At 34.3% G+C, this 52,381-nt stretch overlaps 5 protein-coding genes, 1 long non-coding RNA gene and 2 pseudogenes across 10 annotated transcripts; 4 read left to right on the forward strand and 4 right to left on the reverse strand.

Moving 5' to 3' along the window:
* Positions 1 to 4,866: 4,866 nt before the first annotated feature.
* Positions 4,867 to 15,578, forward strand: OWL1 (DNAJ heat shock N-terminal domain-containing protein). The gene is made up of 13 exons (XM_048081967.2): positions 4,867 to 5,104; positions 6,748 to 7,034; positions 7,991 to 8,188; positions 8,273 to 8,387; positions 8,635 to 8,721; positions 9,984 to 10,072; positions 11,012 to 11,096; positions 11,257 to 11,310; positions 12,426 to 12,506; positions 12,762 to 12,839; positions 14,212 to 14,451; positions 15,086 to 15,193; positions 15,276 to 15,578. The coding sequence occupies exons 1-13, from the start codon at positions 4,961 to 4,963 to the stop codon at positions 15,330 to 15,332; spliced, it is 1,623 nt and encodes a 540-aa protein (XP_047937924.1). The 5' UTR covers positions 4,867 to 4,960; the 3' UTR covers positions 15,333 to 15,578.
* Positions 15,579 to 16,434: 856 nt separating this feature from the next.
* On the reverse strand, positions 16,435 to 19,916 carry LOC125185674 (vesicle-associated protein 1-2-like). Its single transcript, XM_048082251.2, has 7 exons — positions 19,773 to 19,916; positions 19,619 to 19,689; positions 19,368 to 19,449; positions 19,027 to 19,142; positions 17,868 to 18,002; positions 17,303 to 17,380; positions 16,435 to 16,783 (listed from the first exon to the last, which is right to left on the reverse strand). The coding sequence occupies exons 1-7, from the start codon at positions 19,900 to 19,902 to the stop codon at positions 16,670 to 16,672; spliced, it is 726 nt and encodes a 241-aa protein (XP_047938208.1). The 5' UTR covers positions 19,903 to 19,916; the 3' UTR covers positions 16,435 to 16,669.
* Positions 19,917 to 20,630: 714 nt separating this feature from the next.
* On the forward strand, positions 20,631 to 21,742 carry LOC148934422 (protein FAR1-RELATED SEQUENCE 5-like). Its single transcript, XM_089062296.1, has 3 exons — positions 20,631 to 20,648; positions 20,723 to 21,011; positions 21,261 to 21,742. The coding sequence occupies exons 1-3, from the start codon at positions 20,631 to 20,633 to the stop codon at positions 21,740 to 21,742; spliced, it is 789 nt and encodes a 262-aa protein (XP_088918422.1).
* Positions 21,743 to 21,761: 19 nt separating this feature from the next.
* On the forward strand, positions 21,762 to 22,711 carry LOC148934423 (uncharacterized; annotated as a pseudogene).
* A 5,202-nt stretch (positions 22,712 to 27,913) lies between these two features.
* Positions 27,914 to 29,051, reverse strand: LOC125185645 (uncharacterized). Its single transcript, XR_007170203.2, has 2 exons — positions 28,894 to 29,051; positions 27,914 to 28,173 (listed from the first exon to the last, which is right to left on the reverse strand). It is a non-coding gene; the product is annotated as an uncharacterized LOC125185645 (long non-coding RNA).
* A 3,017-nt stretch (positions 29,052 to 32,068) lies between these two features.
* LOC125221660 (vesicle-associated protein 1-3-like) lies at positions 32,069 to 35,100 on the forward strand. The gene is made up of 10 exons (XM_048123850.2): positions 32,069 to 32,250; positions 32,368 to 32,438; positions 32,521 to 32,602; positions 32,784 to 32,896; positions 33,288 to 33,407; positions 33,480 to 33,521; positions 33,618 to 33,656; positions 33,765 to 33,806; positions 34,137 to 34,282; positions 34,783 to 35,100. The coding sequence occupies exons 1-10, from the start codon at positions 32,199 to 32,201 to the stop codon at positions 34,928 to 34,930; spliced, it is 855 nt and encodes a 284-aa protein (XP_047979807.1). The 5' UTR covers positions 32,069 to 32,198; the 3' UTR covers positions 34,931 to 35,100.
* Positions 35,101 to 35,401: 301 nt separating this feature from the next.
* On the reverse strand, positions 35,402 to 46,265 carry LOC125221659 (uncharacterized). 5 transcript variants are annotated; one of them, XM_048123849.2, is made up of 23 exons: positions 45,932 to 46,265; positions 45,536 to 45,748; positions 45,367 to 45,397; positions 45,096 to 45,280; positions 44,610 to 44,742; positions 43,925 to 44,021; positions 42,877 to 43,046; positions 42,205 to 42,371; positions 41,528 to 41,716; positions 41,339 to 41,428; positions 40,841 to 40,921; positions 40,087 to 40,230; positions 39,814 to 39,896; positions 38,925 to 39,066; positions 38,756 to 38,839; positions 37,914 to 38,075; positions 37,746 to 37,833; positions 37,254 to 37,331; positions 37,047 to 37,113; positions 36,861 to 36,960; positions 36,109 to 36,225; positions 35,900 to 35,953; positions 35,402 to 35,679 (listed from the first exon to the last, which is right to left on the reverse strand). In XM_048123849.2, exons 1-23 carry the CDS (start codon positions 46,040 to 46,042, stop codon positions 35,554 to 35,556), a joined length of 2,712 nt encoding a protein of 903 aa, XP_047979806.1. In that variant the 5' UTR covers positions 46,043 to 46,265; the 3' UTR covers positions 35,402 to 35,553. The 5 variants fall into 5 exon arrangements, with proteins under 5 accessions (XP_047979806.1, XP_088926354.1, XP_047979803.1 ...); XM_089070228.1 differs by having other exon boundaries at positions 35,900 to 35,968; XM_048123846.2 differs by having other exon boundaries at positions 45,367 to 45,400.
* Positions 46,266 to 47,253: 988 nt separating this feature from the next.
* On the reverse strand, positions 47,254 to 48,953 carry LOC125218077 (two-pore potassium channel 3 pseudogene; annotated as a pseudogene).
* Between the last annotated feature and the right edge of the window lie 3,428 nt (positions 48,954 to 52,381).

Raw genomic sequence — 52,381 nt, forward strand, 5'->3', positions numbered from 1 at the left:
TCCATGACCCAAATATATCTAAATCAGGTTTTAATTCAATTATTCTTTATTTTCACCAGAGGGCAAATTGTGCATGAGTAACATTCATTTTATTCTCCCACAATAAAAATTTCCTCTAGAAACCAATAAAAAGAGTCTATAATTAATCTTGCATCCATTTTAATGATGACATTAATTTGTTTTATTAATGTATATTTATGTGTATAAAAGTTGAAAACTTATCCACACTATATTTTGTTTTAAATAAATTACTAGTTTATTCTATCACGGACCATTGGATTAAAAATAAACCAAACAAAGATCCATTAGAATATTGTGAGGAGTGACTTATACGTGCATATTCTGCCTTTTCATGCAAATGCTGCCCCCCAACAGAAATTTTTAATCACAGTTGAATTAATTTTTTTATTCTAGTATGACCATTTATTTTCTCCCTGTTGAATATTAAACTACAATCATTGATGAAATGTCACATATATAGAATCAATTTGGAGTATAATAATATTTGTTTGTATGTCTTGAGGATCTCCAAAAGCCAGTCTCTGGGGTTGACGTGACAACTAGACTATGCTTAGAACCTTAAAAGAATCCCTTTTGGTTTGGAGAATAATGTCATGAACTTGGCCCTTTGACACTATAATGCAATAAATATATGTTAGTACTATAATTGAAGAGAGATGAGAGACTGAGATAGGCACTTATCGTGTCAGGCCAATTTTGGAGATAGGCACTGTGGAGAAAAAAATCGATATCGTGTCAGGCCAATTTTGACAGTATTTTATATCTCCCAAAATAAGTCCTTATACGAAAATATATTAAATTGATTCAAATTAAAAAGATTGAGAAGTCCTTATACCAAAATATATTGACAGAAACTTATTTTGATAATGGCTATATATTCGAAATTGAGTAAATACTAAAATTGGTCCTATGAACATATGGTCATTTTATGTTTTTTTTCCTAAACATTATCTTTTGAATTTTGTGGTCCTAAATATATGAAAATTTGATCATTTTGGTCATCCGTCAACATTTTCGTTAAAAACTAACGGTCAACAGGTTTAATCTCAATTTTGACCAAATTTAACTTTTAATTCTGATTTTTTACTCCCTAATTAATTCTCTAATTATGAGAGAAACAAAAGAAAAATTGTGAGAAAGGAAGTTAGGGGTGAGCTCAGCATACAAGAATCTATCTCAAAATCTCTCCACTTGTTTGTTAAGGTAAACGGATTCATCCAAAAAGCCTTAAAAATCCAAACTCGAAATCAATCAATTGGCTCTGCCAGCATGGCACATGAATATGGATTCGAGCTCCGGCGGATTGAAGAAGTCCCTGGCTCCGGTATTCTCGACTCACGCGTTGTCGGTGTAGCTCTGCCTTCGTTGTCGCCGCTGCAGTCGTCGTCGTTTCGGGGCTTTGTGGAGATGGGTTTTAATGGAGCCCTAATTGCAAATTCGATTTGAAATCCCATGTGGAGAAATTGAAGAATAAGCGAAAAGAGAAAATGGTTTTTTATTGCTCTTTGATTTGTGTTTGGGATGTTTTTTTTCTCTTTAATTAAGGAGTAAAAAAAGGAATCAAAATTAAAAGTTAAATTGGTCAAAATTGGGATTAAACACGTAGACCGTTAGTTTTTAACGAAAATATTGACGGAGGACCAAAATGATCAAACTTTCATATGTACAGGACCACAAAATCCAAAAGATAATTTTTAAGACCAAAAACGTAAAATAGTCATGTTCAGGACTAATTTTGGCATTTACTCTTCTAAATTTTGTTTTCAAAATTTTAGGACAATAACTTTCTTATATTCCGTTATGATCGTAGGGGCTTTTGCACTACAATACACATAAAATACCAAAATAGTGAACCATGTCATACCAGAAAAATACTCCTTCTGTCTATTGTTAATAGATGTATTTCTTTTGCACGGAAATTAATAATAATGTGTTAAGTCGATGGTAAATAAAGTAAGAGATACTGATACTTTTTGCCAAAAATAAAAATGACTAAGTTATAAACATTCTTACAAGTTACTGTTAATATACTACTCCCTCCTTCCCTTAAATTTGTCACTTATTTCCATTTTCGTCCATCCCTAAAAATTTATCACCTTTCACTTTTATCATTTTTGGTAGTGGACCTCACATCCCACCAACTCATTTCCACTCACATTTTATTATAAAATCAATATATAAAAGTAGCACTCACATGCCACTAACTTTTTCAACCTAATTTCTATTATATTTATTAAAATCTGTGTCGGGACAAATGGTGACGAATTATGGAGGACGGAGGGAGTAATATTTAAAAATATTGTATTTAGATAAACGTTATCTATAGAATAAATTGATGCATCAGATTGGTTGGAGTATTAGAAAATATTTTAGCTCATTGATAATTCATTAACTGATAGAAGATTGTTCAGGGGCTATGTATGACTTAGTTTGATAACCTATATATATAATGCTTAAATATTTATCTAGGAAGGCATTACTTGAATTATCAACGATAGGTATATGAAAAAAATAAATTGACATGGTCTTCTTGTTAGTTGAAAAAAAAAAATGCCATGTATTTGCTCTCCCCTTTTTGTGGTTTGTTCTTTGATGTGTCAGCCACATTTGTTCGTTGTATGCATTATCATTATCTTGGTTGAATTGAATTGTATCTGTTCACTTATTTTTCGTTCATCTTTTTAGAAAGACTTTAGCCTTCGAGTGTTGTTCTTTGATGTGCTCGTTACATATTTTGTCCTCTTAATTATAAAATTTAAGCTAGTAATATATTTGAGGTGTATTTTAGAGTTTTAAATTTAGTTCACACGATATATCAAGTTTAATTAAAATTAACTCTAATAATGCTATGATACTAAAAGATTACAACGTCGTTAGTAGTATTTCAAGTGTCGATCCACAAAGAGGTGAAAGATTGTTTACACTTCACAACATATAAAAATATACAAAAGTTTGATTTTTGGTTTTAAAAGATTTTGACAAAATTAAAATAAATTAATAAAATCAGAAGGATTTCACAAACAGAAGATATGTCTCTCCAAGTTGCTCATTAGACTTGAATCATTCTACACCTACATCAAAAACACATATTTTGGGATTAATTAATCAACCTAATCGCATGCACTGAACATGTTAGCGACGTATAGTTCACAGTCAGCTGAACACTTATTCCATGAACTAACTTTCAAAATTATTAAATTCCTGCGGAAGTGCGGGAATAAAAGATCATCTACTATATAAACTTAACTAATCCATTGTCAAATTATCCTAGGAAAAATTCAAATTTAACAATACATCAATTGATTAGTCCATCCAAGTCTACGTTAAAGCGGAAAGGATCACCTAATACTTTTCCTAATACTCTTCCTAATCCACCCCTCACAAACATAAAATATGATGGTGGGGTCCATTACCATGTATGTGAGGGATGGATTAGGTAATATATTAGGAAAAGTATTAGGCGATCTCTTCCGACGTTCAAGAGACGATAAATAAGGATTAAACATCTATAAAGATAGAGGCCTCTAAAGTGTTAGAATCTAACATAAAACACATCAACGATGCCAAAACGTGAATTCAATGGTGTAGAAAATATTTAAACAAGCCTAAATCACAACTTGGAGCAACATTGAGAGTTTAGCCTAAACACATGGTAAAAATCACAATGAAAACCATACAAAGCATGCTCTCGTTGAGTGGAATGAGGATTCGGAGATGGTTCATCAGAATGTTGGCCGAAATTTCTTCCTTCTCTTCTTCCTCCTCTATTTCTCTCTTTTCCCCTCTCTCTTTTCGTCCAAGAAAGTCTCTGAATAATCCTCCCAAAACTGCCTCCAAACTATTTGAAAACTGAATTCAGCAGTTACTACGTCTTCGTACCCGGCCGGGTGAATTATTGGGCATGAAAATCACTTGGCCGGGTGGCTAATTTTGAGCACACTCTGGACTCGCGACGCAGACTGGGCGGTCTGTCAAATTGGCCAGTTTGTCAAATTGGTTATTTTGCCCAACTTTTTTCAATGACTTTGTTCCCAATCCGAGCTTCATTCCATGTCTCGTTTCACCATTCATTTCGCTTTCTACACCATAAAACATATTTTTGCAAGCATCAAACCATATAAATTATGTAAAGTAATGGGAATAAAGATATACTCCACTATTTGATTATATCAATATCATAGCCATGAGAATACAAATAAATAATTCAGCAACCTGTATTTTCAATTTTTATTGTAAAAGCGAATTAAATTAGTGAAAACGAAATATTCAAATTCTTTATTTGCCTTTTTCTTTTTTGGGCTTTTTAGTTAGTACTCCGTTTAGTTTGAAATTCATATATTTTGGGTTATCCAGTAAAGAGTTGGATACTAAAGTTGGCTAGTCTGGTCCAAGACATTGCAGGCCTCACACTTATATGTTTTGTTATGTTACTCAATAGTACTCCTATTATTCTTATTCCTCTTAGAACATGAAGTATTATTGTCTACTAATCTGAATACAAATGAGATTAAATCGCGACTATAACAAATGCAATTATTTCATGATTAAGAAAAGAATTACAAGCACAGCCTATATTAGCATTGAATTCAGTTTATCGATAACAAAAGATTGTCTTATAATGTTAACATTAGTAATTCTTTCTTAATAATCATGCCAAAATACATAAAATTGAATTGGTCACCGTGACACATGTATATAGTGTATAGTGTATATGCAATTCCTTCAAATTTAATTATATTATACTGTATAATTTTATTTTCAAATAAAAAAAATTGAAATTGAGTAGTAATTAAGAGTCAATAATATTTCAGTGATGAAACTTACCCTACCGCCCAAATAAAGCAAAAGAAGTTCGTCTCTTCTCTTTTAATCCAAATTTTTTGATTCTCTTCTTACTTGACTGTTGTTTGCTAAAGCCCTAAAACCCCCCTTTTGTCCAATGACTGAAAAAAATGGTGAAACCAACAACAAGCAGCTCTACGCTTTGCTCAACGTTTCGCCGGAAGCTTCTGATGAAGAAATCAGAAAGGCGTATCGCCAATGGGCCCAAGTTTATCACCCTGATAAACACCAATCTCCACATGTATTCTCTCAAACTTGTGCTCTCTCTTGCTTTCGTTTCCCCTCATTTGCATTTCCACTCTGATGCTATTTGTGTTATTTATTTGTCGTTTGATGTATCGTCCTGAATTTGTGTCAATACTTTTCTGATTTACATTGTCCAATCGTGGTAATGAATTGTGTTAAAATTTCCTTCTATATATTCCCAAAGGTTGAAGGATGGATGGCCTCTGTGGATTATGCATTATGAAGTTAGTTGATGATCTTACCAATTTGATTTTATGTTGCTCTTGTTTATGAGAATTTCTTGACAGTACATCAATGGCCACATTATGACTGTAAATGCTACTTTTAACATTGCATACTGTTTTCTCTTAATAAATTGATTATAGTCGTTAAATGGGCAAGTGGTGATCGTATGATGCCCCTAGGTTTTCCGATTGATGGCAGAATTATCGTCAAGGTGCAAAAATGCCTTTTAGAACTTGTCACATTATGAACTTCCACATGTATGCCTGGAATTTAAAGTCATAGAATGTTTGTATACATTTAATCCTCTTTACTTCTGTCTAGTAAAACCCCCATGTTCCAGCATACACTTCCATATTTTATCATGTTCCATAGGGTATCGAAGCTCCTCTAGTTACCTTGTGAGCTATGGATATATTAAGGAGCTCAGTTTGCTTCTATAATGGTCTAGAAACACTAGCTAGTTTGAGTTTCATCGAATCAGCAATGAAACTTGTTGCCAAAATATTAGAGTCTCAAGCTGCTATACCTATCACGTGATATCTAGTTATTGCATTTTAAAAATTTCTGGAGAAGGATTTCGTCTTTCATCTTTTTATTTGATTTCATTAGCTTACTACTGGAAATAATTAGAAGGCTAGCCTTTCGCATGCCTCACCACACAGCTTTGTTTGATTAAAATAGTTACTAAGAATATTAGGCTACCTTAAAGGATAAATAGTCTTTATCTTATAACATGATAAATACAATACCCAAGGTAAGTGAATATCTACTGAGTTTACATGTAAGCAGAAAGTTCTCGATATAAAGAATTTAGTAACATTAGTACTATTATTCTATTACACTTGCCATTCTTCTTCAGTTAACCAAGACATTGCTTGAAATGTCACTAAACAATATATTAGCAAGTCACATGCCCATATTAGTAGCACCCAGAAAGAGCAGGCAGCTTTGAATTTGATTTGATATAAGATGAAACAACAGTAGCAATCCATAAAAACAAAAGAGACAAATTTTTTTTATTTTCTTCATAGTAATGCTAGTGACTCCAGATCTAACAATCTCTAGTCAAACATCTTTGGCATTGTCAAGTGTCAACATACTGCGGGCCACTACAGTATTTATGGTATAAGGTAATTCAGGTCAGATTTCTACTTTATTGCATGCATTAACAGGATAGTAAAGTAATATTTCTTCAGTTAGCTAACCTTTGCAAGAATCAGTAAAGTGGCAAGTGCGTGATGTTTTGATGGTCTTCATAGGTTTACTCATGGTATCTCTGTGAAACCCTAGTTGGAGTACATGCTTTTGTGAAGTATTATGTTCTGTTCTGAGTTAGTTCAAGCAAGGGCTTTTTGAGGCATGTCACATGACTAATATGTTATTTATCTAACATATAATGTGTTTTCTGTTTAGATGAAGGATATTGCAACAGAGAACTTTCAACGAGTATGCGAAGCTTATGAGATATTAACAGATGAAAATAAAAGGATCATATACGATATCTATGGAATGGAGGGACTTATTTCCGGCCTGGAGCTTGGCCCGAAACTTGAAAAGGTTGATGAAATCAAGGAAGAACTTGAAAAATTGAAACGTCAGAGAGAAAAAGAAAAAGCTGAACCCAATATCAGATCATCTGGCTCGATTTTGGCAAATTTGTCATGGCCTGATCTTTTAGATGGTGATGGTTTTATGAGAGGGTATGGCCTTCACTAAATCCTTTCAGTCTATCAACTTGAATAACATGCTTTGTTTTGAATACTTTTGGAAAACTGTCTGTGGGGTAGAGAGTGCTTGATTTTCTGATTGCTCCTCTTTCTGGGAATCTGACATTGACAATGGATACTTCTATTGCCTCTCTAGTATTTTTAAACTTTTACACTTTCTCTTTTATTCACACATAAATTAGAGGGTTTGTTAGTTTTATTTCCAACCTTCATTTTCAAAACTTACTTTTCCTAATGATGATTAGTTGATTACAAAGGATTAAATGGTTTTAGTATCTAATAAAGGGTTAATTGCGGAAAAACAACACAATCAGTGTCCATAATTTCAATTTCCTCACTATTTTTTAATGTTGCAATTACACCATTACATTTAAAAGTTTGCAATCACGACATCCTCAGTTCTTTTGAGTGAACTTTATCAGACATGTAGTACTATAGCCACATCATTTTATTGCTGAAAAAATTGTGGATATTCTAATTGCAAAAATTTCAAAGGTATTGTTGTATTTGCAACTTTTTAGAAGCCAATGGAAATCGAAACTTAGGTAACGGCTGCGTCATACAACCTTGTTTGATGAAAACTTTTAGAAGTAGATATTCATATATGCCTCAAAACGAGGGTACATTTGGTTGATTGTATTGTTTTGTATATTATGCCAACTTATGGTTGGAAATGAATAATAATGTATAAATGGCGGGTCATGTAGAATGACAAAGTAAGATTGATAAACAATGTTGAAAAATATATTTGTTGGTGCTAACTAAAAATTGCTGAGTGTAGTTATAGCATTTGATCAATTTCTCTGCCTAATGTATTTAGCTAATGTTCTGCGTAATGTTGATCAGAAAAGTTTTCTTAACTCTGTTACCCTGATTTCTTTTATATATTTATATTTATTTTATTTTCTAATGTGCTTGCAATATGTCAGGATGGCTATGGCCACTGAAGTTCAATCTCAAATATCTAAGCGCACTTCTCTTGATATTGGTGGTAATTTGGCTGTCAATGAAAGATCTGGCGGTGGTGCAGCAACTGCAGTTCTTAGGCATCAAGTATCTTCAGTTTCCTCTGTGGAATTAATGGGATCTATGGGCTTGCAATCATTGGTAGGAATACAAACTTCCCGGTATGACATTGTTTTTCGTGTATTGATAATTTTCTCCTGTTTGGTTTAGATGCCTTATTCAATGTTTTTGCATTATGCTTTCAGCCAGTTATCTGTTCATTCTACGGCATCATTGGGCATTACTGCGTCTTTGAGAGATGGCTCTATGAATCTTTCGAACACCTGGAGCCGTCAACTGTCAGAAACATCAAATGGAAATGTATTTCCTTTGCATTTATCTTCTATGTATAAGTATAACAAGTCAACTAACTGCACCATGCTTTTGTTTCTGCATTTGTGTGTGCAGTACAAATATTTTAATTGCTAGAATGTAAAAGTTTTTTTCTTAATTTTTGGGTAGCCACACATTGGATATATATGAAGTCAAAAGAAACTATTTTGACTTTAAAGTATATAACCTTTCTCCTTCTATCTTATGCTATGTTTCTGCTGTTTTAATTTTACAGATACAACTATCTCTAGGTGAAGAGTCATCTATTGGTATTGGCTGGAGAAAGAAAGAGCAAAAAGTGTCCGCGTCAGGAGAGATTAAGGTGGCCTCCTTTTGCAGTTAAATGGTTTTAGATTTTGATAGTTTATTTAGTCATTTGGGATTTAAGGTTAAAAAAAGCTTCAATAAGATAATACACTGTGGGTCTCTGGAAACCCACTCTCTCCCATCTTCTGAGATCACAGTTACTTTAAAAAGTGAGAATGAGTTGTTTTCATAGCTATTGTCATAAATGGATGGTTATATGCTGTTTAACATCATTGCACTTTGTAAATTTGATCTAACTATAATTTGTATGATCAATATGCATGTTAGGCCTTGCTTAATGTTGCACTATGCAGTGTGTACTTATTTTTGCACATAAGAGCTAACTTGTACTCTTTTTAGTCAAATATACTTTCAACATTTTTATACTATTATTTAAAAGATTGGAGCAGTGCAAAATTTGATAATTTCTGTTTTTCCAATCAGTAAAAGTAGCAGACTCTAGTCATTCAAGAGAATGCTATTTCCTTTGAACTCACTGGTAGTTTAGTTTGCTAATAACTTTAGTGTGGGAATGATTTTCAATCAAAGCCATCAAGAGTTATTTGTGCTGCTGGTGATTGCCTTCAAAACAAAATAAAAACTTTTTCTAATTTATTGTTAAGACTTCGTAAATTGTTATTAACTGTTAGTTTAAGATGCTTGTGTATAACATAAGCTGTTTCTACGTAGAAGTGAGGAGCCACAACATTGATTTTTTTACACAAATTTCCACTAAATTAAAATGTAAATGTTACTTAGCAGTATATTAAGTTGAGAGCAGTTTAGTTTTCAGTAAAAAGTTGTTCGATTGTTTGACCTGAAGTTATAGAGGAGAGGTTGGTAATGGACGGTCAAAATTACAATGGAGGTGGATAGGCATTGGAGGTTAGAATGACATAAATATGTAACACTGTCCTTAGGATTTTTTTCCCCTCAATGCAATAGATGATGATACCTGTATGCTCTTTTAGACTGGCATAGGGGGATCCATTGACTCTATATACTGTAGAAGGCTTTCTATAACGTCTATCTAAAGACAAATCTCTTACTTCTCATCACCTGTCAATGTAGAACTGATTACTTATTAAGTCATTCATGCAAGTTAGGGTGCTTTTACTTTCTGCTGTCAGACATTTCTCTTAAAACGTTTTTGTCATACTATCATATGTGTATCATTGGATTCAGTAGTACCACGAAACTTTTGTCTGTTGCAGTGTATAGACCTTTGTTATTTTAATTGTAATATGATCTTATTGTCCTTGCTCTTACTATCTACAGATTGGAACAAGCTCATTTGGAGCAACTGCTAACTTCACTCGCTTCTTCTCCTCTAAATCACATGGTCGAATTGCTGGCACAGTTGGAAGGTGAGTCTTTTGTTGTCTCGATTTGCAAAATTTCCAATCTCTGTTGTACTATATGAGCTAGTAGCTACCAATGTTTTGTGCACACTTGGGTTTGCCTTTATGTAGTTATGTTGGTAATATACTCACATAGGTCGAGCTGTGTGTCTTTCGCTTTTTACAAAGTCGGCATAATTATTAAGGATGCCAATGGGCTGGACCTGGACCGGATCTTAGATCTTGGATCTACAGATTTGGACTGGGTCCAAAATCCACTGCTATCCATGATTAAAATGCGTTTTTAGGCGTGCCTAGGTGCAAGGCGGCCTTAAACACTTGAGCAGCCTTACCTGGTTTGAATGGGTCTGATGCCTTGATCTTTCTGAGGCACACCGAGGTTCTGCAAGGCACACAGTCTCAAGCTTAGCTCTACGGTTTTGTTTTTATATATTTTGCTGCTTTTTGGGCTTTGTAGGTTCAAAATCTTTTGGTCTTCATTTTGTTATCATCAATTTGATGTGGGCTGCTACCCTAAAATAAAAATTTTTAAAAAAAAAAGAACGAAAAAATAGTGCTTAATTTTATATGTTTTTACGCGTTTTATTGTTACTAGGCATAATTTTGGTCTGTGTGTGATTTACGCCTCGATCTTATGACTCGAGGGGCTAATGGAAAACCCCTGCCATCTCTAATAAATAATGTTGATGAGTCAAAAAGGACCATGTGTCATGCATTTGTGTGTTTGCAAACAATTTATGATTGATACAAACAATAGCGTGGGATATAATATTTCATGATAGTTGCTCTAATAACCTCAAAGTTGCATCGTAGTCACGATATAGGTTAACAACGATGTTATCATGCAAATACAGGAATATTTATTATAGTACTCCACTAAAGACTAAAGTGCGAAATGCTCTACTTATTCTAACTGTTGTAATTCACGTGCTACATCTTCTGCAGTGATGCACTTGCACTTGAAATTGGGGGTGGAAGAAAGATATCTAAATTCAGTACTATTCGGATGTTATACTCCATTGGAGTTCAGGTATATATATGTTACATAAAAAATCTTCATTGGTTGATTTCTGGTTGCACAGTAAAACCTTTTTCCTTCTTTTTTTCCTTTACCTTTTCAATAATATCCTTTGATTTATGTTTTTTTTTGGCATGAATATATTTCTGATTGTTTACTTTGTCAATGATAGGGGCTAATCTGGAAGTTTGAATTGCACCGTGGGGGACAGAAGTTAGTGATTCCTGTAAGTTCATCAAAAACATATTCTTATATCACTCAAATGGTCACAATCTGATCTATTTCAGCACTTTAAACAAGGCTCTAAGACCAATCTCATGTGGTAGTGTACGCCAGATAATTATGTCTATTGAAACAAAAAATACAAATTGCACAAGCTTATGTCAATCTAATGCGATAAAACACAAGCCATACGAGCCATACTGTTCAAATTTTAAGAACTCAATATATGTCCATACCTAACATCAAATAAAACAGCAGAATTAAGTTCAAACAATTATCACCATCCACTTTTTCTAAATAGTAGCGCTTGTATAGCCTCGGCTGGATGCCCGAGAGGTTATGGTGAGTGTAGGCTGCAGCAGGACTGCTGCTGTCTAGAGAGAAGATGCAACCGAAGGATGGCCGCAGCGGCAGCGGTCTTGGGGCTGAATATGGGATCCCCGCAAGGGTAGCTGGCGGTAAGGGATGGTGATGGTGGGGTTGCTGGAAAGTTGAGGAAGGGTTGTGGAATGAGTGGAAGTCGGGAAGATTTCTTGATGGAGCAGCTGAGGAAGAATCAAAGGGTTGGATTACTACACTGTAAAATAAAAATAAAAATTATAAATTCAATGGATCTTGGTTCGGATCTGGACCAGATCCGCGTCTAAAAATGTATATTCCACATCCGGGCCTGGAAATTAAAGATTTGATCCATATTCCCGGTCCTATTTTGAAAGATCTATATCCTGAAAAACGGATGTGATCAACAGATCCTGAATGGGTCCGGAATCCATCGCCATCCCTTTACATGTCAACAATTTCGAAAGGACTGATAAATATAACAAGAAAACTAGCTACTACTACCTAAACTAAGTTAAGTAAGAAAAACGAATGGATGTCTGGATCATATGATGGAAAAGTTGGATTGCATCTATAATTTAACAGGGGCGAAAATATTGTTTTGCTTCCTTTTCTTGGAACAATAAGTATGTGGTTGTTTATTTTTATTTGCAGTATGAATAGTTATGATGTTGTAATTCCTTAAGACAGCATACGAAAAATGTGATTACACCCTTTTCATATCAATTGAAATTTTTCATATTATCTTGCTGATATACTTGTATAACTGTTTATGTGCAGATATTGTTGTCCCATCATTTGAATCCAGTCTTTGCAACCGGAGCATTCATTGTTCCCATATCGCTGTATTTTACACTTAAGGTTTTCCTCAATACATAAAGTGATTAAATTACTCTCTGGCCTCTGCTGGATTTGCACTAGATTTTGGAGTACTTCTCTCTATTCATCAAATTACATATTGGCTACTTATATAGCAAGTTCTAATGATGCTTAGAACTTGTATCACTGAGATGTCCACTTGAACTGCCTCCTTTTATTTTCTTCTCCTTCATTTGAGTTGTATCAACTGAATTTTTTTACAGATATTTTAGATAATACCCTTTTCTGTACTTTCAGAACTTTGTTTTCAAGCCTTATTTTATAAGATGGGAAAAGCAAAAGTCACTGGAGAACCTTGAGAAGACCAAAAATCAGGTACAAATTCTGGAAAAAAAAAGTTAACTGCTGGATGGAAATAGATGTGTAATCTTATAAAAAGTAGTCTGGCTTTTTGTGACTTCCAATTATAATGTGCAATTTTATCTTTCTGTGCTGGACTGCTGTCCATTAGTTTTCTGCGCCATAATGCTTTCTTAACTTCATCTATGAATTAATTGTTACATGATTCATATTTACCATCTAGCAAACCTCTTAATTTGGTCGATCATTGGTTATCTCTATATGTACTTGAGGAATTAATATGTTTTTCACACACGTTTACTGATTGGCCATATGTATAAAACTGTACGTAGAATTGTTTCAATTTGGTCTCAACCTTACAATTTGTAGCAAATTGCGATTTGGGTGGTACTCCTATAATTTATTTCCCCAAAGTTAAGGCAAACATCACTGTATATGCAACTGTACATAGATTTGTTTCAATTAGGTCCCAACCTTACAATTTGTAGCAAATTGACATTTGGGTGGTACAATTTTATTCTCCCAAAGTTACGGCAAACATTAATGTTTAACTCCTAACAAATCCCCCTTCGAAATATTATTCTCTCTATTGCAACATTTTATAACATCCTTATCTGAGGGCTAGCAATTTCCGTAACCGTTACATTTTTCATTTCAAGTAAACGTGATAAAAAAAATCGTGGTAAGTGTTATCACTACATGCATGATAATGAAATGAATTTTTACATGTTAACACAGCATGAAACAAAAAACGATTATGAAATTAATTCGATTAATTTTTTTTTTATAGTAATATTAATAGGTACTACATAATTTAGTTATTTTTTAATGTTACTGTGTCACTACCAGGTCGTTAATAGGTTATTGTGTAACCTAATGATTTTTTTTTTGGTCATGTTTGAGTTTAACAAGTCGAAGAGATGCATTAATTTTTGTGTCGTTGTCGTATTGAGATGATAAAGGAATGAAAACAATTAAGTTCAAACACTGAACCTTTATTTTTGTGTTGTAGAATTGAGTTGCATCAAGAACTTCAGTCCTACTTCGTGATATCTGGGGTGTATATTTAATTTTTTGTACGTGGATAACTCCTATAATAGATTTCTTGATTTATATTCCTAGAGCTCTATTATGTCTTAAGTCACAACTAAAGTATAACAAGGGGAGGCTGAATTCGGTCTGATTGTTTTCGACAGTGGTAATAATGGTGGGTCATCTAAATTTTTTTATGTACCTGGAGTAGTCTTGTTAAGTACCTATTTGGTCCTTGCTGAAACGAGTTTACAGATCTTCTAGATGTTGTATCTGACTATTAAAGAATCTCTGTATTTCTCTAGCCTCCTACCCCATCTGAGCCATATTACGTAACTTCTTGTGTGTTGCTCAGGTTGAAGAGTCAATAGCTGCTGCTATGAAAGCCCAGCAGCTATTGCAGAATGTTGCCAACAGGAAGAAGATAAAACAAGAAGAACTGGGTGGATTAGTGATTGTTCAGGCACTTTATGGAAGTCAGAAGGCTCTGCTGAACAGACATAGATCGGACGAAACAAGAGATGGAGTGCCTTCACAGATCATAGATATTACAGTACCGTTAAATTTTCTTGTTACCGATTCTGGGAAGCTCAAGGTTTGTTTCTGCAAATATTTATTGCAAATCTTGCATGCAAATGGCCCGGATAGATGATGAATTTTATTCAATGTTATTTTACATGAAAGTCATATATTTGTGGTAATCTTTCTTGCTAAAGTACATATTATATGGCATTCTGGTGGTGCTTGTGAACTGCGGGTAAAATTCATTTGGGAAATACATTAGAAAATAACCTTTTTATATTTTGCACATTGTCGGCAATCACCTGACATTGTTGTCAACAAAAAGTGTATTGAGGGCTGTGGGAGGTAGACATCATTAGCTCAAGTAGATATTTTGGGTTGATATTGTCATTGTTGTAGGAGAATGTCAACATAGCATTCCTCTTGACCAAATTGGTGAGATCTATTTAGCAAAGGCAATAACATAGAAGCTTAAAAATAAGTCCAGGCCTTTTAAAAACATTATTATTAGTACAGGTGAAGTGAATATCAGTATTTTTAAATTCTGTATATTTCTTGGAAATAAGAAGGCTACTTTTACTTATTTCCGATTCGTTTTGTTATTTGAACTAGTTCTTTAGTTGCTGGTCTATAAACATAGCATCTCACCTACCTGAGCATGATTTACCTAATGATTAAGTTGGTAATAGTGCGTACTCTTTGTTCAGCTACACGAAGGTGTGAAAAAATCTGGAATCATGGGCTCTTGTGATCCTTGTCCCGGAGAACCAAAGCAGTTGTATGTTAAGTATACATATGATGCAAACATACACGAGGTAGGCGTCTGCTTGATTTTTACCCTCCAAAATCTTAAAGTGGTTACAGTTGATGATTATGATGAGCTGCTATTTTCAACAGGTTACAGTTGGTGATTATGACGAGCTGCTAATACCACAAGAAAGCCACAAAGTCTAAAAACGGGTGTCTATACATTAGGCCTTACAGGATATGTCACCAATGAGCACCGAGCCCATGTGTCTTGCCTGTTTCTCTGCATGACTGTTTCATACCCTTTATAGGTATCTTATCTGATTCACCAAAATTCTGTGGCAAATTTAGATGCCACATTATGTATTTTTCCACAATTTATGATTTTACCATATTGACTCAATAAACTAGCACAAGTTCTTGCTATTATTATGGCATTCTTTTTCTACTTGACATCGCGGTGTTTGCTTGGAGCGAGTTGGAGACATGTGTGGAGCTTAGATTGTCACTGATGAAAATATTTATGTTCTTATGCTCTCAATGATCTTAAGTAAGACTAACAATTTTGGACACAACATGGAATGAAACCACAACTAGAACACCCAAACTAATGGGTAGATGTCAAGGCTTTATTGTGTTCGTGTGTTGTTGGTTCTATTTGATAATGTCATGTTGGATTTGTGCGACCCATTATCATATTTTAATTCTTTATCATGTACTCCATTCGTCTCACTTAAAATGTCCACATTCTTGAGTGGCAAGGAATTTTAGAAGGATTTATCATTAGTTTTTTTTTTTTTTTTTTTGTTACTGTACTTTAATGTGGTACTGCTTGTAAGTGAACGACGTTAGCCAACAGCCCCCAAACAACAGTCTCTGGTGTATGCACATAAGTTTATAAAAAATGATAAATCTCACTATTAATTTGGAGTTGGCTCAGTTACATTTGGATCTAACTAATGGATGAGGGGAAGTAGTTCTTCAAATAGAAGTCTTCTGAAAGAAGTGTAAATACCAACTATTTCTATTCCTTAATCGGTTACTCTACAGGATACAAAAAGAATTCATTCTCTTTGATGAAATATGGCAAATGTCAAAACACAATTTTTCACCTATTTTCGCATGTTACATAGTGTGAATAAATTTTCGGGTAAAAGGGAAAACAAATTCATGTAGTCCCTCCCGCTTTTACTACTTTTCACTCCAGCTCATTATAATATTATCATATATGTTGATGTGATAATATTTTTTCATACTTGCATATTTCAACCTAGAGAAGATGAGATATAAAATGTGTAAACCACCGAAATGTGATAAAAAAAAAAAAAAATCGTTTCTTATCCCTTTTCTTTTAATGTTAAAATTGAAAGTTGATGACCACAAATGCTACAGGGGACATAATTAAGCTTGAATAAATAACTGAATGCTAACCACCAAATAATAAACATCAAAGCTACAAAAGATAGTTAAGTATCTTAATAAGATATTCAAACGAATGTACTAGCCAGAGAAAAATGTTCAAATGATTGACAGATGCTTCTTTCCTACGTAGCATTTGTCGTTTTGATGAAGTATCCGAGAACTACACCCAGCAAGCCGATTAGGATTGCGATTACGAGAGATATGCCACCCTTTTTGCTTTCTCGCTTCAAAAGTTCCTAACACGCCAACACAGAACCTAATTAGTCACTCTTTAATCACAAACACTAACTATTATTCGATAAATAAGCTACACAAACTGAAAGGTTGCTAGTATTTTGGGTTCAGCATAGTGCTCATCAAGTTTGTGCATATGCCTACTCAACACACACAGCACAAAACACAGATGGAGATGATAGCATGTGAATAGAAAAGTTGAGAGTTCTTGAAAAATCTTGAGTGAATAATATCTGATGTTGAAGGCAAAGATGAAGGGCACATAGTAAATGATTAATTCCTCTTTGCATTAGGATGCAACTATATATATCCAGAAATACAATACCACATACTTATATAAATGCACAAAAGATTAAAATAAAAACCCAGCCAATCCACAGTCAGGCTTTTTATCTGATATCTCCACAACTTAAAAATGCAATCAATATGAAGTCAGTATTAAATTAATGCTAGAAATCAGTCTTAAGAGCATGAAATATCAGTACATGTGATGGGAATTTTAGATAACATAAGGATCTAACCAATTCTTGCTGGAGTTTGTTACTCCTTTGGACTGCACTAGCTTTCTCCTCCGTTAGTTTAGAAATAAGAGATTGTGCCTAGTATTCAAAATACAGAAATAATCTCATGAATATGACAAAATAGACAAATTTATCGTTTAATATAGGAAGGCGAAAACCAATAACTGGAGGTTATCCTACTAAAACTACAAGAAGCTTCAAGTAATGTAATAATACAAGCAAACAAGAAATAATATTACTCCCACCATCCCATAATAACATGAACAAATCTTTGGCATGGATTTTAAGAAATCTACTGTTGTTTATATTGTTTATAAAATAAAAAGTAACCTATATAACACACACACTCTCATTTAAAAATACAAAGAAAGTACACAAGGAGGACTCCCTTTGCTGTAATGAATCATGGTAATCAATTAAAAAGGGTAAGTAGCATGCACCAAAACGAAACCCCCACATACACATACATGATGATCAGAGTTAATAAGTTAAAGGAATGTGTCATATTACTTGAGTGCAAAATGAGAAATTGTAAAATAGAAACACTAGAAATTATTGCAGAAACCTCAGTGGAATTATCCAGCATTCTGTACTTTTGTGAACCCTCTTCTGATCCATCTGCATCGGAGGATGATTGAGGTGGTGCGATGTAAAGCACTTTCAACTTACATTCTTCAACATTACCTTGATCCTTGGAAAACTACACAGATCAACAAACAAGACATCCATTGGCAGTCAACAAGCCTAGCTGGATAGTAATTTCACTTATCATTCACAAGTTACTTCTGAACCAACCATTTACAGCCTAGGGTTCTTCTAAAATATATTTATATATTTACAGCCTAATTTTAACAATTTCTAAAAGTGTTTCATTATTGTTTGAACTCTTACTATTCATCTTAAGACTTTACGCTTTACTACTACTGAACATTAATGGCACCTTAGTGAGCCGCTCTCACTTTAAATTGTACGTACTTTCTTTTCTACCTGGAGTAGAACTCTTTCTGCTATTTAGGGTTAAACTAAAGGTCATAGTAATACAGTATGAAAATGGAAGATGATGTCAAAAGTATTATGAGATGAGCATGCACGACCACTACAAAATGAAAATGTAACAAGACTGTATTCAGCCAGCTATTCTTTACGGCTTGGAGTGTGGGGCAACAAATGATAAGATGATTGTATCAGGGATGCAAAAATGTTCATATTGGTGTTGAGAAAACACACAAGGGTAAGATATTTAAGTTGAAAAGGTTTAGGTGTCCAATAAGTAAAGAGAGACACCAGAGATGATTTGATATGTGTACATGATACTACTAAACATGATCGAACATCGAGTAATCATATTGGTATGTAAGTAGAAAGCATGGAACAGAGAAGCCATCAAACTCGATGAAGGTACAAAGGATCCCCCTACACATTGGTTAAGCAATAATGAATCTTGTTAAATAAATACTCTGAGAAACCGACGGAAATTTTTTTGAGTGTGATAGTAAGAGTGATGACAGTACACTCAATATTAAAGAATGGTCACTGAGAAAAGCGTTATAGCATATTTGTCGAATTGTGGAAAGTCGGAATGAATTAGTGATTAGATTATGCAGTATTAACACTTGAAGGTTCTACTATATTATTCTACAATGCATTTTCTAGGCTCTTTTCATATGTGATCAATAATAGCAGCTAACGACCAAATTACGATAATTAATAGCAGCAAAACTTACCAATTCTGGAGTGATATCTTTAGGATTTGTGTCGGGGCTCGTCACAATACTCTGAAGCAAAAACTTATCCTTGCATTGCATATCAAGGGGAGCCTCCCTTTGCGCTTGCATTGTGACTACAATACGTAGGAACAATATCAAAATTCATCAAAAAATGTTTTTTAGTATAACTACAAAACAATAGTAGTATATGACAAGACAAGATAAGAAATATGTAAGATTCAAATACCAACGGAAGACATTAGAAAGGAGAAATGGATATGATATTCAATTATATATCTCAAAGTATAGTTACTAAATAGCAAAAGCAAGGACACTCCCAGGAATGCATGATGAATTACCACTGATTTCGCATGACGAACGGGGCAATATAATTCCTGTGTTTGGTCTGACGCAATATTTCTTAGGATTTGTCGTCTTAACCTAAAAGATCAAATTAGTTCATAAGCACTCACTCCATATAACTTTTTAAAGTTAAAATAAGGAAATTAAAAAGAAGAAGATCAACAACACCTTATAGCTAAAATAAGTACAAAAAAAGGTTTGATCAAAATGTGACCTGAAACACAAAATACATGTTGAGAAAACGCACCTTAAAAGCCACATGATCATCAGTTTGATTGGATGCTTGAATGAAGCAAGAGACCTGCCTGTTTACTTGAACTAAAACAAAGCATTGAAAATAAGAAAACGATCACAAAACTTATAAATAAAAAGGAAACAGTGAAGGAGCTAGAGCTACGTACATGGGAATTTCAATTCCAGTGGTTCGACGCTGAGAAGCTCCCCAGAAGTCATTTTTTCCCAAAACCTTAGTTCAAATTGAAAAGAAAATTTGCAGTGAGTTTTTTTTATGTGGAATTTCCTTTTTTTCATTTTGCATTTTTGTGTTGCATGATCAATTGGGTAAAGAAGAATGAGGGGTGATCCGAACCCTAAATATCCGTGCTCAAAAGAATGTGGGGTGATCCCAACATTTCTCCTAACCAAACATGACAATTGACGACGGAAAAACAGTGATCTTTACGTAGATTCATTTAAGGGAATAAAAAAAATGTTAGTATGATATTAATTGATAAACTATAGTCAGCTTGATAAACAATAAGATCAAAGTTTATAATTGGTCGATTCAAGAGAATTGATATGCTGAGGGACAATTTATAAGGGACCATGAGTGCCTCTTTCTTTTCTGCCATGTCAGCAATCTTTTTTTTTATATTTTATTTTCACAAAATTCTCACTCCTCTAATTTAACGCAATATTAACCTATTCAGTGAGAATTCTGCTAAATATGCCGTTTTCATAAAAAATTGAGATTACATCGCTTTTCTCAAATTTTCCACGCCCACCCCAGGAATTCTCTCAAATCATCCACGTTCTCCTCAAGAATTCGTTAGTCAAGTTTGCACCAGCTGTTGTTTTGATTTTCACATAAATGAGTACAAGTTCGAATTTTTACTAGACCTTTTGTTGTTCTTTTTCCCGAACTTAATGTCAATTGATTACACATGATTTGTTTTTCTTTATTGGATCAAGAAATAGCAGGCATTAGTTTCATTTATTTAAGTTACTAACGTTCTTTCTTGTTTTGATATCGTACAGTTATGGAAGAAGATGCTCATGTAAGTACTTTAACCTTTTCTTCTTCTTTATTAATTGTATTACTTTTTACTTTTTTATGTAAATTATATTTTAGAAACTAAGTTGCACGATTTATTTACCTGCAAAGAATGATGAAGAGGATATCAACTCTTTGAGTGAAAATATGAACGGGAATCTATATATCCCTCAAGTTGCAAACGATCGAAAGTCGGAAATTGGAATGAGATTTGCAACGGTTGATGATGCGTTTGCATACTACAATCAGTATGCATGGGAAGTTGGTTTTAGCGCAAGATCAAGTAGTAGCAAAAAGAAAAAGAAAAACAATGAGCTTGTTTGGAAACAATTTGTATGCTTCAAAGCTGGTCAAACTGATGAGAATGGTTAAAAAGAAGAGCAGTCAATAGCGCCACGATCAATTCAAGAGCTCGTGGTGAAGTTAGAACTAATTGTAAGGAAAAAATTTTGATTGTCAAGCAACAAATTGGACCGGATTGGAGTGTCAACGTCTTTGTGGAAGGTCATAATCATGGACTTTCGACTCCGTCAAAAGTGCGCTTGCTTCGATCACACCGTAATGTTTCTACTGTGAAGAGAGTATTAACTGAGAGTATTAACTTAAAAATTTTCAGAAGCTAACATACCGACATGTCAGCAAATGCAACTATTAGAGATTGAGTATGGTGGACCTGAAAGTATAGGTTGCACAGAAAGAGATATTAGGAATTTTGAGAAAGAAATAAGGGATGAACAAAAGGGACTCGATGCTGAAACTCTGATAGAATTCTTTACATCTGAGAAAGAGAAGAACAAATCATTTTTCTTTGACTTTGAGACAGATTCGAATAATAGGTTCAGCCGATGTTTTTGGGCAGATCCTAAGTCAAGAGCGGCCTATAGTGTATTTGGTGATGTCGTTGTGTTGGATTCAACTTATAACACCAATAAGTATACAATGATTTTTACACCTTTCGTAGAGGTTAATCATCATCATCATCAAACTATAGTTTTTGGTTGTGGATTTCTAAGCGATGAGAAAACTGAATCATATATTTGGTTGCTTGATAAGTCAAAGTCATGGTTACCTTGTGCAATATGCCTCTACACAAGATGATATTATGATTTACAATGTGATGAATTTCCAAAATTCTTCGTCCTCGAAAGCAAGGCTGCTCACACATGATAGACAAAGAGATTATATATCTTGTACTTGTGGAAAATTTGAGTTTGATGGCATTACGTGCAGACACATGCTAGCTTTCTTCTGAATTAGCCAAATATCTGAACTGCCTGACAAGTATATACTCAAGCGATGGACGCGAGAAGCAAAGATTGATGTTGTATATACAATAGATGATGAAAATGCTAATGATGATCCAACAAAACTTCTGATGTCGCGACACTCCAAGTTATCTTATAAAGCTGCAATATTGATTGATGATGCATCTTTGACGGATGAGAGGACAAAGTTTTTAGATGAACAACTTGACTATATACATGGTAAAATCAAAGAGATGGGTATTAGTCCAACAACTAAGTTCAGTACTTAGAGAAGGAAAAACTTAGATAAATCAGTTAGTATAGGCTATCCTTCTCAAATTAGAACAAAAGGGTGTGGTAAGAGAATGTTATCTTCAAAGGAGAAGTCAACTGTAAAGCCTAGGGCCTGCCATGGATGTGGGCTTCGTGGAGTATCACACGACAAACGTTATTGTCCAGATTTGCATGACGGGTATGTGTATGATTGTGAAATTTTATCATTTATATTGTATAGTTATTTAAGTAATCAACAATTTCACTTTATCATTTTTACTCTCATATTTGAATTGCAGGTCAGATGCAGGTGATTGCCACGACAACTATTAATTTGTAATTGAAAAGGATTGATGTCCATACTAGTGAAATGTGGCTTTTATGAACAGTGCAGATATTGGAACTTAGCAATAAGAAGGAGAAAACTAGATCTATTATGCAAGTTGAAGGAGAATACTTGGCTTTAAGGCTGAATGATCTCACTTTATTTTCAAAAGGAGTTGTAATTGCTACCTTGGAGTTAATTTTGTTTTTGGTGCTGTTAGACTAATTACTAGAGTTAGGACTCAATATAATATTTGATGTTTTTAATTTCATGTTGATTCATTTGAACTTTTTTTGTTTCTACGGTTTCAAACATAATTTGTTTGGCAATTGTTCAATAGTAATTTTTTTGAGGTATTTTAATCAACCTTTGACATCTTCTATTGTTGCCATGTTATTTGCTTGCATTTCTTTGAATCTGTATAACTTTTCAAATCTGTATAATCCTTGAATCCTAATGCAATGTTTGGGCATCCTTATTTTAAGTTTTTGCATTCTCTTTATCCATTATGAATTTAGTTTAATTCGTAACCAAGTAAACATAGTACAGTTATACATCACAAAGAAAAAATATGCTTCTATGCAAGACTAAGTGTATGTTAAATAAACAAGTGCAAGTTTTACTGAAGCATTTTCTCGAAAAGTTAAGTTGCAAGAACTTTCAATGTAATTCCTCATAATCTCAAATCACATCATTCTGAAATATGAAATGATTAATAAATATACAACCAATTCAATTGTTCAACAATGAAAAAACAACAAAAAATATCCAAAACTCATTATCAATATTCAACACTGTTTGTTACGAAAGTGCCAACTTCTAATCAACTATAGGATATTCAATCCATCACCCTCCATTGCATCTCCATTCCAACCCAATTGCATAACAGCAGATTTCATCCAACAAATTCCCAAAGCTACGCATGAATTTTGTAAGAGAACAATTGTAGATTGTCAAAAAAAGAGAGAATATTTATGGAGAATTTGTGCAGTATCCAAAATCGAATTCACCTATTTTTCTTCTTCTTGTTTGCATTCATTCTCTTCATCTTTGATTAAAAAAAAAAAAAGTTGAGAATTGGCAGGAGAAGGAACGCGGAGAGCAAGGTGAAATTTTTGTGAATCTCGGCAGTAAATTGCGTTAAATTAGAGAAGAGAGAATTCTTTGGAAAAAAGAAAAAAAGATTGCTGACCTGGCAGAGAGAAAGAGGCGCTCATGATCCCTCACAAATTATCCTTCAGCATATCAATTCTCGTCAGTTCAATTACTTAAATTTCACTGTTTATGTCACACCTCAACCCTTATGACTTATACACTTACTATAAATAAATTTAAAATTTAATTTGAATAATCAACACGTCAAATAAAGAAAACACACATTATACAATTTCGAATACCAACATTTATCAAGTACATATTTCAAAACATTCTAAACCCTAGTGAGACCCTCTCACCACTCTATATACTACACATATATCTATATGCAAAAATGATGAGGAGGAGAAGGATGCCAAAAATGCGCCTCTATATACTACACATATATCTACATGCAAAAATGATGAGGAGGAGAAGGATGCCAAAAATGCGCCAGCCGCTGATCCTTATAATAATTGTAACTCACATCCACCCAACGCATCATTGATATCTTATTCCTGAAAAATATTAGTGGTTCATATGAGCCACAACTCAGTGCATATAAACCTTACATTTAATTCCACATACAAATATCAAATACATTCATTTACCAACATATCTCACCGGAAGTAATAAATATCATAAACAATTTAACATTCATATGCATATGTCTCTCCATTCTTTTTATTATTCTGTGACAGATCAAGCCTGGCATCTGCCCGGGTTCCATTGCATACGACCCGTAGGTCCATTATATTTATTTGACCTTTCCACGAAGGCCCCTCTTTATATTGACCTTTCCACGAAGGCCCCTCTTTGCATTGTTGACCTTTCCACGAAGGCCCCTCTTTGATTTGACCTTTCCACGAAGGCCCGTCTTTGCATTATTGACCTTTCCACCAAGGCCCCTCTTTGATTGACCTTTCCACGAAGATCCCTCTTTGCATATTTTCTTTGATCCGTAGGTCCATTATTATTGTATATGACCCGTAGGTCTTTTGCCATTATATATCAGATCCAGAGCAAGATTTGTCACATATCCTCTTTAATCCAATGATGCAAATAATTATAATGCTATATAAAAATATATCCATAGCACCACTCACATATTCAATATTCCACCATCAATATCAAATAACACATAACCATTTCAAGCTCACGTCATATATTCACTTCAATTTAACACATAACAATTAATCACATAAAATATATAAAATTAAAAGTGTGATTTATACACACCTGATGATGATAGGTATTTTAATTTGACCACCGATTCCATCGTATGCTATACGATCCTTTTCTTCGCAAAACTGAATCGGACATCAGTTTGTTACACACCCTTTTGTTCCCTTATTCTAATTCTCCACCTTCGACATCCGATAAAATATGAAACCATATTCTTTATTATTTTCTTTCATGTACTGAAAAATAATTTAGATAAATAGCAACCATGCATGCTGCATATTTTTCTCTAATTGACACATGTCTCAAGAAATTAGTGGCACTTTTAAAAAGTGTACACGTACATGCAGCACAATTATACTAGCAATACTTTCTTTATTAATGTAACATTTATTTAGAATCACTACCATTATGATTATTTTCCATGCTTAAAAAAATACTTCCATGCACACGCTCACGAATTATTACACATGCACACACATAAATTAATCATTTATTATACTAATTATATAACAAAATAATATACACACATCCATTTTAACAATTCTCGTAAATCAAAACTATCCATATATTCGACTATATTGAGTCGTCATAACAATAAATATATTCTCTATGACACACTTAATATCTCGATAGTAAAAATGACAATTTAATATGCAATGACAATATAAATGGATAATGTGTAAAATAATGCATGTTTCGGGTTAGGGATGTCACAATTCTTCCCCTCTTTAAAAATTTTGTCCGCAAAATTCATTTCTTCCTAATATCTGTCTCTGACTTACCATCTTTTTGATGGTGAAAAACATTACTAAAATATAATCATGTCTCCATAGATAGTAAATTGCGGACCTCTGCTAGACATAAAAGATAGAATACCATATAATCGTGTTGTATCTTTCGCGTACTTTTCAGCTAAGTGATATAACAAAGAAATCCAACGTATAGGTAAGAAATGTGCTAACTTGGTCAGTTATGTCTACAATCATCCAAATAATATTATTCCTCTTTTGTCTGATCGATGTCCCTGTAATCATTATGTCTGACTTGTAACTCAAAGCATCTGTAACAACATTAGCCTTCTTAAGATGGTATTTCGATGGTGTAATCATAATCTCTAAGAAACTCCATCCAATGTAACTGATCAAATATTTCAATCTCTCATGATTGGCTGAAATTCAAAAAGTCTCTCCATGCAGATAAGGAGGCCAAATCTTTAAAGCAAAACAATGCTACTAATATCAAATCATGAAATTAATAAGAAACTTCATGTACTCGTGATTGTCATGACGCATAAGCAATAAACTTTCCATTAAGTCAAAAGATAACCAAATCTATGTTTCAGCGAATCTCTATAAATAACATAATATCTTGTACCTGCGGAGATAACCAAAATAGGTGAAATATTCAACCGATGCTTCCACTCATTAAAACTCTTTTGATATGCTTTACTCCATATAAAAGAAGAATTATGTCGTACTAACTTCATTATCAATTGAATAATAATCGAGAAACATTTCCATTTGAAAACCAGTTCAATCTTTTGTAGATCCACTTCTATTCCATGACCTGACACCACGTGTCCCAACAATACCACATGTTCTAGAAAAAAACTCACATTTACTCAACCTTGCAATAATCTGTCTATCTCGCAGAACTTGTAATACTGACTGCAAGTGATTAACATGCCCATCTGTACTTCATGAATATAATAGCAAGTCAATAGAAATAATCACTAACGGATCCTGGAATAGTTGAGAGAATTTGTTCATCAATGCCATAAATAATTGTAGATGCAATAGTTTATTCGAAAGGCGTAACCAAAACTCATAATGGTCGTACTGAGTTCAAAATGGTGTCTCTGCAATATTCTCTTTAGCTATCTTCAACTGATGAGATCTTGATCGAAAATCAGTACTGAAAACAGTTGCATACCTTGAAATTGATCAAATAAGTCTTCTATTCTCGGTAATAGATATTTATTCTTCACTCTCACTCGATTCAACTTCCAATAGTGTATATAATGTCGCAGTGTATCATCTTTCTTCTTCAAAAATAATATTGGTGCTCTCCAAAGTAAAACATTAAGTCATACATATCACTTGTCTGACAACTCTTGTAACTGTTTCTTAAACTCTTGAAACTCTAATGAAGACGGTTGATAAATATAAATAAAAATAAATGCAGTGCTCAATAGAGAAATATGTCTCCCGATAAGGTGAAAATCCAGATAAATTTGCACTTCCAATAAATCAAAAGGCCGATCTAGATAATATAAGAAAATCTGGAGCAATATATTGATAACTGTAAAATATCACTTGATCCAGTCTCGATGATTATATTACCATTTCTTTTACTTGACAAGCTACCTTGGTTCGATGAAGTGAAAACCAATCTATACCCATAATAATATCAAAACTTGTGTATGAACAAGAGAATCAATATCCGCTGGCAGCTCAATTGAATTAACTCGCAACATATTCTCTAGAAAACCGTGTATATTGAAATAATGACAGCTCATAATCAACAAACATAGTTCCTTGATTAAAGACAAAACCTTCTCTGCTTCTTATCACAATACACTTCTTTGCATATATTTAGCATTTAGTTCTCTAGAAAAATCGTCTGAACTGAATACCAGAGATTGTATCATAGCTTGTGGGACTGTTTCCCACCAAGAGTAAGTATTGCTTCAAAGAAGAGAAACTGTGCGCTGATCTGACATACAACTCATCTGATTGAACACATGTTCTAACCTTTTCAACCATATCTCAGCCTCGGTCGGATCAGTAGTCTCATAAAGTCAACAATTCCATTTTTGGTGATGTTTAATGTTTCTACCTCTTTGACTCATCATTGGTCCATGTACCAGAAATCTCAAGATGATGCAGTGTGTATATGAGATGTTACAATAAATTGTTGATGCAGGGCGGCTGACCCTTCTCTCCTCAGTGACATATGTTCATGACAATACAAATGCAAATGAAACTTATAACCAAAATGTATCATATGATATACATAAATGCCATGTCCCAGCGGGATTCTATCCCCGCTCTGATACCACCTAAACTTTCACACCTCAACCCTTATGACTTATACACTTACTATAAATAAATTCAAACTTTAATTTGAATAATCCACACGTCAAGTAAAGAAAACACACATTATACAATTTCGAATACCAACATTTATCAAGTACATATTTCAAAACATTCTAAACCCTAGTGGGACCCTCTCACCACTCTATATACTACACATATATCTACATGCAAAAATGATGAGGAGGAGAAGGATGCCAATAATGCGCCAGCCGCCGATCCTTATAATAATTGTAACTCACATCCACCCAACGCATCATTGATATCTTATTCCTGAAAAATATTAGTGGTTCATATGAGCCACAACTCAGTGCATATAAACCTTACATTTAATTCCACATACAAATATCAAATACATTCATTTACCAACATATATCACCAGAAGTAATAAATATCATAAACAATTTAACATTCATATGCATATGTCTCTCCATTCTTTTTATTATTCTGTGACAGATCAAGCCTGGCATCTGCCCGGGTTCCATTGCATACGACCCGTAGGTCCATTATATTTATTTGACCTTTCCACGAAGGCCCCTCTTTATATTGACCTTTCCACGAAGGCCCCTCTTTGCATTATTGACCTTTCCACGAAGGCCCCTCTTTGATTTGACCTTTCCACGAAGGCCCCTCTTTGCATTATTGACCTTTCCACCAAGGCCCCTCTTTGATTGACCTTTCCACGAAGGTCCCTCTTTGCATATTTTCTTTGACCCGTAGGTCCATTATCATTGTATATGACCCGTAGGTCTTTTGCCATTGTATATCAGATCCAGAGCAAGATTGTCACATATCCTCTTTAATCCAATGATGCAAATAATTATAATGCTATATAAAAATATATCCATAGCACCACTCACATATTCAATATTCCACCATCAATATCAAATAACACATAACCATTTCAAGCTCACATCATATATTCACTCCAATTTAACACATAACAATTAATCACATAAAATATATAAAATTAAAAGTGTGATTTATACACACCTGATGATGATAGGTATTTTAATCTAACCACCGATTCCATCTTATGCTATACGATCTTTTTCTTCGCAAAACTGACTCGGACATCAGTTTGTTACACTCCCTTTTGTTCCCTTATTCTAATTCTCCACCTTCGACATCCGATAAAATATGAAACCATATTCTTTATTATTTTCTTTCATGTACTGAAAAATAATTTAGATAAATAGCAACCATGCATGCTACACATTTTTCTCTAATTGACACATGTCTCAAGAGATTAGTGGCACTTTTAAAAAGTGTACACGTACATGCAGCACAATTATACTAGCAATACTTTCTTTATTAATGTAACATTTATTTAGAATCACTACCATTATGATTATTTTCCATGCTTAAAAAAATACTTCCATGCACACGCTCACGAATTATTACACATGCACACACATAAATTAATCATTTAATATACTAATTTATATAACAAAATAATATACACACATCCATTTTAACAATTCTCGTAAATCAAAACTATCCATATATTCGACTATATTGAGTCGTCATAACAATAAATATATTCTCTATGACACACTTAATATCTCGGTAGTAAAAATGACAATTTAATATGCAATGACAATATAAATGGATAATATGCAAAATAATGCATGTTTCGGGTTAGGGATGTCACAGTTTATCTTTTCCATAATATTTAGTCGCAATTAATATAATAAGATAGAGGAAAAAATTAAATAAAACTAAATTTGTTGCATCCGGTCCAAATATATAAATTCAATTTATTTGGATCGATGTTTCAGGAACCTGAGCACGTCCCAGATTCATTCGTCGACTGTTAGAGTATTTATTCATTAGGGTATTTGTAACGCAGCACAAAATAGGCTCGGACTCGTTCCGACGGAATGAGCCAGCTTCGGGCTGCCGTTGTGGATGGCCTGTCGGGGAAGGCAGCTCGAGAGGGAGGGCCCAGGAGTGGGACAACCTCCACTCAAGGGCCGGATAGAACTAATGTCTATTTTCTTCAATGTCACGATGGTGGACACTTCTCGTATGACATTGTTCCAATTACAGTCTCACCTTGACGGGATTCAGCTTCTGAAGGCTGGTGTGCAATTTTTATTTTCTAGTATTTTATCGATGTGTTTTCTTTTTCTATAATTTAAATTGTGTTTGTTTAAAATTATGCAATTTTTAATATTTAGGATTTTAAATTGTAAATTTTAGCTTTTTTTAATGAAATATTTTATAGTTTATTTTTGTTAGACATTGCATTTTAAATTGAAGAATAAGGACCATGAATAAATAGTGTAGAGATGAGATGAATAAAGGATGAAGGTTTGGAAATATTATCTCTTAGTTATGAAATAGAGAAAAAAATGATGCGAGGCAATAGATGAATAAAAGATAGGGGTGTGAATACACTTCCTATCGTAGTTTCTTGTTTCTAGTACTTTCTAGTTCACATAATCCTAATACTACTTTGATAGTAGTTTCTTGTTTTCTAGTACTTTCTAGTTCTATTACTCCATAATCCTAATACTATCTACTTCCATATCTTAATATCTATGTGTTGATGCTGCCCCGTAACGTCAAAACTCGCAAAGTTGACTTCATTTATTTTTCTAAAACCAAACATATAAATCACTTTGAATATGTGTCACAAATGATTATCAAACAAAAACTAGAAGCATAGTATGTATATTAGTCGAAACATGATTGGCACGGCTAACTTCTACCGTTCTACGAGAATGTAAAGGTTTTACAAACTATTTTACATATCCATAACTAATAGTACTAGTACATTTTATTTTTTCACTTTCAACGTTTATAAAATTAGACAGGTAGTCAATTTATATTTTTAATAGGATTGACCTTATTCTTTAATAAAAATGGTATTAGTTATTTTTTGTTTATGGTCTCATATTATACTAGTAATAATTTTGCGTTAAAACGTACACCCTCCATTATTTTATAATTGAAGCACTTTTTTTTAGCATAGAGTTTAAAAAATGGAAGTAGGAGATAATAAAATAGATAAAGTAAGAGATTAAAAGAAGAGAGAATAAAATTGAAAAGTGAATAAAGTAGAAAGAATAAAGTAAGAGAGAAAATGAAGTAGAAAAGAAAGAGCGAGTTAATCCATCATAAACGAGACGCTTCTTTTAAGCACTTGTTTTAAAACAAATGATATTTAATAATAGTGAAGCGAAAAAGTAAGGCAATAGAAAGAGTAATATAGAAAAAGATTTAATTATTAAATATCATTACTCTCTCAATTTTAATTATTAAATATCATTTTCATAGTTAAAATAACGACTTGCTTGGGATGGCGGAAATATTGAAAAAACAAATAAAACATGTCTTTCAATACCAAGATTGTTAGTAGCAGAAGGAATGGGTAATATTGACTATAAATAGGGATTAGTGTAAGTAGTTATAATCAATTGCCTTATAATATATGATTAATAAAAAGCACTTGAACATTTTTTTGGGGGGATCCCAAAGCTAAAAATTGTATGATTAAAATCACACACACAATTTGATCAAACACACGTGTGCCTGTAAGACTGTAACCGATTCTCGCGATTAAAATATTGGAAATTGTTATCTACCATGCACTGCACAATGCGACTTAAAATTAAATTCATTCACTAGAGTAAAAATGATACTCCTACTACTACTGATTTAGTCAATTAAAGATTTCATATTAAAAAACGCAAAAACCTTAGTGCTGTCAACCGCAACCAGGGTTTATGTTTTAAAAGTCAATGCATGGTTTATAGTTAATTGGATAATGTGAGTTTGGTAGTAGAAGCTTGTGATCTAAGTTACTCATTTCTCAATAAGTCACTTCCATGTTTAACTTTTCCCTATTTCTAAATGAAATTTTACTTGGATTCAAATCATTTTTTATAACATCAAATAAGACAATTTAAGATTAAATTTTTTCCTCAAAAACTTTACTTTTTCGTAAATGAAACTTTGCTTGGATTCAAATCAATTTTTTTATTAAAAATTAAAAAAATCGTACAATTAAACAATATAAGACTTTCACTAATTCAAATAATGACATTTTAAATTAGTACTTATATGACTTTCACATATTTTAGTGTATAATATACGACAAGAATATGCAATGACATTTACAACGTATAAATTAATTTAAAAAATGAGCCGTCATTTTCCAGTGATCGTCAACACGATTGCAAACTCCTGCCTCCAAATTCCAATTCTTATTCCCCAATACGAAAGCAACGTTTTTGTATGTAAAACCCCAATTCCATTCATAATTCTCGCGAATTCGTTTGTGGAGAGAAATGAGCTCGGAGGCGTTGCTCAATTACGAGCCTCCGGAGCTCAATTTCCAATGTAAGCGTCTCATCTTCGTCGCACTTTGACTTTTTCCCCTTTTCTTCTTTGCATCTTTCTTGTTTTTCATGATAATCGGTTCTCCTCTCAATTCATCGTGTGGTTGTATTTGCTCAGTTGATCAGAACAAACAGCTCTCATCTTCGGTCCGATTGTTAAATAAAACCGACGCTTGTGTTGCTTTTAAGGTGAGTTTATTTTTTTTTCCGACTACTTCTCATGCTATGCGATAATTCGATTTGATAAAAACTGTAACCACTATGTTTTCAGCTCAAGTCCACTAATCCAAGAAATTATGTGGTTCGACCAAGAATTGGAATTCTGTTGCCTCGATCATCTTGTGAAATCAAAGGTTCTTATTTCATTTTTGTACTCTCTCTTCCCAAGATAGAGTATGATGGATAACAGCATCAAGGAGCCATTAATTTGAGATTGTTTCTTTTATTCATACATTATAGTCTGGAGGGGGTGTTAGGCAGTCTTTTTTGTTCCTTTTTTGGTTTGTAAAGGACTCAGCTTGGCGCATTTTGTAGTGACAATGCGAGCGCTGAGGGAATCTCACCACAATATAAGGTGCAAGGACAAGTTCATGATTGAAAGTGTAGCTGCATCTCCTGATACATCTCTGGAAGATGCTCGAAAACTGGTATACCGTTACTGAATCATTTCCATTATGGTTAACTTGATGTTCTCCTTTCTGTTGCTTGTAGTTTAACGATACATGGTTGGCCTGATTCTGATAATAGCTTCCAAATATCTTGGTTTATGCAATATTATTTCATGTATATGGACTGGTAGTTCCATAAATTCGTATGTGCTAGAAATGGTAGTGAAACTATTATTCCGATGATTTGGAACAATTCGATATACTAAATGAAACGCCTAATTCATTAAAAAAACTATAATTGTTCAATGACTAACATCAACGTCTCGACAATTTGGGCTATATTGCTTCAGAAAAAGTAAGTACTTTGTATGTTAGGGAATGTTCTGGTTCATTATTTTAGTAAGTTTAATAGTTCATATGGATTATGTAGTTTGATAAGGAGTCTGGACATCCCCTTCAAGAGTTCATATTACGAGCCAATTACAGTAGGCCGGCAGAATCTTCACCTGGAACATCTGTCATTGAAAATAGAGATGTACCTTCTCCTGAGGTTGGCTTCTTAAGATTTAGAGAATTACTTGATCTTCAAAGCATAATGACTGCATTTTTTTGGTTATTCCAGGTCAATGATACTTTTGCGGAACCTCATGAGAATAGTTTACAGGTAAATAATCTGTTTCTCTCGTGCTAATTTGTTTTCCACTCCTTGGGCATGATATGGCAAGCTGGGATAGTGACTGATTTTGGTTGGTTATTGCAGGTTGCTAGCTCTGTCGCTAATTCTGACAACGATATACAGGTGAAAACCTGTTTTACTCTTGCAGATTTGTTTTCTCCACCTACAGGCATCATTTCTCAAAGCGAGGATAATAACCACCTCTTTCTTTTGGGTTTATGCATAATGCAGGTTACCAACAGTGTTAACGAACCTCGTGGCAACGACTCGCAGGTAAAAATATATTTTCTTGTTGCATTGATTCATTTCGAATGTTTTGTTTTAGACTTTTCTCATAATATAGTTACACCTTCTCCTAAGTTGACTAGAAATGATAAGTGTGGGGGTTACTTCCTAGCTTGTTTAAGTCCTGTTGTTGTTCCATTCAAGTCATGATGACAAAATTGCTTTTGAAGTGTTATGAGGTTTAAGAAAAAGATGCAATGATCATTAATCATCTGTTAACTTCAGATATTAAATCACATTGGCTAATAAATGGACATAATTATTCTTACTAAGAGTCATCTGATCCTTCTGCAACACTATGTTAATTGTTTCTCACAGGAAAAGGATATCACTCGTAGTGGTGAATCAATTCTGAGGAGCTTTATCAGCAATTGTACTGGTGAATCAATTCTAAGGGACGTTATCAGTAGCTTGCTGATTGTAGCCTCCTTATATCTCATGAAACAAACAATATCATGGATCTGGTAAATAACTCTAATTCTATGTTTAATATGCATCTATAACTAGGACTGTAGTTTTTATCGTAAAATCACACTTTGATTAGGCCCTTTGTTAATTGAAAGATTGACCTGCAATGTGAGTTGATATCATGATTAAGCACATTGTTGCATTCAGTTGCTCTTTTATTAGCCCAAATCAGTAACTCACTTGTCCCGTATTAATAAGAAACATTTTTATTGAGCATGGCCTTTCACTGAGGATATTTGCTTGGTTGTTGCTTAGTCTACGAGTCTAAGCCAGTGACAAGTAATCTCCCATGTCAAGCCTATTTTCTTAGTTCTGAAACAGTATTGTTCATCATCATTCACCTACAAGCACTTTTTTTCCTTTTGTCTGTAAGAACAAAATTGCACCTCTATTGTCTCTGTCAAATTTGTCGGTTCCTAACATTCTGGTTATTCTGGATGGATCTTTAACCATCATAAGCCGAAGTTTTAATCAGATTGGAGTTTTGTGGTTACAGGAGTTTGGTTATGTTTGTGGTGATGCTGATTATAAAGATGATAAAGAAATTGGTGTCAGATTCTGTTGAGGACTGGATTGTGAAAACTCTGGTGCATATCGTCATGTATTTTATATTTGGGCGCAAGGAGAACACAGGACTGACGTAGGACGTCGCCCTTTTGTGTTAAGTATAGTGATAAACAAGGAAATCAAATGTAGTATTTATTGGCTCAGTCAAGCTATGCTTGCATGTAAATAAGTTTTGTACATGTTTTCTTTTAGACAGCGTAAATCATTACTATGGACTACAGATAGTGTTGCTTTTCATTACCACGTACATGAGAGACTGAAAGGCAAAACAATTTTTGCCAACGTGTTGAGATTTGCTTGAAATATGTATAGCTTTTTAGATTTTTAGTTTTTAGAACTAGAGAACAAATGTTTTTTCTTCTAAAGACAAATTTACATACGTCCTTATAATCCAATCCAATCAAATCAAATCAAATAATGGTCTAATACGAGTTCGACAATTTACAAAATCTGCATTAAAACAGAATAAAATGCATAACTTCCACCTATAAGGGAAAGTTAGAGACCAGCCTTGAAGCTGAAGAGACGCAAGGAAGCAGGGCAACGACTTGAACAGAAAAACAAAAATATTTACCAGCAACAAACACATTATTTTTTTTCTCTGGATTTTGAATGATAGTAAATCATATAACAAATATACAAGACTTCGAGCGATGAAAATCATACACTGAACTCTTAACCCACAGGTTCCGGAATTACACTACAAGTGAAACTGGGAAGCATTTAAAAACTTCAATGTAGATTGTAGAAACTTGTCGTCTGCACTGTAGCAGGACTTGGCTATTTCCACCAACTTGGAGCATGCTTCTAATGTTTCATCAGACACCTAAACATGCATCAGAGAAAATAATATAAGCAATATACTATTAATCTACGACTTTAAAAGAAAATGGGGCAGCTGGATAATGGTGGAAATCCACACTAGACAGAAACACATGGGACACGAACATAATTTGTTTCCAATTTTTTGGAAAACCAAGATCGTAAGATGTTGTAATTTCTTATATAGTTGAATAAAATGCAATCAGATGTATCCGTTTACTAACCATAAAGGATGAAGCTACACAGTTACAACTTTCGAGAGCCAATTTTCCTCGCTCCTGCAAGTCGCAAGTCGGTATTCACGTTCATGATACATATCAGTACCAAGTGAACGTGCTCAAAAAACATAACAGAAATGCAGTAACTAAAGGAGGAACTGACACGAATCAGAATGAAATAGATGAAAAAAAGATATCCATAGAGACTCTGTTACCTTAGAAGACTCTTGCATCACACAATTTAGAATGCCCTGAAGAGCAATACGTGACAAAGACAGTAGTTCTTGATGATCAGAAGGGAATCCAACAAATAGTTGGTAGTTACAAATAACCTGGAGAGACAAAATGAAGATACAGTATGCATGTGAGAACCACGTCCAAGATATTATATTAATGAAGTCAAGGGAACTAATTAATTACAAATTCTCTCGGGCTTAAAGACAGTCCAGGACACACCTGATGGACCCAAAAATGTACCCCAAAAACACTTAAATAAACAACAATTTACAGAATTATTCTTAAGAAAAAACAGAGAATAACTTAATAGCACAGCTGATTCCTATTAATACATGGTGGATATAATCAATACTGCCTCATGGTGAACCATGCCGGTTATGAGCTTACGCGGACAAAATATCTTACTAGTGTTGAGATGAGAGGTGCCCGCACTTTAGGCCGGGACCCCAACATTGATATCATAGCCATGCCACAAACTTAATCATGATATGATTCACTTAACACAAAGTGGGACTTTGTTTGAGAGGACCCCCATGTATACAATCAAAGCCCCACAACTTTCAATAATATAAAAGAGCTCTTCTGGGAAAGCCTAAAACTAAATCTTGTAGCTGAGACCCAGGAACAACAAATGTTATATATGTGTAATCTGGGGTGTCTGCACTTTCAAGGTAAATCATGTGCATAGGGAGCCGGAGCTATAATTGGAGTAATAACCTAACAGGCTTACCTTTCCACTCACAGCATGGTACAGCAATTGATTCTGGGATTGTGCTGCAGACAAGAAAACAAATGCAGAGAATATCTTGGCCTTCATTCTCGGCAATATCCTAAAGTATAGCGACCATGTTACTACCAAGGTAAAACTTTAGAGTAAGAAAGTTCAACAAATAGGTGAACAGATCAGAAGAATCACCATGCTTGGGAGTTAAGGAGAGACAGCAAACGCTGGGGAATGTAGGTTACTTCTGGTTCAACACCACCTTCAGTGACAAAGTAGCATATCAGCGGAATTTGAAGGTCAAAAATTTAGAGCTAAGTTGAGCTCATTCAAGTAAAACTTACATCACTAACCCATAAGCAGTCATCAATCCAGAAAATCTGAAAAATGGTGCAAAATTACCTGGGACCATCACCAACAGGCCGCATAACTTACATATTAATGAAATGGCTTCATCGCCATCTTCCGCCATCTGCATAACTACATGCAACACACTGATTCAGTATCTAAATTTGTGGTAAAAAGCCATAAAACAAGTAAATAATTAGAATAGTTGCCATAACATAAACTATGATGGTTACTAATGACGAAAAGGTGAAAAGAGGCTAGAGCATAAATGACCAGGTAAGATAACTTTACACATTTCGATTTGGGGTTCTCTAAGATTATCAGATCATACATATTCCAATACATGCATTGACTTTCACCTTCACTACATGAAATACCATCGACGTTTGTTTTTGCTACCATTGAAAAATGACCTACTAAAATTTAAAAAATTCTAATTTTCTAGTCTACTACTGTTTTCTGAATAATGTTACTCTGAATGATTTTTCAGTCAAAATCTGCACCAAGTTACAAGTTTTTTTTCTGGTAGAGAAGTATATATCTAACCATTGACTGGATCAATCATTTCCAAGCAATTGACTGCTGCATTTAGAAGCCCATCCAGATGAGAAACAAATCCACCCAGCAACGCTACCTGATAAGCAGGAAGACTAGGAAGTGCAAGCATCTGGGTGCAATAACAAGAATGCTGATTATACAAAGCAGAAATTGTACCTCCGCTGTTTCAATATATAAGTTCAACTGCCTTAAGTTAGCCGGAATAGCAGGTATTGTTACTTCATTGAATGCCAGGCATGATTTGACAAAACTTATGCTACTGTTTCCATTTCTCATTGCTCTAATGGCTAAGTTGTTGCTGGAATGAACAAGATTCTCCTGCAAATTTAACATCAATTCATTACACTGGGATTCTCATGTCTATCAGCATGTGTTACATATGCAACAAAACAATGTCAGAAAGAATGTTAGACAATCCACACAGGAATCAACTCAAATTGATATCTAGTTATCAATGATGATCCCCACCCTCAAGTGGAAAACAAAACAAGAAAGAAAGAAGGTAGCAAATGAAACCAATCAGCAACATGCAACAGTAAGAGAAAACTAATATTGGAACAATTAGAGTTGAATCATACAATTAATATCTAACTCTATGACGCAAAAAATATACAAGACTCTTCAAGATATCTCCTGATCAGGAGGTATGGAACAAATAGGAGGAATGGGGTCAGTTTGTTCATGAATGGTTCAGTAGAAAAACCCTTTTGTTAATCCTTTATAAGTTTCAGCTGAGTTCATGCAGGAAGACGATGTAGTGTGTGAAGTACTGAAGTATCATCATTTAGTCAAAGAATGAGTTCAGCCACAGGTGAAAATGATAAGATTCCAGAAAACATTGATGTTCTTTTGATAGCACATTGCCATGGCAAAACAAACTTACAAAAGTAAATAGCCCTTCAGCCAGACAACCAAATCAGTGAAAGAATATTCAATGGTGTGACACACTACACAAAGAGATACAACAAAACAAAACAAAACAAAACGGGGTTAGAAACCTGGAGTTCATTAATGCTAGAAAATGCTCCACGACATTGGGCAAGGAACCTCAAATGGCTCTCCACTTCTATCCCATGGTCAACCTAACAGTTAGAGGCGCAGACATCTGGTAGTAAATTCTTGATAACGATACTAACAAATAAAACAACTTTACGAATATCAGGTTACCATATAAACAAAACGAGAAATCAGACGAGATGGATGTTGATACTCATCCTTTCTCATATTTGAGAAGTCTAAGCCATTGTATAATGCCTGAGCAACTTCAAGTAGCACCTCAATGATGATCGGGTCTTGAATTTGACCATTCCTGGGGAGGAGCTTATTAACCTCCGAATGGATATACAAGAAAGCAAAAATAAACAATAGTAGAGGGAGGAATGTAAAGTTGTCAAGATTGATATCTATTCAAATATTTGTTTTTTAACAAAAGTAATTAATAAACAATTCTAGGATCCAGTAGTCTGCCCATCAGTACGTGGACCATGATGCCCTCCAATAGATGTTTCTCGCTAAGCTATCATGTTTTCACTGAATCATAATCACCCATTTATTTTTTAGACTTAGACGAACAATATTTCTTTTAGTTTCTCCATCCTTTGCATTGAAAGAAATCCTCCAGACCAATTTAACGCTGTATGCAGCACATGACATGCAAAAATTCAATCTGAAATGATTGATGATAAACTTCATTGAAAGAAAAACCAGTCAATGCTACCTTCAAACCAAAGAGCTTGGCATCAAGTACTTTGGGTTTCAGTTAGTAACACCAAGGGGGCATTTATTTTTAGAATTAGCCTAGATAGATATAGTATAGGCTAATATATTGTTTACTAAGATGGATTGGAACTTAGGATATCCAAAGGACATGATAATTTCAATCATTTGAGCTGATTATCTTAATACATATCCCATTAAAAGGGTAGGATTGGAGAAAACATAGTAATGAGAAAAAAAAATACTCAATCATGTAAATTAGCAATCATAAAAAACAAATGCCCCCCAAATTGACATGAAACAAAAAGGCCAAATTTCAAGTAAAGGGACTAGATAGTACCTAGTTGCCATATTAAGAATGTGCATATTGATAGAGTTTCTCGTGCTCCCATGCATCATATCTAAGATGTCAATAAAATGGTTCTGCAGAGCATCGGATGTAATTGCAGTCAGTCAAAGTAGTTAATAAGAAGCCAATGTATACATGACCCTGTGCTCTAATGAAATTTGGGATTAAACTATGTCAAAAATATGGAAATTGAAGAACAGAAAGCAAGCTAAGTGACAGTAGTGAAGTAATTGCACATAGAAGAAAAAATAGTTTGAAGTATACCAATGCCAATATTTTCTTTATGTCACCAAAATGAGTAAGAATTTTCAAGAAAACTGATTGCAGTATAACCAACTCGTTTTCACCAATCCTCTCATCCCTCACACGCTCCAATATTCCATCCAGTATTACATTTAGGAGCTTGTCCTGCAAAAATGGGTCAGTTTAAGGGAGATTTTATGAATTCAGGCACTAATAAACCCACATGAAAATGAAGCCAATGAAGGAATCGAGTATCTTGAAATGTCAGAAATCTACAAAAAAACCAGCCATATTAGCTAAAAAATTAAGAAAAATGCTTGGGACACATACATATAGGTACTTAGTACCATATAATTACCATTATACTTGATGAAAATTAAAGATGTTTTGTACCCACCTTTCATTTTCATCAAAACCAAACTACCAACTAACAGTATTAAATATTACTTTGACTTGCCATTACTGACATGATTGACTACAAAAGGAAACCATACCGAAACGCAGCATCCAGCTTTTCTCATATGACGTCAACAAAACATGTTCACTTGCATACTTTTCAAGGCTTAGGGCTCTAGCAAACATCATGAACTTTCTATTTTAAATTATACTTGAGCCAGAACGTCTTCCAGTCCTTTACCAAAAGAATGTCCTTAGTGATCAGGCTATATGCTAATAATCAGCAACATGACTTAAACCAAAACAAATACAAGTATCAAGAGAAGAGAACACATAGTCACATACAACAAAAATAAAACATTATGAAGCTTTATATTACCAAATGGTTCTCCAAGATTATATCCAAATAAGCATCTGCAAGCATCAAGTATGCATGAAGATTTGCACAACAAGATAGAACCTGAAATGCAAGTATAGTTAAACAATAAGAGAGAAGCAAAACGTTTCTACTGACAAAAAAAAAACTAGAGAACATCTGAAACTAGAACACAGAGACAACATACAAGTTCTACACTGCTCCCTTTGTACTTGGTTGAAGTTGCATACAACTTTTAGTTTAAAATGAAGTGAGGCATTGTGTAAGAGACCAGTAGCTTCAGACTAAGAGTGATAATTTAAATAATAAATGTAGTATTAGAGATCAAACAATGATTGTCGGGATAGTAAAACCAGGAGAAGATTATTATATTGTCTAGAATAACTTTGGAGAAACAGAAACAAGCATCTCAGTCCAAGATAGATGCAATCTGTTTAACCAATGGGGAAATTAGGAAGAATGAAACAAAAAAACAAATGTTCTACAAATGTAATGAAATACCTGGATAAATTTATCGATCAATAATTGGACGTTACTCACTTGAGATACCAATTCACATAGCCTATGTCCAAGTAAATTGAAATTTAACGACTGCAGAGAAGAATAGATCTGTCAGAGAATAACTTTAAAATAACACCAAGGCATTACTAGTGCAGGAACCCCACTGTATGTGAATGTGAAGGCATGTACCTGATCAAAAGACCTATCATCAGTGATCTCTATAAGTTGTAGCAACTCCACGGCATTAGAACAAATATATTCAACTGGAAGTTCCTTTAGTATATGATGAAGGACGACCGATATGCATGAATGATTTTTAGACAAGATTGACAGATTGCTCGACAATCCAAGTGCAAGAAGCATTTTACTAATTTCCATCTGCAAGAAAATATTCATAGTCCATAAGGCAAAGTATGTCTATGGTCATCCTCATCCATGGAAGAGAAAACATTTCAATAAATATTACACTAGGCTCATTTGATTGGCAACGAACCTTGCTTGGGAATGTATTCTAATTCATATTAGTATATAGTGTTTGGTTCAATTCTAATACATTATGCCAGTCAAAAGATTTCCATAAACAAGAAAAGTTGTGCAACTTTCCAGAACTCTTATTCCCTAGCTCAAGGTAGGTATTCTGATTGTTTTATTTCACAGAATCTTGTATTAGAACATCAATTTTTGGATTTTCATCAACTATGAACTATCGGAGTGCTTTTTCAAACTGGAGTATTTTTTTTATTTAGATTAGATGAAGATTTTTACAAATTTATGAAGAGGAGTACACAACCAAGCATTACCATGTCTAACCTAACCATCACAATAGACCAACAAAGGAGCAAAATCAGAGAAAAATCTGGACTGACCTTTTTTAGATCCTTGAATAAACATTTTATGATATACTCTATAGCAGGTTCAACCAGAGTAAGCAGTAATTGACTATTTCCAGAAAGATTCCCATTCACGGTTTCTCTTGCTGGTGTGAGGCGAACGAGTACCAGTTTCAGGTCATTTATGCACGCGATAAGAAAACCTGTCTCAAGATGCAGAATCCCTTGCTATAAGGGGCGCACAGAATTTGATAGAAACAATGGAACATAAACCAACTACAAGGATAAAGATCAAATCTACATGAATATTAGAACTTGAAAAAATATCATGTCTTACAATATTCAGGCACTGCATTTGTCAGTGTGTATAATGCATCGAGAGTGTTTTTAAACCATACATTTGATGGTCTAAGTCTTGTTCAAAATTTTATTGAAATGAGGAAAAGCTAAAAATGGATCTACTACATATTATGTGGATTAGTACTAAACCACTTCCACTTTTAATTTACTGCATATAGCATTCTCAAAATCATCTGTCATAAAGAAAAGGTAGAGATGAACTTTATCAAGGATAACACAGAGAACGTAGCTTAGTAGAATATAGTCTAAGCACATAACGTAGAAGTGGCAGCTGGTAACTATCATAGTCGTCGAATGAGTACATTTAGCATTATATAAAAAGTTGTAATAAAGATCAGGAATCAGCACCTGTATCATGTTGGGATAATCTTTGAGAGCATTGAGCCAGGTATAGGCGACAATAAGCCGATGCCAGAGGATCAGCAATGCCCCTCGTCATCTCCACCAAGCGTTTAAGGATATTCTCAGGGTGGTCATGAAGGAAGCGCCAACAAGGCAGCAATGCAAGTTCTAAATAGCTTAAACAATCAAAGAACAACTATCAAGCTAGGAAAATAGTGAACCACAACAAAAAACTTAATACTAAATAGACAAGAGATTAAGCACAACAGCTCTTGAGATTATCCATGAAAGCTTCATCAAGGAGTTCCGCACAACCTTGAATGGAGTTTAGTTTTAAACTTTTAATTCAGACCATAAATACTCTAACTAGGGTCAGTCCCTTGTGTCATTGTGTGATCATGAAATTTGCCAAACCTTTACTGTTACTTTATCAATAAAGAACGAAAGGTTCCTAATAAGTTGAATACATCATAGTTAGAGTCATTAGACTATAATGGATAGTAAATGGGGTATTAAAGCACCTCTGCAGAAGTATCGTTAGGATAATAATAACAGCTTTTGTCACCAGTTAGTCTAGTCAAATTGAATATCAATAAGGTTGCAGTATTAAGCTAAAAAGTGTAGCAGAATAAAATCATGATAGCAATCCCAAATATGAGTCTGCCGCCATAAGACAAAGATACTGACAGAAGCATAGCAAGCCATAAAGCCAGATATTGAGAAAAAATAGAATGAATATATTACTAATTAAGATAAATTAAGATCACTTGGTATCTCGCTTGCTACACTTCTGCTCCAATATTTCCTTATGGTGGTGGACCAGAATCTGTCGGTTTCTATCGAGGTATGTGTTTTTTGATCGACAAGAAAATCATTCTCAATATCTGTAAGCTAAAAAAGCTGTTAAGTGATGCACTTCATGATGTAGTGATGTTAAACTAAAAGTCTCCCAACAGAATTTTATTTAATTAACATTGATATACTGCAGTCAAAGTGACAGAATCATCTTGATGATACTGTATGCCTGAAACAATGAGAGAAGTAGAAGATTCACATGCGAGGAAGCAGCTCCCGAATAGATCCAACTTTGCTGAACCAGTTATTGCAGGTCTCTTTGGCATCAAAGCATATATCACCAGCATTGAAGTTTTCTGTAAATAAGATAAGGTATATTTGATTTGCAGCTTTACAAACTTTCTAGCTGTTTACAAATAATATATGTAAGGGCATGATAGTGAAAAGATTTGGATCAGCATTAATGTTCCATTGTATAACTATTCCTTAGCATCATCCAGCATAAAAACATCTTTCAGTAATCATAAGCATTTGATTGTCAATTGCATAGCTATTCCTTAGCACTATCCAGCATAAAAACACCTTTCAGTAATCATAAACATTTGATTAGTTATAGACCATCACCAGGTAATACAAATTGACTTCAATTATAGTCAATGCATTTTAGTATCATACCGAAATTTGGAATGATCGTGACATACTGATAACATTTAAAATGTTGATCATTTAATATTGATTTTACCCTCCGGGAGACCTAGTAAAATTAAATCTGCAGTAGGCAGTGAGTCTGAGCATACATATTTCACAAGATCTTGGTAAAAAGAAACATGTACAGAGGCAGAAGTTGGGGGGGGGGGGGGGGGGGGGAGATAAAGTAAGCGCATCATAATATCAATACCAAACGAAAGAGAAATATTCTTGTGACAGAGTCACAGAGCACCCACCTTCAGTGATCTCTGCTTTTTCCTTGATGCGGTTCCACACAAGATCACCAAGCATGTCCATTATATCAGTTGCTAAAACGAAAAGAGTTGGATAAATCTGGATGGCAGATGAGTCCATTAGAGACCTCACAGCCTGAAAATAACATTTTGCTGTCAAAGGCACTCAGTTTGAAGACTGGGGGACATGGGGGAAAAAAAAGATTGCAGATCCCCCAATAAGGTTCACGATGATATGCATTGGAGCACAAAAGATGAAATCATCTTTCATATAAACACCCTGATCCTTGAACACACTGGAGGACTGAGAGAAAAACAAAGAAACAGGGAAAGAATGCATGCACATGTACATAAACACACCATCATATATCATTATACATATGCATGAATAACTGTGTATCGTTGTTAGGGTCTTCAAAATCAGGCAACATTAGAAGAAGCCTAACAATAACAATGTTACATCTTCACAAAGGGAACTGGGACACTCGCCTTTATTGACAGCCTTAACGATGTTACACGATCACCAGCACACCAATACTGATTAATTTCATCTTTCAGTCCATGCAACTTTGATAAATGCTCCTGTTGACTGATTACTTTAACATCTTCATCATCGAAATTTTTGTCATCATCCAACCCTCCTGAATGCAAATCTCTTGCTGATTTCTCAATTGCTGCCAATATCTACATAGTATTATATACAAGCTGTAAATCAAAAGGGAAGCAGAAAAAAGGTCGATGATCATCAGATATAAACTACCTTTGCTACCCTTTGCGTGCACACCAGATGCCTGCTGGGGACAAGATTAAGTAGCTTGTTAAATATGCCACTTCAAAACATAGATACAATAATGGTATAGTTGACTAAGATTTCAAAACATCCCCGAAAAAACGAATTTCTACGTTGTTTTAGTAATAGAAATACCTACCACTGACATTGGTGATGTTTTAGACACGGGAAAGCGCTGCATCAACATTTTCTTATAAGAGATCCATCCCTTCGTCGTTTTCAGTTGAGAAGGCGCTGTTGCCTCAGTACTAACATCTTCACGGTGTACGTCACTAGAAGAAACTGCCACCAATCCATCACTAACTCTAAGCGGATCACAGAAATCATCCTTTTCACTTTCACATTCTTCCACCTGCAACTCAATTGTATCAAACATCATCATCGTATGAACTAGGGGTAAACGTAGGAACAGAGCTAAAGGAAAAATGCACACGCTATGCAATCGATTCCAAAACATACAAATCAATGCTACTGAAGCCACAATTGAATTAATAATTTATATCACAAATTCATATAATATCGACTTGTGGTTGACCTGGAGAGGTGAAGAAGAAGCGGACAGAGGGTGAGTATCAGCACGCGCTCTCTGGAGCGAGTGGACCAGCTCCTCGGCTCTGTAGTCCCGGCGCCTGAATTCAAGCCCCATCAAGAACGATAGGAGAAACTACAACTCGAGGCTCTCCGTTTCGATCAATTGTGGCGGCTTTCCGCCATCGCCAGCTTGTCGTCGGAATCAGAACAAATTATTGCGAGGAATAGCAGCGATTGCGACTACGATATCAAAGCGTTTACTGTGTTTTACTTCCAGAAGGACCAGAACTGTTGTGACTGGAGAGAGACGAGTGTTTCTGTGAGGGGCTTGTTTGTTATTTTCAGAACATAAAATTTTAACTGTTTTTATGAAAATGAAAAATGATCAAATACATTTTTAATGTTATTAAAAAATACGTAGCAACTAGCAAGTGTGAAATGGATTGACCCAAATAATTAAAAAAAATAATTTGTTATTTTAAAATTATCAGATAAAAAGAGAATCTCAAATACAAGTATTTTTTATTTTCTTGATACTTGTGATGATATCATTTTGAGCTCTGGAATCTAAAAGGTATAAAGTGTTTTTCGAATTAATTGGATTTTTATAATACAAAGATAAAAATGGGAAAATGACCATAAATGATAGATTTATTTTACCGTTAGGTCCGTACAATGATATACCACACCAATGCCATTAGTTTCGTAAAGTAAGGAAACATTTGAACAAGCATTGCAACATGTTCATGATAGGTATAAAAAGTCTCTTTTAGTTGTGAATATATCTTGGGCTCTTGGCTATGAAATTTACTTCTGCAAATAGCCGACTGCATCACCAACTATGATAAACCCACCAACGATGACTTGTTCCACGACCAGTCTACTATGCAGTAGAGTTAAACTTGTTTCCTTTAAGACATTACATACTATCATAAACGAATAAGCAAAACACGACAAAATATTCCATTCTCAACAGATAAAAATGGTTAAAGTTTAATATACACATTTACTTAATTCATTTTGCATATATACACTAACAGAGACGAGCCACAATCCAAAGCAAACAGAGCTCACTTCTAGGCAATAACCTCACGTATACAAAGATAGAACTGAAACTTTTACTTGGTATAGAGCTAGCTAGCAGAAGCTTGGCCTATCACAACGATTAGCAAGTTGTAGGATCCGAGCATCTAACCACTGCTCGTCTCATCTGCGTGGGAAGCTGCATAATCATTGCCCCACGACTGTATAGTCTAAAGGTGGAAGAAAGTATTGTATCAAAGATGAATGAAGGAGAGAAGTTCATCTTGTGTAATTATATATGAATCAATGGTGGATTTCCATAAGATCTGCAGGGGTTATCTTTCCGCAGTTTCTTGCATCTAGGCGTTCAAACTGTTTGCATATCTGCAAAATGTCTTTCTCTGATACCTTTCCCATCTCCTTGAGCTTGTAAACTACAAATTCGGATTTACTGCAACAAAACATGTGAAATAAGCAAGGAAGACAACTTAGTTAGTTACCTTCCAAATTTATTCAGTTTTAGGAAGGTGAAATGCAAGCTTCATTAGACAGATTGTACGTACTACAAGAATACGTCGTGTTATAATAAACGAGTGTACGTGCGTATTAAGGGTAAGCAAACGAGCAAGTCTACTCGTGACTACAAGAATAGCCATGCACCATTGGTTTATGGCCATCTACAAATGTTTGAGTGAACTTTCAATGGCTACAAGAAGTTTTCGCGAATAAACAGTAACATGAAGTCGATTCAACAATCAAACGTACGCAGTTGAGACTTGAGAACTAGCTTCAACTTGATACTTTAAAAAACATTGTACTGTGATTTTGACAGAATGTGTGATAAAAAAACAACATAACTATTGCTTAAAGTATCAGAATATCACACAAACTTGCTTACACACTAAACAAATATTTCAAAAGAAGAAACCTATTACCTATATATCTTCTCTAGGAAATTGACATTCTAAAGCACTATCCACAAAACTGTATCAAGCTACAATCATCAAGGCATCAATCATAGGTAATTCAAATGCCAAAAAATAAACATTTAGCTATAATATAACTTCATTAGCACGAGCAAAGAGAAGCACTCACGACACAAAGCCTTTGTTATCAATATCTGCATCAAGAAACTGCGCGAAAGTCATATCCTGCCCGAGCACCCACTGAGCCATCCTCCTGTGCTGCCTCTCAACTCTCAGCTCAGTCAAGCAGAGGAAGGCTCTAGCAACAGCAAGAGTCGACACGAGCAACCAAACTGAGGCAAAAAGCCTCCGGGGCAAAGACTTAAACGCCTTATCCCCGAATCCAACAGTGGTAACAGACATAACAGACAGATAGAATGAATCCAACAAATCAAGCCTCTCTACAAAATGCATCACAACAACCCCTACTCCAATGCAAAGAGCCACAACGCCTAACGCCAACGCCACCTTCATCCGTATCCTCACATCGATGATGTAAGAGGTAGGATCATGAACACCCCCTCTCCTGATAGTCTTATCAAGCATGTAGCTAACCATCCCACTTAGCAAAATATTGATGAACCCGAATCCCATAAGCATGAAAGCGACGGAAAACAGCTTGGTCACAGCGCTATCAGGAGTTATATCACTATAACCAATTGTGCACATAGTCAAAATGCAGAAATACAAAGCATCTACAACGGGGTGAGTTCGAGTGGTCGTGAAGGAGTCCATATTCAAAGAGCATATAACCACACCAAAGCTCAAGTAAATGATCAAGCAAATCACTCCCTGCTTTATGATTGAGGGTGTGGCAAACTGCGGCGGAGGCTTCGGATGCGAGCAATGGTGAATTTCATTGATTGTGGACATAGCTGGTGCTGTTTTGGAGCGGCGAAGGTTGGTCGATGAGGTGATGGGCGGCGGCGAAATGCAGATTTCATTGTTTTCCGGCGGAGGGAGAGAGCTACCGGAGAGGAACGGCTCGTCCATGCAGTTGAGAATTCGGCTTCAGTTGAGAATCTGTGTGTTGGAAGGGACAATCATAAGACTCATTTTGGTCAATTCTATAACTTTAGTGAAGAGACTTATAATTTCGTTTGCAATTGTCCAGTAACCAATATCATTAAAATTTTGATGAAAACGTATGACATACCAAAACGTGGAATCGTGACCTTTTCAATTTCATTACGAAGGCATTTATGTCACATTCGCACAGTCAATATGATCAACATAATATTACGACATAGTTTACCTAAAATCATGAACTATTGCAAGTAATAAGCCACGTTGATTAACTTTTTTAATCATCTATGTAATTATTCTCTTCTTCTATTCTCAATCCAAAGTATTATAATCAAGGTCCGCAAGGTATAGTAATTGAAGAACTGAATCGAATTATTTCAAATTTAGTTTAGATTTTAAAAAAAATCGATTTGGATTTCTTTTTGTTCAAATGTCAGTTTTTCGGTTTCATTTGGTTTTTTAATATAAAAATATCACTATAATGTTTAAATACACATTTATCGATGAAAATAGCCTAATTTGTAAATAACAAAGATTTTATCCATAATTGATAAATATAAGAGAAAAATGGATAAAGTTTGATGAGAACTTTTTCATAAATAATGGAACTAATTTTGATGAATGTACCAATACAGAAAAATGAACTATTTTATTGAACAAATAAAATATGTAGTACAAAAATGTTTTACTTGAATAATACTACTCCTTTCGTCCCACAATAATTGTCACCCTTTTCCATTTTGGTTCATCCCACAATAATTGTCACACTTCATTTTTACCATAAATAGTAAATAGGTCTCACATTCCACTAACCCATTTCACTCACATTTTATTTTAAAATCAATATAAAAAAGTGGGTTGCACATTCCACTAACTTTTTCAACCAACTGTTCTTTACGTTTCTTAAAATTTGTGTTCACAATAAGAGTGACAATTATTATTGTGACATCCCTAACCCGAAACTTGCATTATTTTGCATATTATATTATCATTTATATTACAGAGATATTAAGTGTGTCATAGATAATATATTTTTTTTTATAATCGACTCGGTATAGTCGAATATATAGATAGTTTTGATTCTCGAAAATTTTAAATATAAATGTTTACATACTATATAATTAAATTAGTACATATATGCCATAATTATTTAAATGCATGTGCATATGTACTAACGTGGATGAGTGCATGGTATTATGGGAGTATTTTTGTGCATTAATATATACATATGTACGTTCTTATATATAGGAACAAAATTGAGTATTGACTAATCTCCTAATTACTAACTCTATTTATATAATTGCATTTTAAATATTGAATGAATTATTGTAAACTTATCTTCACTTCACAATTAGATATGTTTTAGGTGACACACAGCACCTTGAGTACTTTTAAGACTGCCACTTGGAATAAAAACATTCCAATTTATTTGTTTAAGTCGACTAGTGCAACGTGAATATTTATATACAATTATACGTCTTTATACAAAAAAACAAATTCTTAGAAAAAGAGATATTAGAACAGGTAGAAGAGGTCAGCGGAAAAAAAAGGAGTAAGGAAATATTTGGGAAAATAGGATCGAGGGTTTTAAATCTTAACTTGGATTCAGGGTTTAATAAGTTTTCCTATTATAACCAGATCTGTATAAATCACATTTTATGAGGTGAATATTTGATTATATGAGGTGACTCCGATATAATTATGTGTTATTTAATATAGATGGTGGAATATGGTATGGATATGTGATTGATGCAATGGATATATTTTATACTCCCTCCGTTCCGCTTTAGCAGTCCCATTAACTTTTCTGGCCTCTATTTGTAAAAATAATAAAAAAATAGTTAAAGTGGAGAAATGGTAAAGTAAGAGAGACAATAATGTAGATAAGACTCTTCTCTATATTATTCTCTCTCTTAATTTACAATTTCTCCTTTTTAACTATTTTTTATCATTTTTACAAAAAGAAAGCAGAAAAGTCAATGGGACTGCTAAAGCGGGACGGAGGGAGTATATTGTAAATGAATTATATGATAGAAATATGTAGTTGATGCAATTTATATGTTTGGACATGGTTTTGGAATTATTTGAATCATTGGATTAAAGAGGAACTGTGACAGTCATGCCTTGGGTCTGATATCAATGACAATGGACCTACGGGTCATATACAATGGCAATGGACCTATGTGTCATATATACAATGACAATGGACCTTCCGGTCATATATATATGTACAATGACAATGGGACCTTCGGGTCAGATACAATGGAATCCCTGGCTGTTAGGTTTGGTATACTAAAAAGCAAGTTTCGCTCAAATAGAATCTTGCTTGTATACGTAAAACTCTATAATTCACTTCTAACCCGATTCAGTATTATTCGAGCAGTTTCGCACGAATAGAATCAGTATATTATTACATTGTGTTTGCTTGTGCATTTATAAGATGTTTTATAAACATTCAAATGTATAAAAAGCAAACAAAGTCTAAGTCTTTTGCTTAGTAGACTGGTTGTAGGCATCGTCCACTTTAAGGTAACACAGTCGGTTCTATGCAATGCTTTGCAAAAGAAAAAGAAGAATTTCACAACCCAGATAGGCTTAGACTACCTATCGTGAAAGGTTGCGATGTCAATCCCATTATTTATAAGCCTTACTGAAATAAAATGACACTGGTGTGGTATAGCACTGAATGGATCTAATAGCAAGACGTGTCTTTATACTATCTACTGAAAAACTAGGTCTTGATAAATAACTATTTCTTAATCTACATACGTTAGCATTGAGCATACGGTATTGATTATGCACTACTTTTACTTATCAAATGGTGCGGGTCTTTCGCAACCCAATAATCATGATATATTGGGTAGTGGTGATTAATATCTAGCGGTGCTAGGATTGCTATTATGTTGAAACGTGCGCGAGGTGAGTCTCTTTGATAATGTACTCAAGAGGAGCTCGAACAAGGTTTTATTATTCGGGAAACTGACCAGTTGGAGTTTTATTACTCTATGAATAATAATTAAGTGTTTCTTGCTAAGTCCACTCTTGGAATTAATAAGATATTAATTAATTAAGTCCATAGCAGACATTAATTAATTAATGGACATTTATATCTTAAGCGCGAGAAATAAATAATAAACAAAGTGGAAACCCGGATTACTTGTAACTTCGGATTTGGATGGGGAGTGCAATATTACTTCTGTAGTGGCTGCTCGTAATATTCCAATATAAGCTTGTATTAAATTGTGGGTTCAATTTAATTAGTAAAAAGATAATTGGGGGAGCCCATATCCAAAACTTTCCATAGATCCCTGACTGAGCCCAATATGAACTTAATATAAATAGGAGAATAAATAAGAGACAGAATCACAAATATTATTAGATGAAATTTTCGTTCCCCTCTCTAATTAGTAGAGGAGCTCGAAAATTCTTCAGCTCTCCTC

Source organism: Salvia hispanica, chromosome 1, assembly GCF_029641045.1.
Source record: "Salvia hispanica isolate PSC_SH4W2 chromosome 1, Shi_PSC_v1, whole genome shotgun sequence".
In the NCBI taxonomy this organism is placed as follows: Eukaryota; Viridiplantae; Streptophyta; class Magnoliopsida; order Lamiales; family Lamiaceae; genus Salvia; species Salvia hispanica.

Bases quoted from the DNA above. Each gene is read 5' to 3' on its own strand.
- OWL1 (XM_048081967.2), top strand. From the start codon at position 4,961: ATGACTGAAAAAAATGGTGAAACCAACAACAAGCAGCTCTACGCTTTG. The intron at 8,722-9,983 runs GTGGCCTCCTTT...TACTATCTACAG, and splicing joins CCGCGTCAGGAGAGATTAAG to ATTGGAACAAGCTCATTTGG. The intron at 10,073-11,011 runs GTGAGTCTTTTG...CATCTTCTGCAG, and splicing joins ATTGCTGGCACAGTTGGAAG to TGATGCACTTGCACTTGAAA.
- LOC125185674 (XM_048082251.2), bottom strand. From the start codon at position 19,902: ATGAAAAAAAGGAAATTCCACATAAAAAAAACTCACTGCAAATTTTCT. The intron at 19,690-19,772 runs GTACGTAGCTCT...GCTTTGTTTTAG, and splicing joins ACTGGAATTGAAATTCCCAT to TTCAAGTAAACAGGCAGGTC. The intron at 19,450-19,618 runs GTGCGTTTTCTC...TTGATCTTTTAG, and splicing joins ATGATCATGTGGCTTTTAAG to GTTAAGACGACAAATCCTAA.
- LOC148934422 (XM_089062296.1), top strand. The intron at 21,012-21,260 runs GTTAAAAAGAAG...AAAAATTTTCAG, and splicing joins TGGTCAAACTGATGAGAATG to AAGCTAACATACCGACATGT.
- LOC125221660 (XM_048123850.2), top strand. From the start codon at position 32,199: ATGAGCTCGGAGGCGTTGCTCAATTACGAGCCTCCGGAGCTCAATTTC. The intron at 33,657-33,764 runs GTGAAAACCTGT...TGCATAATGCAG, and splicing joins ATTCTGACAACGATATACAG to GTTACCAACAGTGTTAACGA. The intron at 33,807-34,136 runs GTAAAAATATAT...TGTTTCTCACAG, and splicing joins CTCGTGGCAACGACTCGCAG to GAAAAGGATATCACTCGTAG.
- LOC125221659 (XM_089070224.1), bottom strand. From the start codon at position 46,042: ATGGGGCTTGAATTCAGGCGCCGGGACTACAGAGCCGAGGAGCTGGTC. The intron at 44,743-45,095 runs GCGAGTGTCCCA...TGTTATTTTCAG, and splicing joins CGTTAAGGCTGTCAATAAAG to GCTGTGAGGTCTCTAATGGA. The intron at 39,897-40,086 runs GTATACTTCAAA...GATGCTCTGCAG, and splicing joins TAAAGAAAATATTGGCATTG to AACCATTTTATTGACATCTT.